Genomic DNA, 72,089 nt, shown 5'->3' with positions numbered 1-72,089 from the left:
ACGACCTTAATAGTCGAAAGTTTGATGATAAATAATAGTATGTTGGCAAAGCTCAAAAATGCTGAACCTAGAAAACGGATTGAGCAAACCATGAAGGAAACTGTGGATAAATCACAAAGACTAAACCTGCCTTTAAAGAATCTAAATGATTCAGTATCTGCTGAAATCATTAACGAATACCTTGCTCATGACTCTACACTTTTTCAGACAAATTTCTTCATCATCCTCTGTTATTAGAAATTCTAAGATATCATCGTATCTTTCATTATAAATATCCTCGATATTTCTGAAGATATTTTCATAACTATTCTTATCTGAAATCATTTATCTCTTCGCAATATTAGTGTTACATCAGATAGGAAACTTTGTTAGTTTCTAAAATCTGAAAAATTCGAATTTAAAATATGAATGTTTTTGAAGTAATGTTGGAAACTGAAGCATGAGTTAGTATAATATAATGACATTTGATCAAAGTGATTATATTACAGTAAGTCATGCTGAGTTTCTAATGAAACTTGATGATTCACAGATCATAACGTCATCATGTCCCATGTTACACGACTCTTACATTCTATCTAATCTATAACCATATCAAGAACATATTTTCTTGATAGTTCTATCGTTTCTCTTGAATTCTGATAATTTAACCAATCAAGATCGTGCGATTACAATCTCTCTCTTAGAACGTTAGTCATGTTCATTCGAAACTTCATACTTACGAATTCTGAACCATTATTCATTTGACTTAAAGTCGGGAAGAGAAAACAAAAGGATGGAACTCCAAAATATAAAGGAAATGAAGAGGGTGGATTTATAGTGAACTATCCGACAGAGCAATCGAGATAGATGATCGCTTTTATTTAAAAAGATCCTAATTCCCTTAAATCCCGAAGAATCAGATCTTATTTAGATTTCAAAGATTTCTTTAAAATCCCTTAAATTCCGGAATTCAACCGAGACAACGTCAAAAGTTAAGACGAACCTTATTTTTTGAATTCAACCAAGACAACGTCAAAAGTTAAGATGAAACTTTATTTATTCATTTCACTCTTTTGTGATAGCTTCATTCGTACTCTTCGAATAATTGAATTGTTTTATCCATATTACTCATTGATGATAACACTCTAATTTTCAGCTCGTATGCATCATGAAAACATACTTATTGTCAGCCATGACGATCCTAATCAAATTTCGGGACGAAATTTCTTTAACGGGTAGGTACTGTGACGACCCAGAAATTTCCGACCAAATTTAAACTTAATCTTAATATGGTTTTGACACGATAAGCAAAGTCTGTAATGTTGAGTCTTAAAAATTTTGAACTATTTTCATATATCCAATTACCCTTTGACTATTCCCGACGATTCACGAACAATTGTTGTAAATAAATATGTATATATATATACATATATAAGTATAAAAAAATAAGTAAATATATTAAATTGAAATAAAAAAAATACAATTTAATCAATAGAGTTAATTATGTAAAATAGTATACAAAAATAATTAAGTTGCTATTAAAACGAATATCGATATATATACGATTCTATACAAAAATTAATGTTGTATGTATATCATAATATATAAAATGTATAAATATTAAATGACATATGTAATATTAATAAATTAAATAAAATTTCAAGTTTAGATATAGTGATATTAATATTATTAACCTCGTTATTATTAATAACATTAATTGTAACATTATTATTTGTATTATTAATATTATTATAATATGTATTATGTAGATAGGAAAAAGGAAAACATGTAACTTGATATTACTAGTATTATCAAGTATTATCATTATTTTAATTATTATCATTAATAATATGATCATTATTATATTTATAATTATTATTATAATCATCATTATTTTATTATCATTAATATTAGTATTATTGATATTATTATTATTACTAATTCTGTTATTATTAGTTTCATTATTATTAATAAAATTAATATTTAATATGGATGCTTACATATAATTAACATTATTATATTCCTTTATATAATTAATATATATATATATATATATATATATATATATATATATATATATATATATATATATATATATATATATATATATATATATATGTGTGTGTGTGTGTGTGTGTGTGTGTGTGTGTATGTGTTTTATATAAGGATATATATATATATATATATATATATATATAAGGAAATCAGTATTATTAATTATTATTATAAATATTATTATTATTAGAATTCTGATTATTATTAATATAATTATAAATAAAAATTATTAATATTATATAAATTATAAGGAATTAGAATCTTAATCTGTTTCATGTTCCTATCACCTGTAGATAATTTTTGGATTCTGTCTCTAAAATCTGTACTAAACGATTTCCCTTTTCAGATATAGCCAAATTCTGTGTAAATCATTTGCAACTTTATTTATTTTATTTTTCTTTCTGTATTTTCTTCTAGTTGATTTTTCTGCCAATTCCAATAACCCCACAAATCAGTATAATTGTCCTTCTAATTTCTCTACGAACATTTATAAACCAACCTCAACCATTCTGTATAATTCATACACTGCAAATTCGAAATTAAAAACAAGAATTGAACAAACCCAGCTAGTTTCCTCTGTTCTTGAACTTTTTATTCAAAGCCTCGAATTCAAAACCCATTTCAAAATTTATAAATGCAAAGTTGCTATAAATCCTTCATTTAAACTTTCTGCAAAGTTTCAAATGTGAAATGCCCCGTTCATATTAATTATAAACGTTTCACATTAATTGATTTCTTTGCGAGGTTTTGACCTCTATATGACACGTTTTCAAAGCTTGCATTCATTTTAAAATAATCATAACCTTTATTATTGAATAAAGGTTTAAAAGCATAAGTTTTGATTGTCGATCAAAGACAATCTCCTCAAAATACATGTATTTTATACACACCATTACATACTTGTCAACAATATATTACAAATACAATTCCCGAATGCAAGTTTATTTATTTAGAAAAGCATGATGACTCCAAATCTTGACGTTGAGTAAACATGCAATAGCGGAAGCTTTCTAATAATCACCTGAGAATAAACATGCTTAAAAAGTCAACAAAATTGTTGGTGAGTCATAGGTTTAGTTTCTATATAATAATCATAACATTTAATAAGCCACAAGATTTCATTTAATTAAATGCGCAAGATCATTACAACTGCAAAAATCATTCATACGATGAGTCGCCTGGTAACCGACCTTAACATAGAGTGCTTAAGATATCTGGCATCATACATTCCACTATTCAAATGTATGACAAGAACCCTTCGAAGTACTAAAGCATTTCCACTATTCGAAAATGGGGGTGGTTGGTGCCCGGAGATCTACCTTTAGGATTCGCGTCAATTAGTGTTTTTCACTAATTCTTAGGTTACCAAGCATAATAATAATAATAAGTACAGATATCTGGTATAACAAAACAATCGTAGAATGTAGTTCCATGAACTTGTGCTTATTTTGTAAAACATTTATAAATTTGCATGTATTCTCATCCCAAAATAATTTAGATAGTAAAAATGGGACTATAACTCACTTGTGATGATTTCCGAATAGATGGTAATAAGACTTGGCCTTTGACAAATTCACGAACCTAATAATAATATTCTTGTGTCAAGGTATATATATAATTAATATTCCATACTTATGATACTTGTGATAATTTTAATTGTCCATTGTTAGTAGTCCAATGTTCGTAGTCCAATAGTCCGATAGTCCAACAGTATAAATATATATATAAATATAAATGCGTATATTGTGTTAGAATTTACTAACACTATAATATATTGTCTTAATATAATAAGACACATAATATGTATATTGTCTGAAGCAATCCGCGACCCATTGTATACATGTCTCAGGCTCGATCACAACTCAAAGTATATATATTATGTTGGAATTCACTTTGACCCACAGCTAACTCGAGATTACTGCCAATGGTGTCTTATAGTTCATTCTAATAATATATATAGAAGAAGTCAAAATGATATGTCAAAACTTTGTATACGAATCCACGGTGATCAAGTCATATATATATATGGTGCCTTACGATCTTTATTAAGACTATAATATATTGTCGTAGAACTTAATCACGACTATTATAAATTGTATTTCCATAAGTTCGGGAACAAGACATGTATAAATACATGTAGGATACAAGGTAAGTTAGCTAGGATAAGGTTAGCATCCATTTTTATTAATCAAAACCGTAGCCAAAAACAAACAAAAATATCCAATTTTTTTTTACCCATAATTTCTTCGTTACAAATCCGTTTTGAGTGATTCAACTTGCCATAGTTTTGTATCGAACCTTTATTTATTAATCTAAACAGAAAAAGTATATGTTTATAGTCGAAAATATAGCTTAGGTGTCAAATACAAGAAGATAGTCATATCCGTCGTAAGAAGGACATCTTGATGACTCTTTTGAAAAACATAGTTCCAATTAGAGTTTAACCATGGATTTTGGATATATTTCATATCCATATAAAATAATATTTTTCAACAAAGGAAATCTTTTAATTCAAAGTTTAAGATAGGTTTTTAAAATCAAACCCAAAACAGCCTCCGATGATCTATGACGGCGTATATTCAGTTTTAAGGTGTTCTTCGTGTTTACAAGTTTTATATCCTTATGTTAGCTTGACATACTGTAATAATACATGTGTTGAAGTATTTTAAAAGTTAAGTTAGAAGGATTAAGTTTGTTTGTGAAAAAGTTTAGAATTAATCTAAACTATGTTCTTGTTGTTGTAAGTTATAAACTCATAATAAGATAGCTATATGGATATGAATCAAAAAATATTATGAATAAGGTGACTACCTCAAATTAAATGAACAAAGTTGCTGATAAAATAAGAAGATAATTTTGTGATCAAAGATATCCTTGATGGCTTGTAATCCTTGGAGTAGAATCATAGAATGAACAAAAGTTCGAATAAGATTTCTATATTGAATTAAGATAGTTATAAGTATATGAATTGAACCAAAGCTTATATATGATTCTTACCTTGATAAAGAGGAGTAGATGAGTTAACAAAGTGTTCTTGAAGCTAGTTTATGATCAAAGTGAATGAAGATTTTCTAGTACTTGAAGTATGTGTGTTTAAAGAGTAAGAAATGGAGAGAATACTTGGAGTTCTTGTGTGTGAGTATTATGAGAGTGAAGGTAAGTTAAATAGCTGATATGAATGAGTAAAAAGAGTGTTAAAAGTCGTGGTTCATGTATATGGTTAAGAGACTTTATCAAAATTTGAAATATAGCATAATAATGCAAACTAGAAGTTAAATGTTGGTTCCCACAAGTCTCCATTATGTTTATCCTTGTCTTGTGACTCATAGGGCTGCTAAGGAGGCTATAATTGGTATTTCATATTGGTATATACTCATAGTATTTAAGTATGGAAGCTGGGTATGATACGGGTGTAAATACCGAATGAATACGAATAGAATTCTTGATGGAATTGAATGAGATTATGAGTATAGCTATCTTTGTTGAGTATAAGTATGTTAGTATATATGTTTAAGTCCTTCAAAAGTGTATTAATACATTAATACAATACATATACATACATTTTAATTTAGAAGTTATTACAACGTTAATCGTTATATATATGTATATAGTCTTGAAGTCTTTAATTTACTAACCTCATTTTATGTATATAACCAATTGTTAATATATGTAATGAGATACTTAAATATCATTTAACAATCATGAGTATATATTTATATTCATATATACGTCATTAAATAATTATTACGAATTATGACGTTCGTGAATCGTCAGACAGACGGGGTGGTCAAATGTTTGTATAAAATTCATTTCAAATAATCAATTCTTAATGAGTTTGATTGCTTAACATGTTGGAAACATTAATTATGTAAATATTAATCTTCTATATATTAACGGAAAAATCATGGTCGTTACATTACACACCCGTTAAATTAAATTTAGTCCCGAAATTTAGAATAGTACCTAGTTAATGTGCGATATCGGAAAACAAATGTGGGTACTTTAGCTTCATTTGGTCTTCTCGTTCCCAAGTGAATTCAGGTCCTCTACGATCATTCCACCGAACCTTAACGATTGGTATCTTACTTTGTTTGAGTCGTTTGACCTTACGATCCATAATTTCGACGGGTTCTTCGACGAAATTTAGTTTCTCGTCAATCTTAATTTCGTCTAAAGGGCTAATGAGATCTTCGGTAGCTAGGCATTTCTTCAGGTTCGAAACATGAAAGTTGTTGTGAATCTTTTCTAATTGTGGAGGTAGTTCAAGTCGATAGGCCACCGGCCCAATGCGTTTTTCGATATTGAATGGCCCAATGTATCTTGGGCTCAATTTCCCTCGCTTTCCAAAATGAATAACACCTTTTCAAGGTGATACCTTAAGCATAACCATATCACTCTCCTCAAACTCTAAAGGTTTCCTTCTAACATCCGCGTAGCTCTTTTACCGACTCCGGGCTATTTTCAATCGTTGCTGAATCTGAATGACCTTATCGGTAGTTTCCTGGATAATTTTTGGACCTGTAATCTATTTTTCCCCCACATCACTCCAACAAATCGGAGACCTACACTTCCTCCCATAAAGTGTCTCGAATGGTGCCTCCTCAATACTAGAATGATAGCTGTTGTTGTAGGAAAACTCAGCTAACGGTAGATGTCGATCCCAACTGCTTCCAAAATCAATAACACATGCTCGTAGCATGTCTTCGAGTGTCTGAATCATCCTTTCACTCTGCCCATCAGTTTGTGGATGATAGGCAGTACTTAAATCTAGACGAGTTCCCAACGCTTCGTGTAATGCCTGCTAGAATCTAGAAGTAAATCTGTTATCACGATCAGAGATAATAGAGATTGGTATACCATGTCTAGAAACAACTTCTTTTAGATATAATCGTGCTAATTTCTCTATACCATCCTCTTCTTTTATTGGCAGAAAGTGTGCTGACTTAGTAAGACGATCGACTATTACCCAAATCATATCTTAACCACCTGCGGTTCTCGGTAACTTAGCAATGAAATCCATGGTAATGTTTTCTCATTTTCATTCTGGGATTTCAGGTTGTTGAAGTAGACCCGATGGTTTCTGATGCTCAGCTTTAACTTTAGAACAAGTCAAACATGCTCCTACATATATGGCTATATCGGCCTTCATTCTTGGCCACCAAAAGTTTCTCTTGAGGTCTTGGTACATTTTTTCACTCCGGGATGTATTGAATATCTGGTTTTATGTGCTTCATCTAGTACCACTTTCCTCAAATCCCCATTCCTTGGTACCCAAATTCTTTCAGCTAAATACTTGGTTCCGTCTTCCCGAATATTAAGCTGTTTTTCTAATCCTTTGGGTATTTCCCTTCCAAAAATTCCTTCCTTCAAAACCTCCTGTTGTGCCTCTTTTATTCGAGTAGTAAGATTAGTATGAATAATCATGTTCATAGCTTTTACTCGAATAGGTTCTCTTTCCTTTCAACTCAAGGCATCGGCTACCACATTTGCTTTCCCCGGGTGGTAACGGATTTCACAATCATAATCATTTAGCAGCTCAACCCACCTACGCTGCCTCATATTTAGTTGCTTTTGATTTAAAATATGTTGGAGACTTTTGTGGTCAGTGTATATGATGAACTTGACCTTATATAGATAATGTCTCCACATCTTTAATGCAAAAAAAAAGGGCGCCCAATTCCAGATCGTGTGTGGTGTAGTTTTGTTCATGAATTTTGAGTTGTCGAGAAGCATATGCAATCACCATCTTCCGTTGCATAAGAACACACCCAAAACCCATTCTTGATGCGTCACAGTAGATAACAAAATCTTCCATTCCGTTAGGTAACGATAAAATAGGTGCCGTAGTCAACTTATTTTTCAATAATTGGAAGGCACTCTCTTGTTCGGAAGTCCATTCATACTTCTTCCCCTTATGTGTCAATGCGGTTAAAGGTTTGGCTACTCGGGAGAAATCTTGAATAGACCTCCTATAGTAACCGGATAAACCCAAAAATTAACGTATTTGCGTAGGAGTTTTCGGGGTCTCCCAATTTTTGATGGCTTCAATCTTGGCTGGATCAACTTTGATTCCATTACTACTGACTACGTGACCAAGAAATTGTACTTCATTTAACCAAAAATCACATTTAGAGAACTTAGCATAAAGTTGTTCTTTTCTTAACAACTCTAACACAAGTCTCAAGTGTTGTTCGTGTTCTTGGTTATTCTTCGAATAGATAAGGATGTCATCAATAAAGACAATAACAAACTTATCTAAATATGGACTACATACTCGGTGCATGAGGTCCATGAAAACTGCGGGTGCATTGGTTAAACCGAATGGCATAACCATGAATTCGTAGTGGCCATAATGAGTTCTGAAGGCTGTTTTCGGTATATCGGCTTCTATATCCCTTAGTTGATGAGAACCCGACCTTAGGTCGATTTTGGAGTATACGCTCGAACCTTGGAGTTGATCGAATAGGTCATCGATTCAGGGTAAAGGGTATCGGTTTTTAATGGTGACTTTGTTCAGCTCACGGTAATCGATACACATGCGAAAAGACTATCTTTCTTTTTAACGAACAAAATTGGAGCTCCCCATGGTGACGTACTTGGTCGGATGAAACCACGTTCTAATAATTCTTGTAGCTGACTTTGTAATTCTTTCATTTCAGTGGACGCAAGTCTATATGGAGCACGAGCTATTGGTGCGGCTCCCGGTACAAGATCTATTTGGAATTCAACAAATCGGTGTGGAGGTAGTCCCGGTAATTTGTTCGAAAACACCTCAGGAAATTCTCTTGCAACGGAAACATCATCGATTTTATTTTCTTCTTTTTCAACCTTCTCGACGTGTGCTAGTACGGCATAACAACCTTTTCTTATTAGTTTGCGCGCCTTCAAACTACTGATAAGATTTAATTTGGCATTTCCCTTTTCTCCGTACACCATTAAGGGTAACCCGTCTTCCCTCGGAATGCGAATCGCCTTCTCATGACAAACAACTTCGGCTTTCACCCTGGACATCCAGTCCATTCCAATAATTACGTCGAAGCTTCCCAATTCCACCGGTATTAAATCAATTGCAAACGTTTCGCTAACTAAACTAATTTTTTGATTTCGGCAAATTTTATCAACCTTAATTAGTTTACCATTTGCTACTTCAACTATACACTTTTTATCCAAAGGCGTTAACGGGCAATTTAATTTGGCACAAAATTCTCTACTCATATAACTTCTATCAGCACCCGAATCAAATAAAACATAAGCAGGTGTATTGTTGATAAGAAGCGTACCTGTAACAAGCTCCGGGTCTTCCTGTGCTTTCTCCCCATTAATGTTGAAGGCTCTCCCACGACCTTGCCTATTTCCATTCCGGAACTGGTTTATGGTATGGCCCGGTTTTCCACATCCATAGCAAACAACGCCGTTATTATTTGTTCCTGCATTATTTGTTCCTTTGTTTCTATTTGGTCTGTGGACTTCACACTTTGCTGCAATATGGCCATTCCTATTGCACCTGGTACATAACTCTCTACAAAACCACTCCGGATGAAACGTATCACACCTTGGGCATATAGTTCTTTGCTTTTTGTTGTCGTTGTTGTTGTTGTTGTTGTTGTTGTTGTTGTTGTTAGGGTTATTGTTGTTGAGACAGTTGTTGTTGTTATTGTTAGGATTGGGGTTGTTGTTGTTGTAGTTTTGGTTGCGGTTGTTGTTGTTGTAATTGTTATTGGAATGGTTGTTGCGGTTGTTGTTGCGATTATTGTTGTTGTTGGGGTGGTTGCGATTGTTGTTGTAGTTGTTGTTTTGATTGTTGTTGTTGGACTGGTGACCCTGATCACTGCTTTCCTCCCACTTTCTCTTTCCTTGTTTCATTATGGCCTCCTCGTCCGCCTCTTTCTTTATCCTTCCTGTAATTTGGCCTATCAATTTGTGGGCTATACGACTCGTTTTCTGCATTGTTGCAGGGCCGTTAGCACCTACATGCTCTTGGATTCGTTCCGGCAACCCTTTTATGAATGCTTCAATTTTTGCCTCTTCATCCTCAAATACTCCAGGACACATTAAAACCAGTTCGTTAAAACGTCGCTCGTAGGTAATGACGTCTAACCCTTGGGTTATCAGTGCTTTAAGCTCTTCCTTGAGCTTGTTGATTTCAGTTCTGGGACGGTACTCTTCCTTCATCATGTGCTTGAAGGCGGACCATGGAAGTGTGTAGGCGGTATTCTGTCCTACGTAATCCATGTAGGTATTCCACCATGTCAAAGCAGTACCCCTGAAAGTATGTGTGGCATACTTAACTTTATCCTCTTCTGCGCAGTTGCTGATTGCAAACACGGCTTCAACCTTCTCTGTCCACCGCTTTAGTCCAACGGGTCCTTCGGTTCCTTCAAACTCATTGGGTTTACAGGCCATAAAAGCTTTGTAGGAACATCATACCCGGTTGCCATTGTTTCCTCCACTGCTGGAACCCGATTGGTTATTGTTGTTCATTGCATTCACCACTGCAGCCATATTTGCAGCGAAAGCTTGAAGTTCTTCTGTGTTCAATTGTTGTTGTCTAGTAGCTGGAGGAGCCATTTCCTTCAAAAATAGCCGACTGAGTTAATCATATAGAATTTTAGAAGTAGCCAAAAAGTATTTTGTAGCTTAATATGAACTTATTATTATAAAAGCCTTTTCTTCATATTAGTGTTTTATAACTATAATAATGTTCATACTTAGCAGCTAACACACAAATTAACTACTAAAATTCTAATATGAAAAACTATGGTAAGTTATTACGTTACTACGTAATTATAAGTTGTAATAATAATAATAAACCTTCCATGCTTATTCTTATTATTATACAATCATAAGGAAAATTACATTGCGGATTTTCTTACAAACTTAAACACACAATATAATACATATTATACAATGCATGGAATATAGGGTAGTCATCGATAGTTTAAGAATGGCGAGGTTTCTTAGATGTTGACGTTGTTTCTTTCTCAGTCAAACGTTTGGATCTTCATTTGGATAGTTCTTTTTCCAATTCCTCCCAATTGGTTCTTTCGGCTAATTGCTTAGGAACAAAACCACCAGTCATTATACGAACGGTCATTTTGTAAACTTCTTTCTTAGATGGTTCATGTGGATGGTCACAAACATTTTGGGTCATAATAGGTTCATCGGGTTTGGGATTGGGTATAACAGCCAAAGATTTTCCCAAATCACGTTGTGGTTCGGTAATTTCCACAACTTATTCAGGATCCTCTTCTTTGGGTTCCTCCTCTGGATCTTCTTCCGGATCCTCTTCCGGAACCTCTTCTGGCAATTGTGAATGTTCCCAATTTTTCCAACAATTTTCCTCTTTAATGGTAGTACCAAAAGTTAACTTTTCCGTTGGTTCATAAGTCGTATGCTTTGACTCAACATCCGAATCACTTGATAAGTAAATGAAATCTGAATCACTAGAGATGCTTATATGATCGGATGAAGTCATCTATCACATAATAGCAGGCATGTTAAGAGAATGATATATCTTATAATATTTATATGTTAATAATCTTATGTTTTCAACAATTATATTAAGCAATCATTTTTAAAACAATTACGGTCGAAGTCCAGACTCACTAATGCATCAAAAATCAGTTAGACACACTAATAAAAAAATTTCTGATTCTCTAAGACCAACGCTCGGATACCAACTGAAATGCCCCGTTCATATTAATTATAAACGTTTCATATTAATTGATTTCTTTGCGAGGTTTTGACCTCTATATGAGACGTTTTCAAAGCTTGCATTCATTTTAAAATAATCATAACCTTTATTATTGAATAAAGGTTTAAAAGCATAAGTTTTGATTGTCGATCAAAGACAATCTCCTCAAAATACATGTATTTTACACACACCATTACATACTTGTCAACAATATATTACAAATACAATTCCCGAATGCAAGTTTATTTATTTAGAAAAGCATGATGACTCCAAATCTTGACGTTGAGTAAACATGCAACAGTGGAAGCTTTCTAATAATCACCTGAGAATAAACATGCTTAAAAAGTCAACAAATTTGTTGGTGAGTCATAAGTTTAGTTTCTATATAATAATCATAACATTTAATAAGCCACAAGATTTCATTTAATTAAATGCGCAGGATCATTACAACTGCAAAAATCATTCATACGATGAGTCGCCTAGTAACCGACCTTAACATAGAGCGCTTAAGATATCTGGAATCATACATTCCACTATTCAAATGTATGACAAGAACCCTTCGAAGTACTAAAGCATTTCTACTATTCAAAAATGGGGGTGGTTGGTGCCCGTAGATCTACCTTTAGGATTCGCGTCAATTAGTGTTTTTCACTAATTCTTATGTAACCAAGCATCATAATAATAATAATAATAAGTACAGATATCCGGTATAACAAAACAATCGTAGAATGTAGTTCTATGAACTTGTGCTTATTTTGTAAAACATTTATAAATTTGCATGTATTCTCATCCCAAAATAATTTAGATAGTAAAAATGGGACTGTAACTCACTTGTGATGATTTCCGAATAGATGGTAATAAGACTTGGCCTTTGACAAATTCACGAACCTAATAATAATATTCTTGTGTCAAGATATATATATAATTAATATTCCATACTTATGATACTTGTGATAATTTTAATTGTCCATTGTTAGTAGTCCAATGTTCGTAGTCCAATAGTCCGATAGTCCAACAGTATAAATATATATATAAATATAAATGTGTATATTGTGTTAGAATTTAATAACACTATAATATATTGTCTTAATATAATAAGACACATAATATGTATATTGCCTGAAGCAATTCGCGACCCATTGTATACATGTCTCAGGCTAGATCACAACTCAAAGTATATATATTATGTTGGAATCCACTTCGACCCACAGCTAACTCGAGATTACTGCCAATGGTGTCTTATAGTTCGTTCCAATAATATATATATAGAATAAGTCAAAATGATATGTCAAAACTTTTTATACGAATCCACGGTGATCAAGTCATATATATATATATATATATATATATATATATATATATATATATATATATATATATATGGTGCCTTACGATCTTTATTAATACTATAATATATTGTCGTAGAACTTAATCACGACTATTATAAATTGTATTTACATAAGTTCAGGAACAAGACATGTATAAATACATGTAGGATACAAGGTAAGTTAGCTAGGATAAGGTTAGCATCCATTTTTATTAAACAAAACCGTAGCCAAAAACAAACAAAAATATCCAATTTTGTTTTACCCATAATTTCTTCGTTACAAATCCGTTTTGAGTGATTCGACTTGCCATAGTTTTGTATCGAACCTTTATTTATTAATCTAAACAGAAAAAGTATATGTTTATAGTCAAAAATACAGCTTAGGTGTCAAATACAAGAACATAGTCATATCCGTCGTAAGAACGACATCTTGATGACTCTTTTGAAAAACATACTTCTAATTAGAGTTTAACCATGAATTTTGGATATATTTCATATCCATATAAAATAAGATTTTTCAAGAAAGGAAATCTTTTAATTCAAAGTTTAAGATAGGTTTTTAAAATCAAACCCAAAACAGCCCCCGATGATCTATGACGGCGTATGTTCAGTTTTAAGGTGTTCTTCGTGTTTACAAGTTTTATATCCTTATGTTAGCTTGACATACTATCATAATACATGTTTTGAAGTATTTTAAAAGTCAAGTTAGAAGGATTAAGTTTGTTTGTGAACAAGTTTAGAATTAATCTAAACTATGTTCTTGTTGTTGTAAGTTATAAACTCATAATAAGATAGCTATATGGATATGAATCGAAAAAGATTATGAATAAGGTGACTACCTCAAATTAAATGAACAAAGTTGTTGATAAAATAAGATGATAATCTTGTGATCAAAGATATCCTTGATGGCTTGTAATCCTTGGAGTAGAATCATAGAATGAACAAAAGTTCGAATAAGATTTCTATCTTGAATTAAGATAGTTATAAGTATATGAATTGAACCAAAGCTTATATATGATTCTTACCTTGATAAAGAGGAGTAGATGAGTTAACAAAGTATTCTTGAAGCTAGTTTATGATCAAAGTGAATGAAGATTTTCTAGTACTTGAAGTATGTGTGTTTAAAGAGTGTTTAAAGAGTAAGAAACGGAGAGAATACTTGGAGTTCTTGTGTGTGAGTATTATGAGAGTGAAGGTAAGTTAAATAGCTGATATGAATGAGTAAAAAGAGTGTTAAAAGTCATGGTTCATGTATATGGTTAAGAGACTTTATCAAAATTTGGAATATAGCATAATAATGCAAACTAGAAGTTAAATGTTGGTTCCCACAAGTCTCCATCATGTTTATCCTTGTCTTGTGACTCATAGGGCTGCTAAGGAGGCTATAATTGGTATTTCATATTGGTATATACTCATAGTATTTAAGTATGGAAGCTGGGTATGATACGGGTGTAAATACCGAATGAATACGAATAGAATTCTTGATGTAATTGAATGAGATTATGAGTATAGCTATCTTTGTTGAGTATAAGTATGTTAGTATATATGTTTAATTCCTTCAAAAGTGTATTAATACATATTAATACAATACATATACATACATTTTAATTTAGAAGTTATTACAACGTTAATCGTTATATATATGCATATAGTCTTGAAGTCTTTAAGTTAGTAATCTCATTTTATGTATATAACCAATTGTTAATATATGTAATGAGATACTTAAAAATCATTTAACAATCATGAGTATATATTTATATTCATATATACGTCATTAAATAATTATTACGAATTATGACGTTCGTGAATCGTCAGACATACGGGGTGGCCAAATGTTTGTATAAAATTCATTTCAAATAACCAAGTCTTAATGAGTTTGATTGCTTAACATGTTGGAAACATTAATTATGTAAATATTAATCTTCTATATATTAACGGAAAAATCTAGGTCGTTACAAAATGTCAATTTATCGTATCGAATTCGAATTAGTAAGTCAAACTTTTTAAACAAAAAGTCAACACTTTTGTTCTTGGTGAAATTCGGATTCGTTTTGAGAATTCCAGTTAAATTAATTATTTCAAAAGTTTCTAGTATTGATTTGCAATATACTTAGTGTTATAATCGTTGTCCGAAACATTCTTAAAATTGAAATCATAATTTTTATTTTTACAAGAAACAGCGACAGCAGCAGTTTTGTCTTCCCTTATATATATATATATATATATATATATATATATATATATATATATATATATATATATATATATATATATATATATATATATATATATATATATATATATATATTTTCAATCCAAGTAACCTCAATTAATTGTTTATGTTTTGGATATTAAATCCTAAAATCAAATTGGTAAGTGTTATTAAGATTAATATTATTTGGGTCTTTTGAAAATGTGAGGAAGAAGATGGAAAAGGAAACAGACAAGATGCGTGCTATATATTTATGGTTTGGGTATAAATCAGAGAAACACAAAATGGAGGAACGGTTAAAGGAGAGTGTAACGAACGGGAGGTCTTGGGTTCGATCCCTGCATGGTGCAATTTTTTTTTAAAAGGGGTTTCTAAGGTAGTTCTATAACTTTAAAAATCATTTTTATTATTATTGTTATTATTATTATTATTATTATTATTATTATTATTATTATTATTATTATTATTATTATTATTATTATTATTATAAACTATTATTGTTATTGATTATTATTGTTATTATTAGTATTATTATTAAGTATTAGTGTTATTATTGGTATTATTATTATTATTATTATTATTATTATCAAATATTATGAATATCATTTATTATTGATAATATCATTTAGTGTTATAATTATTATTATTATTATTTATCACTTATTATTATTTTTAGGATTATGTAAGTATAATTATTGTTAATATTATTATTATTAATATTATCATTAGTATTACAAGTATTACTAAAAATATAAATTGTACTAGTTTAGTATTATTATCTTTATTATGATTATGATATTTATTATTATTAGTATTATTATTAGTAGTATTATTATTATTATTAATTATTATTATTAAAATAATAGAATTTATTAATATTGGTATTAGTATCATTTTATAATATTCAGTATTATTAATATTGACATAAGTGTTATTATTAATATTATCATTTCCGTTAATATGAATAACATTAACAAGAACTGTTAATATTAAAAATTAATATACTTATTACTAAAAGTATCATTACTTTAAATCTGTGTTTTTATAAAAACTATTATTAATACTATCATTATTATTATTAGTAGTATGAAAATTATTATTATTATCATTATTCCAGTGCTATTATAACTGGTATTTTGTAAACCAAAGAGTAATATTATATAAAAATATATTCAACACCTATAATCTAAATATATTAATACTTCTAGTTATCTAAAAATATACAAGATGAATATATAATAAAATATATAAGTTAATAATATAAAAATTATCACTAAAAATAATATAAATTTGTTCCATCCCGATTATATGTTTTAATATATATAATTGATATAGGTTCGTGAATCTGAGGCCAACCCTGCGTTGTTCAATGTCGTCATATCTATTTTTACTACAAAATACAGTATCGTGAGTTTCATTTGCTCCCTTTTTAAATGCTTTTGCAGTATATATTTTTGGGACTGAGAACACATGCGCTGTTTTTATAAATGTTTTACAAAATAGACACAAGTAATCAAAAACTACATTCTATGGTTGAATTGTTATACCGGATATCGCCCTTGTTGAACTTGGTAGCCTAAGAATTGGTGTTTATTATAATTGCCGCCAATTGACGCGAATTCTAAAGATAGATCTATGGGCTTTGACACGCCTCAGTCAGAGAATTTGAACTGCTTTAGTACTTTGATATTTATATGTTTGGGGATATTCTAGATGCATTTTGTTAATGTCGGTTACCAGGTGTTCAATCCATATGAATGAATTTTAAACACTTGCGAGTGTATGATTATTGAATAAATGAAATCCTGTGGTCTATTAAAATTATGAAAATGATTGATTACGATAAACTAATGAACTCACCAACCTTTTGGTTGACACTTGAAAGCATGTTTATTCTCAGGTATTAAAGAAATCTTCCGCTGTGCATTTGCTCATTTGAGAGATATTACTTAGAGTCATTCATGACATATTTCAAAAGACGTTGCATTCGAGTCGTTGAGTTCATCAAGATTATTATTAAGTCAATGATAGTTGGATATATTATGAAATGGTATACATGCCATCAACTTTTGATGTAATGAAAGTATGTCTTTTAAAAACGAATGCAATGTTTGTAAAATGTATCATATAAAGGTCAAGTAACCTCGCGATGTAACCAAATGTAATGTATTCATCCGGATGGATTAGGACGGGTCATTAAAGGAGTATCATGTGCTGGGATGGCAGCTGAAACGACTGAGTGAACTGAGGCAGGTGTGGAACGTCTGGGGGTAGCTTGTCGTGTCGGCTGAACACGGTGCGCTAGCCTAAATGACGACGGGCCCAGAGTACTACACGGCATCCCCTCGCACTGAAGGTATGCTCTAAGAGCTCGATAGAGCCTCTGCTGATCTCTGAGTAATGCCCATGTAACATCAGGGTCATTCAAGGTGGCTCCATAGTGTATCACCATCTGTGGCTCATGTGTCTCTAGTGGCTGTGCGTACTCAGCAGGTCTCCTAGCTAAACATCTAGATCGTCGAACCGGAGGAGCGGGCGGTGCTGTACCAATATCCTCCTCAACACTCTCCAATATCAATCGCCTTGGACCTAATTGGCATGTTGATGGCCTATTCTGATCAGCACTGCTTCCGGATGAGTAAACTCTAGGAGTCCTCCTCCTACGAACTGGGATGAAAACTGAAGCTCCTGAACTTGGCATTTTTTTGCTTGAACACATTCAACAAACTTGAAAGTACTAAGCGAAAGTATGGCGCTTAGTTGTTAGTACACAGAGATGATATTTTTATAGACTGGAAATAATTGAAATAAAAATAAATAGGATAAGCAAGGGGTGCCTCCCAAGAGCACTTTGTTTATCAAGTCGTTACAGCTTGACTTTTTTTTCAGATCTTCAGAATGGATCAAAGGAGAAGAGGTATTCCTCCTTATCGTGGTCTTCTAGATAAGCTTTTAGCCGGTAGCCGTTGACTTTGAAGTTGCCAGTAGGTCCTTCCAATTCCACGGCTCCGTGTGGAAAAGCATGTACAACTTTATATGGGCCACTCCATCTTGATCTAAATTTTCTAACGAACTTCTTGAACAGAGAATTAAAGAGCAGAACTTTATCTCTAGGAGCAAACTTTGTAGGAATCAATTTTGCATCATGTGTAAGCTTCGTTCGTTCCTTGTAGATGTATAACGTTTCGTATGCTTGGTCTCTTAATTCGGCGAGTTCGTTCATCTGCATCTTCCGATGCTTGGCGGTAACTGAGAGATCTAGGTTGCAGGTCTTCAGCACCCAGAGAGCTTTATATTCGAGTTCTAGCGGAAGGTGACAGGCTTTTCCATAGATCATGCGGTAGGGTGTAGTCCCTAGAGGATTCTTATAAGCAGTCCGGAATGCCCACAGAGCTTCGTCTAGTTTCTCAGCCCATTTATTTCCATGATGGCCGACGGTGCGTTCGAGGATTCTCTTGAGTGCTCTGTTCGTGACCTCTGCTTGTTCGTTAGTCTGCGGATGATAGGCAGTGGACATTTGTGGATAACTCCGTATTGTTACACCACCTTCAAAATTGAGTATTGCAGAAGTGCGTTCCTCTATCACTTATTATAGTGCGGGGAGCTCCAAATCGGCAGAACAGTCTCTTCAGGAAGTTGGTGACAACCTTGGCATCATTAGTTGGAAATGTTTGGGCTTCGACCCATCTGGAGACGTAATCTACTGCTACGAGGACATATTCTTTCCCATTAGACTTTGGAAATGGTCTCATGAAGTCTGATCCCCATATATCAAAGATCTCGCAAGCTTGGATATTAGTCCGAGGCATCTCATTCTTCATAGAGATAATACCTTGCCTTTGGCATGCGTCGCAACGCTTTACAAGCTCTTGCGCATCTCGGAATATAGACGGCCAATAAAATCCTGATTCGTAGAATTTTCTTGCGGTTAAGTTTGCTCTATGATGACCTCCAGTTGGTCCGTGGTGACATTGGAGAATAATCCCTGCTGCTTGTTTTTCATCTACGCACCTCCTGATTATCTGATCAGCGTAAATTCTAAACAGGTAAGGATCTTCCCAGTAGTAGTACTTGGCATCCCTGAAGAACTTCCTTCTTCGGGAGGTGCTCATTCCCTTCTGTACTACTCTGACAACTAGGTAGTTGGTCATGTCGGCATACCAAGGAGTATCAGTGAATTGTAATCCTATGTGAGTTTGTCCAAAACTCATAAGCTGTTCTTCCAGAAATTTATCTCTGATATCTTGTTCAGCAAGTTGTTCCATCGCTCGGTTCTCCAAACGACTAAGATGATCTGCTGCGAAGTTCTCTGCTCTTTTCTTATCTTTAATTTCAATATCGAATTCCTGAAGGAGTAAGATCCATCGTAGGAGTCTTGGTTTAGCGTCTTGCTTAATGAATAGATATTTGAGGGCTGAATGATCTGTGTAAACCGTAGTTTTGGGCAGGATGAGATAGGAACGGAATTTTTCGAAGGCGAATACTACAGCTAGCAGTTCCTTTTTCGTGGTAGTGTAATTCTCTTGAGCTCCGGTTAAGGTTTTGCTGGCGTAATAGATTGGATGAAAGTGCTTATCTGTCCGTTGTCCGAGTACAGATCCAACTACGAAGTCACTTACATCACACATGATTTCAAATGGTAAACTCCAATCAGGAGCTATCATGATGGGCGCATGTGTTAGCTGTTCCTTCAGATAGTTGAATGCTTTTCTACATTCTTCGTCGAAGACAAACGGAACTTCCTTTCCTAGGAGATGAGTGAGAGGTCGTGTGACCTTTGAGAAATCCTTAATGAAGCGTCGATTAAAACCGGCGTGTCCAAGGAAACTTCTTATCGCTTTTATTGTGGTAGGTTCTAGAAATTTAGTTATGGTCTCAATCTTAGCCTTATCAACTTCTATTCCTGCTTTTGAAATCTTATGTCCTAAAACAATCCCTTCCTTAACCATGAAGTGACATTTTTCCCAATTCAGAACTAAATTTGAATCTTCACACCGGGTAAGCATTTTGTCAAGGTTAGACAGGCACGAATCAAAGGTACTACCAAAGACTGAGAAGTCGTCCATGAAGACTTCCATACAATGTTCAATCATGTCATGGAATATTTCTACCATGCATTGCTGAAATGTAGCTGGTGCATTGCATAACCCAAAGGGCATGCGTCGATAAGCAAATGTTCCATAAGGACATGTAAAGGTTGTCTTTTCTTGGTCCTTTGGATCGAGGGGAATCTGAAAGTAGCCGGAAAAACCGTCAAGGAAACAATAGTATTCATTTGCTGATAGACGTTCCAACATTTGATCGATGAAGGGTAATGGAAGATGATCTTTTCGGGTTGCATTGTTTAGTTTACGATAATCTATGCAAACCCTCTAACCGGTGACTTCCCGTGTTGGAATAAGCTCATTATTCTCATTTTGAATTACGGTTGTCCCTCCCTTTTTGGGTACCACTTGAACAGGACTAACCCTTGGCGAATCAGAAATGGGATAGATCAGACCGACATCCAGAAGTTTGATTACTTCTTTCTTGATGACTTCTTGAATCATAGGGTTGACCCTTCTTTGCCTTTGTACTGAAGGTTTGAAATCATCTTCCATGAAGATCTTGTGGGTGCAATAGTTGGGGCTGATTCCTTTTATGTCAGAGATCTTCCAAGCAATTGTCTTCTTATGTGATTTCAAAACTTGAATCAATTTCGCCTTCTCTTGTGGTGCGAGGTCTTTTGAGATGATCACAGGGAGTTGTGATTCTCCTTCTAAGAATGCATACTCCAGATTGTCGGGTAACTTCTTTAATTCCAATTCCGGGGGTTCCTCGATAAATGGCTTCATCCTAGCTATCTCCTTTCGGTCTAACGAGTCATACTTCTCCTGGAATTCTGATTCTTCATTAGCGGTTATTGATGCTATCTGTTCTTTATTTTTGGAAATTGTCCTTCTTAATGCTTCCTCCTCAGAAACGTCTTCTTTAGTCTCGAAGGTAGTTTCAGGAATCTCCTCGCAGTCCTCCTTTGACTGGGTTCCTGATATACCGGAATGAAATCCATTTCTTCATTCGGTCTTCTCCTTAAGAGGGGTAGAGGAATGCCTTGTCCTAGTGGTGCTATTTGGATAATTTTGCCAAGAAAATTACTTTCAGAGAGAGGAGATTTGTGTTGACTAAGGTTTATGGTTGAATGGTTGTCGAGATTTCCTTTAGGATGTGTAAAGAACAGATCCTTAGAAATTTGATCTTGACTACATATAGCCATGGTTTCTTCCAGGTATTCATGGACGAGTTCTTGAAAGGAATTAGAGAGTTTCACATCTTCTTCGCGAGGATGGTTCATGAGATGATCAACATTGAATGTGATTTCTTCTCCTCCAAACCTTAGTTTCAATGATTTCTCGTGCACATCAATTACGACCTTGGCAGTATTCAGGAATGGTCTGCCAAGAATGAGTGGGACAATCGTGTCTTCCTCAATATCCATAATGACGAAATCAACGGGAAATGCGAACTTATCCACTCTAACTAGGACATCTTTAGCTATTCCTCGAGGAATCTTAACTGATCTGTCCGCGAGTTGGATAGTCATTCTGGTAGGCCTTAAGTCATTTAATCCTAGCTTTTTGAATAACGAATAGGGCATTAGGTTTACACTGGCTCCCAAGTCTGCTAACGCATTGCTAATTTGGACATCTTGCAGGTAGCAAGGTACCGTAAATCTTCCTGTATCTCCTAACTTAGGGGGAATTCCATGTTGTAACACTAACGAGCATTCTTCACTTAAGGGTAAGCTAACTATCTCTCTTAATCTCTCTTTGTTTGAAAGCAGTTCTTTGAAAAATTTAGCGCAGTTTGGCATTTCTACTAAAGCATCTACTAGTCGTATATTCAAATGCAAATTCTTAATAATATCCCAATACTTGGAGAATTGTGCTTCTTGTTTTTCCTTCCTAAGCCTACCTAGGAAAGGTATGCGGGCGCGCGAAATAATTTCCGGGACCTTAGGAGAGATAGGTTCTGGTGGATTGACAACTGGGTCAATAGGCACAGGTTCCTTATCGGAAAAATCTTATATGGGTATATTGACAGATGTTTCTTTCCCTCCTCTAGTGATTACTAGGGTATCAAACTCACTACACTCTATATAAATTTTAGTGGTTAAACTTTTAAGCGTAAGCTGAAAATTGGTGATTAATTCTTCAAAAGTTTTTATCAAAGTGTCGAACTTATTTTAACATTCTATGACTTGAAGGTTTATCATGTATTGCTTTTTTATAAATTCAGCTAAAATTTTCTTAGAGTGGAGAGTAGGTTTGTGTAAGGGGAAGATTATATTATGATCCGAGCTATTTTGCTGTTTATGTGCCCATTTAAGGTAGGGATACCTTAGATTGGTTCTAGTAGCATCGGAGTTCCTAGGAATTGGTAAACTTTGAAGTGTGAGGGTGAGATCTTGTAACCTGGTTTCCAGCATTTTTACCGTATGAGCGAAGACGTCATCCTTCTCAACAGCTTCATTGCTCCAATCTTCCTATTGTGCAGCTATTGTATCCAAAAGATTTCATGCTTCGTCTGCTGTTCGGGACATGAAATTGCCTTACGAGGCCATGTCTAGGAGAGACTTATCATATTTAGTCAAACCATTGTAAATCATATAGATTATGTCTGCCTGACTTAACGAATGATTCGGACATCTTTTAAGCATCATCTTTATTCTATTCCATACTAGACACAATGACTCGTTTTCTTTTTGAGAAAAATTTGTGATGTCATTTCTTAAACAGGTTTGTAGGGAGGGTGGATAAAATTTGTTTAGAAATTTGGTGGCTAGATCCTCCCATGAATGTATTGAATTCAGGTAAAGTTTGTCAAACCATGCTAAAGCGTGTGCAGAAAGTGAATATTGAAAAAGATGAAGTTTCAAAATGTTTTTCTCATTTTCTTCCTTCTTAAAAGAGTCAACCAGACTGATAAATTTGTTTAAGTGAAAGTTTGGATCGTCAGTCGGTAATCCTTGAAATTTACAGATCATACTGACTAGTTTAATCATGTGTGAACTAATTTTAAGAATTCCTTCAGTCCCTAAGGTGATTGGTCCTCCTCTTTCCTCTAAGCATGACTTATGCATAGAAGCAAAGGTATATTGTTGTTCCATTTTTTTAAGATTTTCTGTTTTAAAAAAAAAAGAGACTTAAAAGTAACTTTTAGAAAATATTAATTTGCTAAAAGGATCGATAATTTAATAAAAACAATTATTCTTAAAATTCGGTCGCTAACCTAATCGGATATCTTAACTAATAGGATTTCTTACAGATTACTTGTATCTAGGTGGCCAGGCTGACTACGGAGAGGCATGATCCTTTTGGTTCCAATATAATTGGAGACTGTTCGGAAAATCTAACAACCAAGTCCGTGTATAATTGTCTTTCTTAGACACCACCAAACAATACTTTTGTCTGCTTAAAATCTTTCTCAATCAAAATATTCGATCTCCGGCAGCGGCGCCAGAAAACTTCTGATGTCACTACAAAGATACAGCCGAAATGGACGATTTAATTCGTGCGGTGTCCTTAGGCTGCAGGACGTCCTGTTCAGTTGATCAAGGTAGCACACAGTGGTTTTGTTTATTTATATTGTGCGGGGCCTAAATTTACTTTTACTTTCTAAGGTGTAGAAGGTGTAAGTTAACCTAATGTCGTGTTTTTTGTGGATTAACGAATTGAAGATCAAGTGGATAATTGTCTTTTAGTTAAATTAACTATATAAAGGATAGTAGTTAGTTTAAGCTAAAAGTTCTAAGTACGGAAAAGTAAATAAGTGGAAGGATATCCAGAGTATGCAGATCAGGGAAATGTTGACCAAGATATCAGTATTGGGTTAGGGAAAGGTAATTATGCTTATGTTAAGACTATGCTTGGAATGATGTAGATCTGGTTGGATGAGCCAATTACACAGACCTACTTGTCTCTGAACTCTCGGAGTTCTCTTTGAGTAGTGAGAAGTATGTCACTTGGTTGTATAATTGAAAGGTAGCTATGTGACAACCCGGAAATTTTCGACCAAATTTAAACTCAATCTTTATATCATTCCGACACGATAAGCAAAGTTTGATAAGTTAAATCTCAAGAATTTTAAACTATGGTCATACATTCATTTAACCCCGACCAAATTCCAATGATTCACGAACCATTAAATGAACGTAAAAGATTATATATGAATACGCGTATATATTATAACTTGATAAAGTTAACGAAATATTAAGCATAAATACTTTACAATATAGTATTTAGTTCCATATATTTTCCGATGGAATTCTATAGTAATCAATTGATGTAGTTTTCAACTGTACGAAAACACTTTTTCATATAACAGGACATGTCTATCTAAACTGCCTTTAAATAAATAAACGTAAGTTGAAATATTGGTTGTAACGTGTATTTAAAACGTGTTCATTAAATATATATGTTTTCAAATTAAGTATACGGTAGTAACACCCGCCTAGTGACGCAATTGATATTTAAAAACGATTAGTACTTGTATCCATTTAAATTCTTAAAAAGAAAAACGTTACGCGCTAAACTATTTTCCTAAATGAAATAAAAATAAACTTTGAAAAATAAATAGTTTTGAAAAACTAAATGTTATATTGTTAGATGAAAGATTTTGGATACAAATTTATATTTCTAAAAATGTATTTATATATTTTAACCTCGTCATAAAACGTCTCAATTTAAAATAAAATATTTTGGTAAACAAAGAGTCACTGATTTATAGAAGCAAATGACCACACAAATTTTATAAGATACACTTTTACAAAGTAATTTATTGATGAATAAATCAAACTATTACTAAAGGTACACTTCACGTAACGTAAAAGGCTAGTTTCCTAAACGTACGAAAGTGCGCTCGAAAAACGAAAGTGGTACATGAGTCGTGAGATCAATCCCGTGTCATTTTTGTAAAAATTATAATTTTACCATGAGCGTAAATATAATATAATATTTAATTAATTCTAAAGATTTAATATATTATATATTAATATATAAATAAACGTGTGTAAAGGAAAGAGTGTCGGCAGCGTTTTTTTTTTTTTTTTTTTTTTTTTGCAAGTGCATATGAGCAAGTTTGGGAGGCCACATTCCTTTAAAAGGGGAACGTACTCCATTCATGATTCATTTTTTTTTCTTCTCTGCATGTATCTACTTCTATATATTACTCCGTATTATATATTTAATTTATATTATTTTTATTATTATTATTAAGATTAATATTAGTAGTATTATTATTATTATTATGTATTATACATAAAATACTACGACAAAGGGTACGCGCGAGCTATTGTAACATGGGTTTTATGAGTGGGATAGGGCTAGAGAAATTATGGGTTATAGCTATGGAGGTGATGGGTATAATTCATGGGTATACTCATGAGGTCAATCTAATGTTTATCGTCTCCGTTGCGTCTACGTACCTTTTCTGCAATATTGAATCTCAATATTGATACGTGAGTACTCGTAAATTAATTTTTACATAATAATAGCGTATCCTTGACTAGTGCTCGAGAATATATAGGATTATGCATGCTTGTATTTTTGATATTGCCCTTAGATATGTTATGTTGAATCTTGAATTAGTTACACCTGCGGTTGAGATAAGGTATAAGATATGCATGTCCTTGGAAAGCTAGCGAAAAATTAAGAATTTTTCCTTTAGATGACGAATGAATTCGATGAACGGATTAGAAGTTATAGTCAATTGAATTTTTGATATTATTATTAAAAATGATTATTATTATCGTCGTTATTATCGTCGTTCTAGTTTTTATCAAATTATTATTATTATTATTATCAATAAAAAGTATTATCATTAAAAATTATTATTATTACTATCATTAAAGTTATAATTAGTATTATTATCATTATTATCATTCTTAGTCAAATTGACTTTTGTTGACTTTTGCATATTAGTCTCGAGCATTAGGATTGTGATACACTATGACTTGACCAAATTTGTTAGACAAATATTAACCATCATACAAATATATATATTTAATTTAGGTTCGTGAATCCGAGGCCAACCTTGCACTTGTTCAATGACGTCATATGTATTTTTACTACGAAATACAGTATAGTGAGTTTCATTACTCCCTTTTTTATATATATTTTGGGCTGAGAATACATGCGCTGTTTTATAAATGTTTTACGAAATAGGCACAAGTACTAAAACTAATTCTATGTGGGTTTAAACCATAAATATACCCTTAGCTTGGTAACATTAAACTACTTGTCTATGTACGGTAGGCGCGAATCCTAAAGGGATAGATCTATTGGGCCTGACAAACCCCATCCTGACTATGGGATGCTTTAGTACTTCGAGGTTATTTTAAACACACCTGATCTGGTGTACTTCAGAGGGTAAAACATGAACGTTAAGGCTTGTTATCGGGTGCCTACAGCTTATAGAATACTTTTATACACTTGCGAGTGTACATATATTTATAAACGAAAATCTTGTGGTCTATTAATATATATTGAAATAATTATTATGATAAACTTATGAACTCACCAACCTTTTGGTTGACACTTGAAAGCATGTTTATTCTCAGGTATGAAAGAAATCTTCCGCTGTGCATTTCCTCATTTTAAAGACATTACTTGGAGTCGATCATCGCAATGGGACCAGATGTTGGTGACTTCGTCCAGATGGATTAGGACGGGGTATCACAAGCTATACCTTAGAGGTTATCCTCGATAAAGTACTAGGTTTATTAGTGAGTTGAGCTCTAGTCCTAACCCTCGTTATCAGTTTGGTTAACTGAATAATGTGCCGTGTTGATTGAACACTGATCACAAACGGAAGGAGTCCGTCGATTTAAGTTGGAAAAACCTTAAGTGAAAACTAAAAACCATTCCATCATACTAATGAGATCATATCAATTCAAACATTATATAGCATTATAGTTGATATACTGATAGTGAAGCAGATAGAAACCTAATAAATACCTAAACAGTTGATATGACTAAGCCCTAAGGCAACAATCAAACAAAAACATGCAATAGGCTTGGGTCACACAGTGAAGGTACTAACTAGATCTTAACAGCTCCTAAGAAGTCTCTTCGGAACAGTCAATAGGCATACTAGGTCATTCATGTCTCAATTCCTAAGTTCCGTGTCCTAAAAGCGCATTAATTGCCTCTCCGGAACTCCAGCCATACCGAGTTCATAGAATCTTCAGATACAGTATAACCAAGGGTCTTAATCCTATGAAGTAGCTAATTTCATATAGGTGGACAAGTCTTGATCACAACATAGGTTGGTCAATCCTTAAGATGCTAGCATACAAATCTATCAGACTTCCTAGTTCAGTATCACAACAGTAATCTTACTAAATTAACATAATTACGCTAATCCAAACTTCTATCATGGCAACATACAGATTAATTAAGCTATCATGGTAATATCAGAACGCATTATTAAACATAAAAAGTAAGAACACATGTTTAATATAAAAGAAGCGTTTCAGATAAAAACCTGAAAAGGCCGCAGAAATCTGCCCGAGATCACAGGGACTCGCCGGGATATCCTCCGAAAAATAAAAGCTAAGCTAACTACTACTAAAAACTAACTAAAAGCTTGAAAATATAAAATGAATTACAAATTGAGTGTGTGTTGAAATGGATGGAGAAAGCCCTTTAAATAGACTTGGATTTTGCCTGCAAACGGCTGGCATGCCGTTTGGCAGGCCGTTTGCAGGGGCTGTTTGCCAGGCCAGCCTGTTTGCAGGGGCCGTTTGTCTGACCCGTTTGGCAGGCCGTTTTTGAGCCAGGCAAGCCGTTTGGCAGGCTGTTTGGCTTGCCTGGTCAGCTGAATTTCCTGGATCGTAACTTGATTTCTTGTCTTTCACCGTTTTCGCTCTAGAATCTTCGTTTTAGCTCTGTTTTACTTGATTCTTTTTGCATCGCCTTCGTAATTACTTAATCTACAAAATCAACCGAAAAAGCGATAATTTTTCTGAGAATGTTTGAATCTTTATTGTTCTAGGGCTTAATATTGGGGGTAAAAATGTGACTTTTTGGCCGATATCAGCCACCAATGTCAAGCTTACTCTTGAAGGAGAAGGAGATTCATTCGATAGCACCAAGTATAGAGGAATGATTGGATCTCTTCTATACTTAACGGCAAGCTGACCCGATATTATGTATAGTGTGTGCTTGTGTGCAAGATTCCAAGAGAATCCCAAAATGTCTCACGTAGAAGCGGTCAAACGAATCTTTAGATACTTGAAAGGTACCATGCACCTTGGTCTATGGTATTCGAAGTTCACCGATGTTGACATTATGTGCTTTGCGGATTCCGACCATGGAGGATCGTTGATTAATCGAAAGAGCACAAGTGGTGTATGTGCATTTGTCGGACTTTGCTTAGCATCATGGTTCTCGAAGAAGCAAACATCCGTCGCACTATCTTCTACCGAAGCAGAATATGTTTCCGTGGGAAGAGCATGTGCACAAGTGCTATGGATGAAACAAACCTTCATCGATTACGATATCATCTCCTCTGAAATACCTATTTGTTGTGATAATAAGAGTGTTATAGACCTATCTAAGAATCAAATATTACACTCTAGGACTAAACACATACACATTAGGTAGACTCCTTAGAAAAAGGTAGACTCCTTAGACAATATTGCTGATATCTTTACTAAGCCTCTGAAAAAGGATACCTTCACTCTACTTAGGAATGGATTGGGTATGATAGAACTTGTGCCTTAATTAAACCTCCTGAAGACGTGCGGTCGAACCATGGTCGACCGTAGGGTCAATCGTACAACAGCTGACAGTTGTTTTGTCTTTTTCCTCACCATCTTTATTATCCAAACCACTTTTTAACCAACCTCACTCCTTCCTTAAACCCAACCACTAGATTCCAGAATTCGTTGTCTTCCTTATCTCTAACATCTAGTGGTCCTCAAAGGTAAGCATCCAAATCCTTTTTAATCTTGCTTACTTTAAAAATTTTCTCGTGTAATTCTTAGATACTTGCATAATTTCACATGAGAATAATTTTAGTGTCTTTCATAACTAATAGGAACACTTATTTTGATGCATAACCTATCAACTTTGTGAAAGATTGTTTGAAAAGATCAATAACTAATAAAGTGCCAAGTAGGAAATTTTTCTTGCATAATCCATACAAGTTGATTTTCTTTTCAAACCACTCATGCACACACAAATGTTTGACCAAACTCTTGTGATAATTATCAATCTCATGATACTTATCAAGCCAAACTCAACTTCAAATAATGCTTCCAAGATAAAAGGGGTAATGCAGGTCTTTCACATGTTTTTGGCATTTAATTGCAGCCATCTAATAAGGGAAAAAGACAAAGATAAAGATCTCAAATGGCTAAAAAATTCAGAGATCAGAGCTGCACGGTCAAACCACGATCGACCTTGGGGTGAGCCGCAGACGTCTGGGTTTGAATTTCTCTTGCCTATAAAAGTCAAACCTTAGAGCACTTGAAGACTCACCTCTTGCACTTACATTTCCATACATTTACTGATATCATTCAAATCTTATTATAATCAATTTAGAGTGATTCAAGCAAAAGTGATTGTACACTTAGTTGTGAGTTTATTTGTAAATTATCTTCTTAAAGGGATCTAGAAGATAAGTGAGGTTTCACTTAGTGGTAGCATTAGGATTTTGTGGTAAGAGCACTTGGTGATTGTGTATTCTTCAACGGGACGTAAGGGTTCATAAGTTGCGGCTTATCAGGGAGCTAGTGGTGTATTCGGACACTCCACCGAGTTTGGAGCATCATAGTGAAACTAATTTTCAATTCGTTAGAATTGAGGAGTGGATTAAGGAAGACTAGTTAACATCTTCCCGAACCACTATTAATCTCCGTGTTTGTTCTCTTATCCCATATCTTCTTATTTATTATACTTGTGAATAAACTATTCAAATCACACTATAGTAATCTCAAGTTCTAAATTGAAAAAAGTTTTAAAATTGCACTAAGAAACTATTCAACCCCCCCTAGTTACTTCCAAGTTTAATACCAACAATCGCTATATAATGTACTTATACTTATGATATAAACTAAAGTGATTGACAATTCTTATTACGAAAAATAATTGATTATAATGAAATATGCCAACGACATTATAAACACAACAAAGAACGCTTCATGAAACTATAACACACACCCGCAGCAACGCGCGATTGCCACACTAACTCGTTTAACCTTATAGAATAGAATAGTATGTCTAACTTCAACTGTAAGGATTCTTAGTATTATAGTATTGCTTTTAGTGATGTGAATTCTTAAAGTAAATTGATGGTACATATAAAGTATGTAATTTTTTTTAGAGATTGATTATAAGTTAACTAAAGAGATTGATTAAAAGTTAACTAAGAGCCTGTTTACTTTTAGCTTAATTGGGATTATTGTCCTGGAAGGCTTATTCGGTCACCACCCTACCTTGTTTACTTTTGACTTAATTTTTTGAGCCATCTTACTAGAGAGCTGTGTGATTGATGCAAAAAAGGGCTGTTGTCCCCATATGGACATTTGATTTCCTCCTTTACCCATTTCATGAGGTTCATCTTCACAGCCCCAAAAAACAAAAACCCTCGACTAATAAACTAAAAATAACAACAATTGAAATTTAGCATCATCTTCAAACAATTATCTGTAAATTCAAAACGTGATCGAAGACCTTGAAAGGTAACTGTTCTCAACCAAACATATGCCGTCACTTACCCCTCTGGTCTTCGTCACTTGCTCCTCCGGTAGCCGCCTCGTGCTCCTTTAAGGTTGAAGTTATTATACATGATGATGACGATTAAACAGTAATTAAGGATAGAGAGTTGTGGTGGCTGTAATAAAAATGGTTGATTGATTTTATGGATGGTCGCGAAATTTATGTCAATTTCTTCATGTTTTCTTACCAAAAAATGGAGGAAAAAAGCAATTAGGTAGGATAGCATGAGATGGTAAGTATTCTAAGTAATTGGAAATTGTTGCTTGTTATCAGAAAAATGCTTTGAGCTAGATTATTATGTATGAATATGTGAATTGGGGTTGGAGAAGAACTGTGGAAGTATGTGGAAGTATGTGGAAGTATATGGTAGATGATGTACACATGGTGAATTCTATGTCATAGAAATTATAATTAATTATTACTTATATAACTTATACGGAGTATTAAATATTAATAAATTCTAATCAACAATAATTATATTATAATTTATAATTATAAATTATAATAAAAGATAGTAGACTGATTATTTATATAAAAAAAATATTTTGTTTGGAGCAAAATAGTCATTTTTATCATTCAGACTGTTTATTCAGCATAAAAAGTAAACAATAATAATTTTTCAATGATCATATCCATACTGCCATCTATATTCATTCTGCCACCTATATCCATACAGAACTTAATGCAAAGAAAAGTAAAGAAAAGTAAACAACCCGTAAGTTAGTGAAAAGGATGACCAGTGTAACAAAATTTAACCACAGACACGTTCTGTAATAAAGCTAAATCCAGAATGATGAAACGGGTCAAAGTAACCAAACAGAGATCCGATAACAATTTACCGTGATTTTGTTACCCCCATTAGATTAGAGAAAGGGATATAAAAGGGGAGCTATATGAAAAACAGACTAAAGAAGTGAAATAGATCTACATATATTATCATATTCATTCATTCATACATACAATTCATACAAAATACATTAGAGAGAAATTGTAGAGTGAGAAAGTAGTGAATCTAGAGAGAGAGAGAGGGATGTCGTCGTTCGATACTTTTAGCGTCGACGGTGAAGAATCAACGACGATTCAATCATCAGGTCAATTCGACGAATGTTACTTTGACAACAACAACACCAACAACGATTCATACTCTAATTTCACCACCAACGGTGAACACGTGAGTTCAGATCCGTACGGATTCGGATCACATCCAGATCCAGATCCGATTTCAAACGGTACGACTCAGGGTTACGATGATACTGATGGCCTCTTCACTTCCGATGGACCGGTGCTTCCACCGCCAAGTGAAATGCGTGAAGAAGGATTTGCTCTTCGTGAATGGAAGAGGTTAGGGTTTGTTTCATAACATCTTTAATTATAGTAATTATGTATATTGATTGATGATTTGTTATGATCTTATATATACATGTAAATTGATTGATTGATTGATTTAGATCTGGTTATTATTCTGTAGCTGTATCTGATTGTGTGATCTGTTTTAGTTTCTAGTGATTTTAGCGTTTGGCAAAATAATTTTGAGTAGATCTAAATTGGAGTGATTCTAGCAATGGTACACCTTGTATTGTAGGGTGGATTTCAAGTCAAAATATTAAGTTGAAGCATACAAAATTAAGAAACTGAAGGTGTATCAAAAGCTTTAATGAATAGCAGTATTGATGTAGCTGGAGGAAAGGTTGAGACTGTACACATTGGTCTAATGTACATTCTCATATATTATTGGTTATTGTTGTCTGATCAAGTAATGTTTATATTATAATCTGGCCTTGTGTTGAAGATAATATAACATAGCGTTTGGATCCAATTTTTTGTGATTTATATAATTACGTGATTAGGATTTAGAAACAGGGCCTGACTACAAATGTGAAGTCCACTGACGAGGCTTACTAGTTGAGTCAAGAGGTAATGTCCCTTGTGTTATTTGCACGTCTTGTAGAGATATATGTTGAAGCTTTGCCATAGCCGAGTTATTGGGTAATTAGAAGGTGGCGTTTGGGTCGTGTTTCTTCCTTGGATTTCATGGGTTTTCGAATTGAAATCCCATGAAATGCTATGTTCGGTTATGGAATTTTGAAATTCTGTGAGTGAGGGATTTATAAATGATTTGAGCGACTGAAAGATTTAGAATCCTTAAAGGCACGAAGGTTTCACGTTAGACAAATATACCCTCAATCTATTTAACGGATATAACCTCAACCAGAGCTCCATGTTCATCTCGTTTCATATATGGCTAGTTGTTCTTGCCCTTTAAAATTCTCTGGATCTACCCTGTCCCCCACCCCCCCTCTGTTCAATATTCTGCTGTACGAGTGTTATTTACTACTCTGATATCTTTATTTATTTTGTACATCTAAGTTTATTTTTAGTTCTGTTTCCTTTCTATTAATTTAGCTTTGAAAGTTGTTATTCTTCTTTGGTTTTGGGTCAAAAGGTTTTTGCTTCTCTGTCGTTACATGAAAATACTATGGATTCGTCTTAATTTGTTTTCAGTTTGATTTATCTTTTAAATTCATTTATTGGTATTATTACTTCATATTTACGTGGATCCATGTTTTGCTGAAGGGGTAGTACCTTTGGTTATTTTTTAACAAAATGATTGGAATAATTTTAAACAACTTTGTTAGTATCTTTGATTTTTTGCTCGAAGTGTTGTTGGTGTCATTCATCAATATTTATGTTTTGTTGCTGGATTTTGTTGTTTTATACTTGTTATACTTGGACACACTAGACAACAATAAAAACTTTAAAAATTTTAAGTAATTATTTACTATGTATAGGATTCTTATATTTCAATAGCTTTCAGATCCTTTAGTATTTCAAATTATGGATTTTGATTCCGTGAACCAAACACCACGTAAAAGACAATTAGGAAGATAAACAAAACAAACAATGAATTGAGCTATATGTTTTACCGTGAATGCTTTGGATCCATATCATTATTGTTAAATTTTAATTACCTTTGTACTATACATAGATCAAATAACTGTTAGAAGAGCTCAAGTGCACCACATTTTAACAAATAAGTAATCTAAAGTAAGTAGTCCTAATAGTTGAGTTTACTCTTCTAATCATTGGGTTAGCCATTAATCGCATGAATTCTTAGTTTTTTCATCGTACGAACTTCCTAAAAAGTTCAAATGATAATTCAGTAAATAAGAAATCATGCTTGCCATTGACTTGCATATTTTCCCCAGATATTAACATTAGTTTAGCCATTAGTCATTTTTGCCTCAGATATTTATCTAAAAAGTTTTTTCATTATGGGTTTTGAAGCTTACAGTGTTGGTGTCTCAAGCAACCTTATGCATTTCAAAGCTCTAAATGTTGTGGAGCTGTGCTTTTATAATGCGAGTTTAGTTAAATATTATTCCCTCCTTTCGTTGCTATGTTTTAAACTATCTTCAAAATTATATTGAATCCTTCTTTGAGTCGAGGTTACCTTTTATGATTTTCTTGCACATATATTATGATGTCCCTCAAGGTGAACTGATGGAGGTTGATTAGGTTATTCTTAATGGTTGAAATTTTACATCTTCTCATAACAACACTAGTAACTGTCTAGAGAGTAGCACTATTTCGTTTCTTATATGCTGTTAGAAAAAGCAATACAACATGACTTTTTGTCATTCTTGCATGATTGTCCATTGTGGTAAAAAAAAATTTTTTTATAAAATGTGATAATTTTTGTTGCATGATGATATTTGTCTTGTCCATCATATGCTCAGTTATGTGTTACCGAAGTTATGTAATAAAGTGCTTATAACAAATCTTGCGTTGATTTGTAAAAGGTTGGATTTTTTTCACCGGACAAGAAAAAAGTTTCTTAGCATAAATCAATTTCCATGTGCAGGATTAATGCATTTCGCCTTGCTGATAAGGAGAATAATGAGAAGGAACTACGAAACCAGATAATCCAAGAAGGTGAGGAGTATATACGAGCTTTCCATGAAAAGAGATTGAAAAACATGGAGACGAACAAACTCACCAATAGAGAAGGCGAAAAGGTAATTTGATATACCGCGCCATGCATTACTGAATTTAATTTGAAATGAGTTGTGCAGATTGGGTGGTGGGTTAATATGGGCTTACCCAACACCACCTATTCGGTGTTTACAACAACTCATAAGAGTATGCTTTTAACAGTTCATTAATAGATCATTTTTTATGTAGCTGTAAACTTCAATACATTGGACGTCTTTTATCTGTTTCACTATCTTGTAACCTAATTTACTCAATATTACATCTATGAGGTGAAATCCCCCACTTTGTTCATAAACCTTAATAATTTATATACATCATGATTTTTGTGTGTGCAATAGATGTATGTAGCGAAGCAAGAAACATTCCACAAAGAAGCTGATAAACAATACTGGAAAGCAATAGCCGAATTGATTCCTCGTGAAGTCCCCAACATTGAAAAGAGAGGAAATAAGAAGGATAAAGACAAGAAACCCTCAATTACCGTCGTTCAAGGACCCAAACCTGGAAAACCTACCGACCTCTCGAGGCTGCGCCACCTCTTGGTGAAGCTCAAGGTCACTCCACCTGCCCACATGGTCCCACCTCCACCACCTGCCGCCACTAAAGACGGTAAGGAAGTTGCCAAAGATGGTAAAGCAGCTGTTAAAGATGGAAAGGAAGCTGCTGCTGCTGCAGCAGCAACTACTGAAACAGTGTCTGATAAAGATGCTGCCTCAAACGGTAGTGTTGAAGTTCTGGTGGCACCAGTGGAACAACCTGCTGCTTAAAAGACTAAATTCTCTCTGATGCAAAAGATTTTTTGGTTATTAATTTGTCTATTTTTCGTATAAACTTTCTTCTGTGTGTGGATGCAGAGGATTAATCACCATATATGACTGCAATTTGTTGCTTTGTTTGCGGATGTGTTGTTTCTAGTTTGTTATTACTGTTGGTGTAAGAGGCTGTTTCTTTTGCTGTTTATGTTAATGTTTTCGATACAGTATATGTTATTAATGATTCATTGGACAATCTGTAGCTCATATTTTTCGATAGTTTGAGGTTTCATAATCCCACTATATTTTTCTAGAATTACAAATACAACCTGCAGTTGAGTGATGGTGTAAAAACAGGCTCCAATATGTAGGCAAATTAAATGAATTCCATTCATTTATAATTACTGTATTTCAGAAACTTCGTATGTATCAATACACACAACAATTAATCACAGTCGAGTATGAACTTGCAGATAATCTCATCCTCCATCACTAACACCCGCTTTCGAAGACCTCATTCAGTGCATAACTATTACAATGTGCTTAAAGGCCTCATTCAGTGCTTAACTATTACCATGTTTTTAAATAACCTCCTCTTTATTTCCTATTAGCAGACACTGCCCTGTATTATTATGAGCTGGAATTGGTTTTTTTAGCAAGTGATGGTAATGAAATGTTGTCTCATTCAAAAACAAGATTAAGAGAGCTGCATCTTGTGGTAACACGATATTTAAGAAGCGAAAATGATTTAGTAACAAATTTCTTTATCAACACATATTATATGATTGATTAAGGAGTAAATATCATTTTTTGTAGCTTCTTCACATAGACTTTTTGTTGGAGAAAATCACAATCAACAAATCAAGTTGAGTGGCGTTTTGATATCCTCACAAAAATTCATACAACAACATACACTATCTCACACGTGTGAGGTATGGGAGATGTGAGACGTAGACAATCTTACCTCTATCCTAGAATAAAGAGAGATCATTTTTCCACCCTGAGTGAAACACTCACAAGAGTAGAGAAAACCCCCTCTCTCTGTTCGACGGATAAAGAGATTGCTTTCAAAAGGACCTCCGGCCCAAAAAAGTGGGAAAAAATAAAATAAAACAAATAAATAATAATAATAATAATAATAATAATAATAATAATAATAATAATAATAATAATAATAATAATAATAATAATAATAATAATAATAATAATAACAATTAAGGTAAAATAATTAAAATAAAATGAAATAAATAAATAAATAGAATAAAATAAATACAAACATGATGAAAAGTAATAAAAAGAGACGCCATGAAAATGGTAGAATCAAATTTTCATGAGGTTTAAATCAAGCATGGAGTTCAATTTAGCCTCTAAGCGGTAGTCAAGTCGCCAATCATAAAGGATCAAAAACATAAACGGTAACGGTTACGAAATAAGCCGACTAATATGTGTACATTTGAATAAAAATACGATGATTTACTGGAAACTTTGGTAACCCATTCATAAAACGATGATTAGCTTAGACACAATTAGAAGTTACATTATGTTATGATTTCAGATGATATATTTTCTTTGTGCGACTATTTCTAGTAATTAATTTTGGATGAAGTGACTAACTTGACTAATATTTGTGGAATTGTTACATTATGGAATTGTTTATATCTAGGTTTTATCGTACAAGAAGAATGCAAGCTACAATTTATTTATCTTTAAAACTTAAATTCTCAAATTGAGTTGTTTGTAAACTAAGGTATTGGGCTACAATTGAATTTGAGCTAACTTATCGAATAAGCGATCTTAAACTCATAACACCAAAGTAATGATATTCTTCTAACTTTTTCTCCTAATTATCATCTAAGCCAATTAATCATTTATATTTATATGGGGAGAGAATAAGTACATTGACATGATATTCTTCTAACGAGCGCGGCATGTTACACCGTTGGTCAAAGAGTGGCTGGCTCTCCCTATGGTAGCATGACATGTGCCCAAATCAAGTCGTTCAATGTAACGATGAAAGATTTTATTGTATGCATATGTGATCCTTTCGTAGTGTTCGTAAAAAAGTTATAATGTTTTTGACATGATTGTTATACACTTGAAATTGAAATATCATAAGCAGGACGAGTGTTTAACCACTTCGATGATGATCTCATTGCACTGGATGACAGTCTGTCGGGTAGCAAAGGGAAGCTGTTGGCTACACTTTTTTCTAGTTGTTCAATAGTTTTAAGTGATCAAATGTTACGAAAAAAGAATAAAAAGTTAATTAAATTAAAATTATGTTATAATTTTTTTTTTTTTTTTTAGCTTGGGTATGTTACAAAGCCCAAAACTAAAAAAAAAAAAAAAGCCCAACACCTTCAGCACTTGCACAACTAACCCTTAACAACATGTACTACTCATACAGCACAATGTACAAGTCATTGTTGATTTCACTTTCACAAAACCCTTGTTCGCGATACCTCTTCACGGTCCACACTCAAAACCCTAATCAAACAAAACAATAAACCCAAAATTTGCATTTTTTTCCCTTTTTAAAAAAATGTTGGCAATGGCAGGTCGATTGAGAAACTTGCAAAATGTCAAAACCCTAATTGAAATCAGATCGTACACAACTGCTACAATCGCTCGAAATGAAACAACAACAAAGAAGAAGAAAAAAGAATCATTGTACTCGAAAATAAGCCCACTTGGAAACCCTAATTTAGCGATGACACCGGAGCTAGATGATTGGATTCAAAAAGGAAATAAATATCGAGTCTCTGAGGTTAAACAAATCATTCATGATCTTCGCAAGCGTAGACGGTTTCATCATGCCTTAGAGGTTAGTATATCACTGCAATAATATATATCTATATGTGTACTTATATTATTCAATTTGTAGGGTTTGATATAAAGGCGTGAACTTTTTAGGTTATACTAATTGTTGGATTAAGCAATTAGAATGGCTAAAATTGTATATATGTGTTTGACTTTAAGTGGTCCAAAAGCTTAATAACAATACTCGAAATAGATTTGTTTCTATTGGGAACTTGTTTTCATGGTCTGGATTGTAACTTTATAAAAGGTTGACTATTTGTAGTTGTTTGGATATGGTTTTGCTACTTATGATGTCCATTTCACTTGAATGCTTTTGTTTTATGTGAAAATTTGGATGCTAATGAGTAATGAGCCTTCGAAACATCAAATTTTTCCGTATATTGAGTCATAGAGGTTACATTTTTGTTAAATCTATTTGTTTGTTTATGTGTAATTTCGGAATGTAGTCATCTATTTGTTATATAGTTCCATTGCTTTGCATACGTTTGGATTCATTTGTATACTTGTGCTTATATATGTTGTGTATTTGTCTTCTAGTTTCTGTTCTGTAAGCTTTATCTTTCAGAATTGTGTGTTAAATCTAGTTCTAACTTCGGTTGCTCCTTAATGACATAACGTGTACCTCAGGTTTTGTGTGTATAATAGATGTTAATGTGTATGTGTGTGTTTTGTTTAATCATTGTGTAAACTTCACTTGTACAAATGTGATGTACAATCTGAATCTTTTTATGATGTTTTGAAGTATACCATGTTTTGATTGTATGAATAGATTTCAGAGTGGATGAACAAGAAAGGCATTTGTGCATTTACTTCCACAGACCATGCAGTACAGTTGGATCTAATTGGTAAGGTCAACGGGTTCCTCGAGGCTGAAAAATACTTCAATAGCTTAACTGACCAAGATAAATCTACTAAGACGTATGGTGCCCTCCTTCATTGTTATGTACGCCAACGTGAAACCGAAAGATCTCTTGCCCATCTTCAAAAAATGAAAGAACAAGGTTTTGTTTCATCACCCGTCACATATAACGACATCATGTGTCTTTATACTCGTACCAATGAGACCGATAAGGTTCATAATGTTTTAAAGGAGATGAAAAAGAACGGAGTCGCCCCCGACAATTTAAGTTACAGAATTTGTATAAATTCGTATGGAGATAAAATGAATATTGAAGGTATGGAAAGTATATTAATGGAAATGGAGAATGATCCGAATATCATCATGGATTGGAACACATATGCGGTTGTTGCAAATTGCTATATCAACGGAAAGGTTTTCGAGAAGGCGAATAACGTCTTGAAAAAAGCTGAAAAATTAGTTGAAAAAGACGGACTTGGGTATAATCATTTAATATCATTACACGCACGTTTAGGAAACAAAGATGATGTCCTTCGTCTATGGGGTGTTCAAAAGACTAAATGTAATAGGGTGATCAATAGAGATTATATAACAATGGTGAAATCTTTGGTAAGACTTGATGAGTTTGAAGAAGCTGAAAAGCTTTTGATTGAATGGAAATCGTATGGAAACGTTCACGACTTTCGAGTCCCGTGTTTTATCGTGGATGGGTATCTCGAGAAAGGTTTGTGTGATAAAGCAAAGGATTTGCTCGATAATTTGTCAAAAGACGGAAAGGCAACAACGCCCGATAGTTGGGCTAATGTGGCGGTAGAGTTTTTGAAGAAAGGTGATGTGGGGACGTGTGTAAGTTGTATGGAAAGTGCGTTTTCTTTGCCGTTAGAGAAGAAAGATTGGAAATTGGAGTCGAAAGTTGTGGAGAATTTGTTAAGTGGTGTCGGTGAGAAAGCTTCGAGTGTACAAGAAGTTGAATTGTTTGTGAAGAAGTTGAAGAAAGTTGTGAAATTTGATAGGAAGATGTATCATAGTTTGATGAAAGGTTACATTAATGGAGGTAAAGATGTAGGAAAAGTTTTGGAAGACATGAAAGCTGATGGAATTGAAGAAGATGTGGAGACAAAGAAGATTCTTGGGTTGCAGCAGAATAAAGTTTGAAGATTCAAAGAATTTTGTTATGCCTTGAAGATGGAGAACTTTCAAGGATGGCACTATTCACCAAGAATAGTAGTAGGTGACTAGTTACAAAACAATTATGAATTTCTTAATAAAATGTTGCAGTTTAGTCACAAAGTTCTTAGGTGTGTTAAGTATTTTAACAAATAGAGCTTATGGTTCATTTCAGCTTTGTATTCTGTAGTTATGCCCTGATGATTTGCTATTCAAGGTGACTGCATAATCTATACTTGTTCTTTTGGTGAAAAACTTAGATATAAAGCCCCATTGTTGCACTCAAGGTCATTGGCTTTATTTATTGAGGCAACAAGCGTCGATTTCTCAAGAAAGCTTTAAAACCCATGAAAATTTGATCTCATCATTTGCATGGCGTCTTTTTTTATTTTTATTTTTTTTTACTGGAGGTCCTCACGGAAGCAATCTCTCTATCCTGGAGTAGAGAGGGGATGACTTCTCTTTCGGTGGGTGGAGAATTTATTGATTTCTAACATTTGCATATAATTTGTAAGGTAGTGACCCATTTCTCGGTTTGTTCAATTCGGTTTGTTCCGTTTTAAAAATTTGGAGTCCACCAAAATTGAAATCAAATTCAATTTCGAAACCGTAGCCAAACTGAAAACCAAAATTGAATCGGCTCTTTGACGCACGAACACTGAATTTGATTTTTGGTTAACTCGAATTGGATCAAGTAAAATCGAAAACTGAATCTAAAGTTTGAAAAGCCAACTGAAAATTTGTATCTTTGCTATTTTTTATTCGGTTCAATTTTCAAGTAACCAAATAGTGAAACTTACACTAAAGATGGATGTTGATCAACGGAAGAGGTTAGGGGAACTAACAAAGCTTGTCTATCTATTTATCATTTCACGATAGGTTGCACACATCTCTAGAAAAGATTTTCCCGGTTTATAAGATATATTCACGATGCTTTGGTTATTAAGTGTGATTTTTTTTAACGGCGATTAAAAGTCATTATGATTGGATCCAAACACGATGTCGCAATTCAACCACCCGATCATTTTCAAGGACGGGTCAATAGTCACCTTGAGGTCCGTGGAATAGGCAGGAAAACTTATCATTTTCAAGGATGGATCAATAGTCACCCCTAGGCCCGTGAAATTGGCGGGTAAACTTAAGAGAAATATTTTGCAGCACATGTATATGTGTATGTGTGTGTGTATATATATATATATATATATATATATATATATATATATACATCTATATAAAGCGTGTGCTAATAATCCTACGTGTCAATTTCTCAATTAATTTAAATTAAATAATTCTACGTGTCATTTTCTTAATTAAACTGAATTAAATAATAATATTTTTCTAAAATAACTTCCTAAATTAAAAGTATATGATTTAAAGTTTCTATATATAATTTTATAAAATGTATGTATATACTTTACATATGGTGACTTTTAAATATAATAAAGAAAGTGAGACTCTTAAACATGGAATGTGTTTCACCCAAATATTTGATGTACCGACTTATTTTTATGCATTAATAGTTGTAATATACAAATAATTGTTATCATAAGACGTGAATATATGAAAAACATAAGTGGATTTTATTTATCATCACCCAACATTATAATAGAATTATATTCTTATATATTGATTAAATTATTGTATTTTAAATTCTATAATAATAGAATTATAAACGAGCTCATAATTTATGCGTTAGTATTAAATACTAATATTTTCGATACAAATGTTATTATTAATAAACAACTTTTCATTGTAATTGTATTATATATTTGATAAATATGAATACTAACGTTATCGAATACTAATTTACACAAATGTCGTAAAATACACGGGCTCGCGTTAGTATTCAATAATAATGTTTCGATACAAATATTATTAGTCTAGATATTTTTCATTGTAATTGTATTATACATTTAATATGTATCAATAAACACTATCACTTACTAATTTATACAATTGTCGTGCAACGCACGGGCTCATAAAACTAGTATATATATATACACCAACACCTTAACACCTTGACGTTGCTTTAGTTGCTTAGGTTATCAGGGTTATCAAGTTGTTTAACACAAGGATTCTTCTATTCATAAGCATTAAATTATTATGACTTGATGTGTGAGTAATCAGTAAAAAAAAGGAAAGAAACATGTTTCACTACAATTTTAATACTGGCGAGTGGTGCATATGTAATGAGCAACTTATTTCAGGTCAAATATTCACTATCTAGCAATAGTACAAACAAATTCAAACCAATTGGATCAACTAGTACATAACATGTATTGTCTAAAAGATGATAAATTTTGTGACAAAACCAACTGCAGTTGTTCACTGCTTCAATGAAACAAAACAAGTTCTGATTTTAAAGCAGCATCAGCACATCAAAATCCAGTTTATATTACGAGCAACTTCAAACTACATAATGACCCCACAATCATCACACTAAGTCCCTAATTAACTCAAAACACAAACACCACTACCGCGAGTTCAACAAAAACAAGTTTCGACTACAAAAACCAAAATGTTCTTATCACTCTGATAGTGTAGATTCAAGTTCACCGTTACTTTTAAGCTCCATAATGATATCGCATCCTCCAATCAACTCACCTTTATAATAAAGTTGTGGAAAAGTAGGCCAATTTGAAAACGTCTTCAACCCTTGCCTAACTTCCTCATCACTCAAAATATCAAACGACCCAAACTTTATACCATCCTCGTTAAGAGCATTTACGACTTTTGAACTAAAACCACATTTTGGAGAATTGGGTGTACCCTTCATAAACAGCATAACGGGGGTAGAGTTAACTAGCTTCTTTAAACGTTCTTCAAGAGAAATGATACCTTTTTCAATCAAGATTTTCTCGAGTTCACCGCTCTTTTGCATCTCCAAGACGATATCCGATCCGCCGATGAGTTCACTCTTAATGTAAAGTTGAGGGTAACTAGACCAGTTTGAGTAGAATTTTAGGCCTTGCCTTACTTCCTCATCAGACAGTATATCAAAAGTCTTGAAATTAACCTTCTCTTCTCGCAGAATCTCGACAACCTGAAACACCAAAAAGAATTGTCAGCAGTCTACGTTTAAAACAACCACACACAAAGTTCATGTTTGTTATCAGTGGTGTGAGATGTAGTACAATTTTTGGACATTCAAATGAACAACACAAGAATAAAACACATTGTGCAACTTCAGTATTCAAGATGGAGGGAGTAATGGAACACTCTTAAGCGAACTTTGTATACAACAAAACACTTGCAGTGAACAAATGTATACTATGCATAAAAGAAAATAAAAGTACGTCATTCAGTCGTCGTTAGATACCATTATAACTGAAAATATCTTATTTTCTACGTTAGAAGATGTGAAAATGTCCAAAGAGACCACAAAACTATACAGAAACAGCAAAAAAAGGCAGAGCTTAATATTAGGTATAATTTACACCTATCCAACCAAATGGCGCTCAAAAATGAAATTGACAAATATGCCTATCATATAAATTACAAGAATTAATCCACGTTTCAAAACTTCATAAGACAAACTTCTAAACTTGACAAATTTAGTTTTAAATATAAATTAAAGCATAAATATATGTAGTACACAACTCCAAACCCCCTCACACCACCCATATATGTCACCGTACGCGAAGGTTGCAAAACACGCTACTTGTGGAGTACTCGGTCGGGACATTGAGGATTAATCGGATTGGACTTTTTATACATGCAAATAGTAAATTTCAATATTTATGTGTAAATATCAACTCCTAACTTAATTGTTTGGAAACATAAAAATATTCATTCAATTGTTTAAAAACTCAAAAATCTAGTTTATATTTATATTCATATTTAAATGTTGACCAATTTTGACTTTGACCTACTAATCCCGACTTTGACCAATCTAATTTTGACCCATTAATCAAAGTTGACAGATTAATTAATCCGACTTTGAAAAAACGCATCATGCCTGTTCTTGAAAAGGAATATTCGCGGATTTTTACAGTAGTGCCCTAGGCTGACCTTGCACATTTCCTTAAATAGTAAGCCAAACAACTTTCAGACTTATGAAACAAACACACTAACTAACAATAATAAACACACATACATGCAAAAATTAATCACCTTTCTGCTGAAACCGCATTTAGGTTCATCTGGATTTCCCTTCATAAAAAGCATAACCGGAGACGAGTTGATAAGACTTTCAAGGCGGGAAGTCAAAGCCGAGCTCAAGCCGGTCGAATTCGTAACACCGCCGTTTTGACCATCGTTTCCAACCCCATGATCGGAAAAAGCTTGTTTCAATTCACCTCCCTCATGCATTGCAATTACAATATCAGACCCTCCAATAAGCTCTCCTTTGCAGTATAGTTGAGGATACGTAGGCCAGTTTGAAAACTTCTTTAACCCTTCACGAACCTCATTATCACTAAGAATATCAAAGCTTCCAAATTTAACATTTTCGGCCTTCAAGATCTCAACGACCTTCTTACTAAATCCACATTGGGGTTCTTCAGGGGTTCCTTTCATGAACAGCATAATGGGATGAGAACGAGTGAGTTTTTCGAGACGTTCTTTTAGTCCATCAGTAACACCAGATGTTTTTTGAGGTTGAGTACTCGCTTGAGATGAGTTGTCAACTTTAGCAAAGTCTTGAATTGCTTCGAGGACCGAAGGTCCTGCTGCCATCCCTAAACTTGCGGGTTCTGCGGGTTCACCAGATTGAATGGACCCCACAAGTTTTGCAACTTTATTTGCCAACTCGGATGGATATGCACCTTCAAGTGTTTCAACCTTCTTTCCATCCTATAAAAAATAACTAGATTCTATTAGACTAGATAATGTAATGCAAAAACAATACTAGATCTTTAAATTTATTAACGAAGTAATGGTAATGACTATTTTCCACAATGTCTCAAAAATGCAAATTTCTCTTTTTTAGATATTTAGCGTAATAGAATTGATGTCATTGAACTACATGCCTAGACAAAATTGTAATTTGTGGATAGAGCGAATACATGATTACTGACTAGGTGCAATTGCAGTGACAAAATTTATCTTTTAGATCATTTATGTATGTGACCTGTATGCCTAGACTTCACCACTTTTCCCATCTTCTTTTTCCTTTTCTTTATTAGTTTCCTTTGATTTCATTGGTACAAAAATATATTGTGGGTCTGCCCCCAAAAATCATACTCGGCATTGAACTCAATGTTGATATTTAACACCGAGTTTAACACCCTACCACTCGTTAATATTTAAACGATACAACAATTTTTCCGGGTACATAGGGTGTAGATAGTTTCTAGCTGTACGATAAATAAAACTGGGACACAAACTCAAATTGATGTCAAAAAATGGTAGGTCCCAAAGTTCTCAGTGAGCTTCTAATAATAAAAAGAACAATATATGACGATTTAGTGATTCCTAAAGCCGTCATCCTGATATAAATAATACAAGGTTTATGAATCCTGAAAAATAGAAAATATAATTCTGCAAGTACATACATTTTAATTTGATTTAACAATGTTTTTACTTAGACTAAAGCAAAAAAAATAAAAAAAAAATAAAAAAAAAATCCCTGAAAATAGATTAGTATGTAAAATAAAATCTTGTCATATATCATAAAAATTGTTGATATAATAAGGGAAATGTGTTCCGTCAAAAGTTACCTTGAAGAAAACGAAGAAGGGCACAGCAGAAACTGAAAAGGCCTCAGAAATTTCAGGTTGTTCCTCAGCTTCAACCTGCAATCCGTAAGATGAACATGTAATCAGTAGCACTCACAATCACAGGTGTATTTCATATGATCATATCATAGAAATTGCACAATACAATAAAAACACAATTTTCAACTAAGATGAGCAAAAACTTGCAGATTTGTACATAAAATCCTACATTTTCAATCCTCAATTACAACCTTATGAATATGAATATATCACTAAAACAAACTGTTGAGTCCCCAATGTAATTAAGGATTTAATTATCACAAAACAACAGATATGTACACTAGAATGTTATGTGCAGCCAGCACATGTTTGTTTATGTATAGACAGCAAATTCTGCTGTGTCTAGTGTTTAGTTTGCTGCCTAGTCTACCAGCACAAGGTAGACAGTATTCTTCAATTAGCATAGGATGTGTACCCAGCAATTCAAGAATATCAAGTGACTCAGCATAGAAGAACCAGCATGGCTAGAAAGCAACTTACTACACGAGACAGCTATGCTCCATTACAAGCATAGTGGTTTCCTGAGTGGTCTACATCAATTGTACTATTCAATAGAAGTCGAAGACAAAGTTGAACAGAAAAAGACACGTGTCGGCGGCTGACAAGTGACCTTACAAGACCACGTGGGAATGCAGAAGTTTAACGCATGTGCAGACATGTGTTATTCTTTGTCAACGCCTAGGAAACACAACATTCTATTTGTTTAATCAAATAGTGGTGCCAAACCGAATTGGGTGTTCCTGCAAATAGCTATCAAAGAGGAAAGAAGAGAGCACGCTCTCTGATGCAGTTGTCCCCACAAGTACAGACATCCTATGTACCAGTGGACAATAGAACAATTACATGGATAATAGGACTACTATAAATAGAAGTATTCACTGTTGTAACAACTAGTGGTGTAGGTTTATTTATTTAGAGTCCAAACTTGTAATAGCCTTAAGATATCCTCGATAGCTATAACTTAGGTATAATCTGTATCAACCAACTATCATTTAGCCAAAGATAGTTGTAATTCTTTGTGATTCAATCAATAAAGAATAACCGTTAAAAATTACCTTAGACTCTATTTAAATTACTTGCTTGAATACTAAATTGCTTTAACTGTTAAGTTAATTAAAAAGAATTGTATTCACCCCCTCTACAATACTCCTGTTGTTAATCAATGGACCAACACAAACGCCAATAAAATACGTTCCAATGCTATTTCTATTCTTTAAAATACATTATAGACCAGAACCAAACATAGCCAAGATTTTAACCATTTTAATTAGCTTTCTGATATACAAATTTTAATTTTGAGCGCAAATATATTATTATTAAATACCTCCAAAAATACATAGTCCCCCCCGATGCATATAGGAGGATGTTTCAAGTTTTCATTTTGACAAGAATCAACTGTACTGTAGCAGTTATAAATGAAATGATTATAAAAAAATTAAGCAACATATTATAAGCCCTAAAAACTACAGATAAAAAAGTTCAAAATATACAATATAAACATCACCCAAAAAGTAAGATCATCATACACAAATCAATTATATTTATAGTCAGAGATGATGATGATGATGATGATGATAATGATGATGATAATGATGATGATAATAATAATAATAATAATAATAATAACCAACATACAAAATTAAAACAAAAACCAACATACAAAATTAAAAAAATATATATATGATAATAAATCAAAACTTATTAAAAAAAAAAAAAACATACCCTTAAGAAATGGGCATGAGAGAAATCAGTAGAAAGATGAGAAAAAACTTGATCCATATGCTTCGAAGCTTCACACCAAGAAGCCCAGAAGTGAATGATAACAGCTGAACCTTGTTTTACAATTTCATCTACTTCTTGTTTTGAATTCACATCTTTTACTCCCATTTTCTTATTTTCCTTCAAAAAAAAACCCTCACAAAGAAATCGAGAAATTGATGAATTGTGTAGAGGTTTTTGGGGTTTTCTTTTTTATTTCAATTTTTTTATTAGGGAAAAAAAGAAAACCTAAGAAAAGTTTATAGGCTGCTCTATTGGGCTTACAGAATCAAGATTGTTACTTTTATTCTCGGCCGTTGATTTGATTATATGATATGAATGCAAAAATTCCCCACCGACCCTTATTTGTAATTGTCGCGTAGGTTATATATTTCATATTTATTAGTATGAGTGAAATGACCCGTGAAATTACGGGTTCATTTAAACGAAATATGTTTTAGTTATTAAGTGAATGTAAATGCTATTCATTTAGTTTAATGACCCGTGAAATCACGAATTTCGACTAAGAAACTTGTCGTTGTTTTTACAAACATATTGATGTACTTAACGTTGCAGAATAAATGAATTATATTCATTTTCCCACCACCCTTTTTCAATTTTAATCACAATTACTATTTTTCTTGTCATAAAATCCTACATTACAACCTTTTTATTGAGACATGTATTTTGCTTACATATGTAACGTTTAATCCCGTAAAAATAATCCATATCCATATTTGAATAATAATAATATAATAAAAATAATTATAATTATAATAATTAATAATAATATTAAAGTTTGCTTAAAAATTGAGTATTTGTATTTTTAATAATAACTATTAGTAATAACAAATGTCTCATGAAATTTTTTACAACAACAACAATACCCAATTCCATTAAAGTGGAGTATGGGGAGGTTAGATGTAGACAGTCTTTCCTCTACCCTGGAGTAAAAAGGAAGTCATTCCTCCACCCACGGATACCTATCGGTTCGCGGGTAGAAGAAGTCGTCCCTCCCTATACTAGAGGGCAGGGAGGCTGCTTCCTAAGGACCTCCGGCCAGAAGAACCATGAAATCCGTTAAGTGAAGTAACTAAATGCAAGTAAAGTAGATAAAATAGAAACCTTATCGTGAAAAATGTAAAGATAAATATAGCATGTAACAAAGTAAAGTGATAGAACATATAGGTGAAATATGTAAGTGTCAAATATGCAAGTATAACAAGCCATGAAATTTAAAAAAAAAATACAAATATTATATGAAGATTATACAATATGCTTCCAAGTTTGTATATGTGTTCATGGGTTGTTTTGTAAAGATTGTACAATTTATTTAAAAGTTTGTACATATGGTCATGAGGTGTTTTATCATAAGGTTGTACATAATACTTTAAATATTGTACATATGGTCATGAGGTGTTTTACCATAAGATTATACATAATGCTTCAAATATTATACATATGGTTATGGAGGTGTTTTATTATAAGATTGTACATAATGTTTAATATATTATACAATTAGCATGCTAATATTTTTATCAAATATAATTAATTATTTTAATGACATCATCATATGAGGCTTAAAAATTTTCTTTTTATTTTGAATTTTTTTAAACTTTGATAATTCTTATTTATGACATCATCATTTTAGAGATTTATTATATACTATAGATTTTTTCTTTACTTTTGCAAATTTATTGTTCACTTCAATAATCAATAACAACATAAGAAATAAGAATTATAATTATAATTATAATTATAATATAAAATTACTTTATTTTCTTGCTTTATACATATAAAACAAAACAGTAGATCAAAGTAATGAATAAATTGAAAAGTTAATAAAAAAATACATATTGCGGACACTTTTTCTTACACTGTATAATTTTAATTGGAGGATAATAAATATGAAATAGAGTATTTTATTTTTACAACAGTTAGTTGGGGATCATCAAGGGACGACTTAATCACCCACGCGATCATCTTCTGCAGTTGCTATACCCCCCCCCCCCCAATTGCGTGCCTAGGAGACAACACGTACCAATCCCATACGGGGCATGGACGGTAAAACCCTCATCCCCTGTACCTCCCAACGCAATGTGAGAAATGTACCATGGGTGGTACGTCATGGCAGGGATGAAATAGGGATTTCTTACGAGTAATTCCGATGAAAGAGAGACGTGGGAAATTTTCAAGGGCAACCTGGATTTAGATAAGAGGGATTCTGGTGGACTATGGTTGGTTGGAAAGTGTTTCGGTGGCGGTTCAATCACTGGAGAAGTTCTTTATTTCTCAAAAATATCTTACGATCTCACAGAGGCAGCGTCGTTATTCGTGTTTTTGGAGGTATCTGTAGCGACCCGACCAAATCATGTTTGACGGCGCCGTCTACGTAGGTCCCATTACATTGTCATAAGTCTTTAAGACAAAGTTTGACCGAAAATATGTCCCTCTCATTTCATAAGTGTAGATGTTTCAAAGTTTACAAAAGTAGTTTCCATAACTAGTACATAACGATGTTTAAAGTACAAATGAAACACGTGCGACACAGTTTAAAGTAGTCAAAAGACGCTCCACATATGCAAGTATACTCGACATCCAAAGCAAGTATCAAAAAGAATGAGCGGAAGCATGTATCACCTAATTTTCAAGGACCTGAGAAAAACATAGAAATCTGTCAACGAAAACGTTGGTGAAATCATAGGTTTAAGTAAGTAAGTGAGTAAAAGTAAGTCGAACCACAAGATTTTGCATCATTGATAAATAGTAATACATTCTAAAAGTTAATATTCACGAGCACCCAATTATCAAGGTTTAACGTTTCCTTCAATAGTACCCCATCACAATAGTGTTAGAACATACACTGTTTCCCGAAAATATATTTCATCCGAATAACGGTAGCGAACCATCCGAATGAGGGTTTGTCAAACCCATATGGCCATACAACATAAGTTCACGCCTACACTTACACCCTGCAAGTGTAACTAATGATAATCGAATTGAGGATTTTGTTCTAAACTCGTATGTAGAATGTTTGTTTTCCTGTACTTGTGTTCACTTAATTAAAAAGAAACGTTTATGTTTTCTCATCCCAAATGTAAGTTCAAATGAGTAAAAGTGGGACTATGATCTCACCTTGGGCGCAAGAGTAAATAAGTACTTCGACAAGTGACGTGTTCAAAGAACAATGCTAGTCTTGACCTAAACAAATAGGTTGTATCAATAACGATAGTCACGATTGGTCAAAGATGTTCAATTAGTCCTATGGCTCAATACGACTCGACTATGTAGCATGTGAATCAAATTGTCAAGTTTCATGCAAGATACAAGTATAGGATCATGTTAGAAAGATTGCATAATCATTTGGTTAAGTTTGACAAAAAGTCAAACTTTGGTCGGTCAAAGTCAACAAAAAAGTCAACACGTTCGGGTCGGGTCCCGAACTATTTTTCTGAGGTTTTTAATCATATATAAGCATGTTAGAACAAATCTCATGTGAATCAGAGGTCCATAGCATGCCAAACATTTTTCATATAATTGACATGTAGGTCAGAACCTGAACACGTTATATGTCGCGCCGCGACAAAGGCTGGCCGCGCCGCGGCACATAACGTGTGCTGGTACCTGGACAGTTTCAATTGTTCAAGTCTTTTTCGAACTTCAATCAAACACAAATCGCAAACCGTAAACACTTATGACACGCATTATATATCATTGGAAAGGTAATTTGACAAAGAACACAACTAAATACATTTCACCAACTAAAAACATTATTTGTAACAATCGAATTTCCAACATAAATGCCAAATTAATGCTCATCATTTAATGCTCAAGTTCATAAATGCACATTTATGATTCGGGCATTTAATGCATACATATAATATGCCATTTTGTAGATAATCAAGCATGTAATTCAACTAACTACTTACCAACAACAATTCATGGCATTCAATACATCAAAAATGCATTTAAAGTTCAACAAACCCTAACCCAAAGTTACCAAAATCACTAATCAAGTTTATGGAGTTTTCTAAAGCAACCTACACATCAAATTGGAGCTAGTGATGTTAGGAACACATTTAATACATACATTTATAATATTTAACATCATTCAAACAACCAAATCACCAAACCAAACACACCAAAGTTCATATTCAATCTAGTTACTTCAAATAACGAAATCGAGCATATAAATCATATATTCATGTTAGACTTGAGCCATAGACACTAATTAACAACTTTATAACTTAAAAACATCAAGAACACAAAATCTAGTAATTTTAGAAAGTTACCCAAACTTGATGAAGTCGGTATGGAATCGAAGAGGAAGTTGCAAGGATTCCAAATATGTAATTTGTTTTGTGAAACACTTGCTAGATCTTGGATGGATGATGAGTTCTTGAAGATGAAGATTGAGAGAAAATTTGAAAGTATTAAATAAAAAGTGAAAATGAAGAAGGAAAATAATGGGTGGAGGAGATGGAGTGTTGACCATTTGACCTAGTCAAATGTTTGGCACTTGGGCAAGTTTGGTCCCTCTAGTTCCATTCGGGTGCGTGAATTACCTAACGAGATAATTTAAAACGCATATTAACGGGAGATGTTATAATTACATAACGGAATTTAAAGTAGTATGACGGAAAGGTAAACGGAAAAAGGCGGGATGTTACATTACCTACTCCTTAAAAGATATTTCGTCCCGAAATTTAAGCAGGCGTAGTAATCGTTGTTTCCTCCTCGGGATCTTGCGTTTTCGGAACCGGGAACAAGTGAGGGTATTTCTTTTGCATTTGGTCTTGCCTTTCCCAAGTAAACTCGGGTCCTCTTTTGGCGTTCCAACGGACTTTAACAATCGGAATTTGGCTTTGTTTCAATGTCTTGACGGAGGTGTCCACAATTTCAACCGGTTCCTCCACAAAATAAAGTTTGTCATCAATAGTAAGTTCCTCGAGAGGGATGACGATATCGGGTTCGGCAAGACACTTTTTCAAGTTAGATACATGGAAAGTAGGATGAACGGAGTTCAATTGAGGCGGAAGATCTAAACGATAAGCAACGGTTCCAACACGCTCTAAGATTTCGAAAGGACCAACATACCGCGGATTTAGTTTCCCACGTTTCCCAAAATGAATGACACCTTTCCAAGGTGCGACTTTTAACATGACGCGATCACCAACTTGAAATTCGAGGTCGTTGCGTCTTTTGTCGGTATAGCACTTTTGACGACTCCGGGCCGTCCGAAGCCTATCTCGGATTTGTACGATCTTCTCGGTGGTTTTGTGAATGAGTTCGGGTCCGGTGATTTGCACGTCGCCTACCTCGGCCCAACAAAGAGGTGAACGACATTTTCGACCATATAACGCTTCAAAAGGTGCGGCTTTTATACTCGCGTGATAACTATTATTGTAAGAGAACTCGGCGAGAGGTAAGTGCTTGTCCCAAGCTTTTCCAAAATCGACAACACAAGCTCGTAACATGTCCTCCAAGGTTTAAATTGTGCGTTCGCTTTGTCCATTGGTTTGAGGGTGATATGCGGTGCTCATGTCTAAACGCGTTCCTAACGCTTCTTGCAAGGTACGCCAAAATCTAGAAACAAAACGGCCATCTCGGTAGGAGATAATCGATAAAGGTATACCGTGTCGGGCTACGATCACCTTGATGTAAAGTTGTGCAAGTTTCTCCATTTTGTCGGTCTCCTTCATGGCGAGAAAGTGTGCGGATTTGGTGAGACGGTCAACAATAACCCAAATGGTATCATAACCGCCCGTTGTCTTTGGTAACTTGGTGATAAAATCCATCTTTATCCTTTCCCACTTCCATTGTGGGATCTCGGGTTGTTGAAGTAGTCCGGACGGTCTTTGGTGTTCGGCTTTGACTTTGGAACATGTCAAACACTTGGAAACATAAGTAGCTACGTCCCTTTTGATGTTCGGCCACCAATATTGTTGTTTAAGGTCGTGGTACATCTTATTGGCACCGGGGTGAATCGAGTATCGTGACTTATGGGCTTCATCTAAAATAAGGTTTCGTAGGTCCCCATATCTAGGCACCCAAATCCTTCCGGCGAAATATCGGAGTCCGGTCTCCCTAATTTCGAATCGAGAGAAGAGAATGTTTAAGAGCTCGTGTGAAACATTTTCATCCTTGAGAGCCTCATCTTGGGCTACCCGAATTTGGCTATTAAGGTTTGTGTGAATGGTGATGTTTAAAGCTCGGACACGAAGAGGCACCGCTCTTTCTTTTCGATTTAAGGCATCGGCTACTACGTTTGCCTTCCCGGGATGGTACGAAGCTCACAATCGTAATCGTTTAAGGTTTCAATCCACCTTCGTTGTCTCATGTTTAGTTGCTTTTGATCAAAGATGTGTTGGAGACTTTTGTGATCGGTAAAGATAGTACTCTTGGTTCCATAAAGATAGTGTCTTCACATTTTTAGTGCAAAGACAACGGCTCCGAGTTCAAGATCATGTGTCGTGTAGTTTCGTTCATGAATTTTGAGTTGTCGAGAAGCATAAGAAATGACTTTCATTCGTTGCATCAACACACACCCAAAACCATGTTTCGAGGCGTTGCAATACACAACAAAATCCTCGTTGCCTTCGGGAAGTGACAAGATAGGAGCGGTGGTTAGCTTCGTTTTCAAGATTTGAAATGCGGATTCTTGTTCGGTCGCCCAAACGAATTTCTTTCCCTTATGAGTTAACGCGGTTAGAGGATGAGCGACCAAAGAGAAATCTTTGATGAATCTACGATAGTATCCGACGAGACCCAAGAATTGATGAATGTGAGTAGGAGTAGTAGGAGTCTCCCATTTACTAATGGCTTCAATTTTTGATGGATCGACTTTAATACCTTGGTCGCTTACAACATGACCAAGAAATTGAACTTCCTTCAACCAAAATTCGCACTTGGAGAATTTGGCATAGAGTCGTTCTTGTCTCAAAAGTTCAAGCACAAGTCGGAGATGTTGTTCGTGTTCTTCTTCGCTTTTAGAATAGACCAAGATGTCATCGATGAACACAATAACGAATTTGTCAAGATACGGTTTGCACACGCGGTTCATAAGATCCATGAACACCGCCGGTGCATTAGTGAGACCAAACAGCATGACAAGGAATTCATAACTACCATAACGAGTTCGGAAAGCGGTTTTTGAGACATTTTCCCCCTTAACCCCTAATTGATGATAACTCGAGCGGAGATCGATTTTTGAATATACACAAGACCCTTGTAGTTAATCAAAGAGTTCATCGATGTGAGGAAGAGGATATCGGTTCTTAACCATCAATTTGTTTAGTTCACGATAATCAATGCACATTCGTAGGGATCCATCTTTCTTTTTAACAAACAAAATCGGAGTGCCCCAAGGTGAATGGCTAGGTTGGATAAAACAACGATCAAGTAGTTCTTGGATTTGACTTTGCAATTCTTGCATTTCGGATGGAGCGAGTCTATATGGTGCACGTGCTACGGGTGCGGCTCCCGGAATAAGATCGATTTGGAATTCAACCTGTCGATGAGGTGGAAGACCTGGAAATTCATCGGGAAATACATCGGAATAGTCACTAACAATTGGCACATCATCGATGTACTTCTCATCGGACTCGACTTTCTTAACATGGGCAAGGATTGCAAAACAACCCTTACGGAGTAGTTTTCTAACTTTAATGCACGAAACGAGGTTGAGTCCGGTGCAACTCTTATCACCATAGACGATCAAAGGTTCGTCGTTCTCGATAGGAATCCGGATTGCGTTAAGATCACAAAGAATGTGAGATTTCATTTTGGCTAGCCAATTCATACCAATTATTACATCGAAGCTTCCTAGTTCCATAGGTATCAAGTCAATTTCAAACTCATTACCCAAAATGTTTAACGTACACCCCCGGTAATATGTGTCGGCACTCAATAGTCTCCCGTTGGCTACTTCAATGGTATAAGTGGTATCTAGTGGAAGTGGTGGAGTGCAAAAACAATGAGTCAAAGTCTTGGATATAAAGCATTTATCGGCACCCGAATCGAATAAACAAGTAACATAAGTGTTGTTGAGAAGAAACGTACCCGTGACTAGTTCATTGTCATCCCGGGCTTCCTCGGTGTTAATGTTGAAGGCTCGGCCGCGTGTGTTGGGGTTGGCCTTCTTCTTCGGGCATTCGTTCCTATAATGGCCCATTTGGCCACATTCATAACAAGTGACCATCTTTGGAGGATTGGGCCCCTTTCGAGCGACGGGGGCGGCACTTGTGCAATTGTTGGCTCTATAACCAACTCCTTAGCACCGGTGGCAAATTAGCTTGCCACACTCACCCGAGTGGTGCTTGTGACATTTGTTGCAAAAAGATTGAGTTCCGACATAACCTTTCTTGCCGTCGTTGGTGAAGGACTTTTTGGTGAAGGTGTTGTTGTTGTAGTTGCTTGATGGAGTGGCTTCCCATTTCCTTTTGTTGCCACCCGATTTGTCCTCGGCCTTAGGAGCCGGCACTACAATTTCATCAACCGTTTCAATCAATTGGCGGGCCATGTTTAAAGCGGCTTGGTGATTAGCGAGTTTGGAGGACATCACACATTGTTTGATGCTCTTTGGAAGACCATCCATATAGAGTTCAACCCTTTGAGATTCGGGGTTCACGAGAGTAGGACACATCAAGGATAATTCGGCGAAATGTTGTTTATAGGCCTTGAGATCGTTTCCGACCGCCTTCAAAGTTCTTAGCTCTTGCTCGAGCTTTCGGGTCTCTTCGCGAGGGAAATATTCAACAATCATCTTTTCCCTTAAATCGGCCTAAGAGAGGGCATGAGCTTCATCGGTACCCACCGATTGTACATAGGTGTTCCACCATGTAAGAGCGACATCGGTGAGAGTGTGGGTGGAGTACTTGACCTTATCTTGGTCCCGACAACCGCTTATGCTAAAGACGGCCTCTGTTTGTTCGAACCATCGAGTGAGAGTAACCGGTCCCCCGGTTCCATCATAAGTGTGAGGTTTGCACCCCATAAAAGCCTTGTAGGAGCACCCTTCGCTAGAGTTACCGGCTCCTTGGTTGTTGTTGTTGTGGTTGTTGTTATTGTTGTTGTTGTTGGTGGAGTGACCGGCCATGGCCGCCTCTATGGCGGTGGCCACCATTCGTTGTAGTGCTTGTTCGGGAGTTTCACGGCGTGGCACACGGCGAGGAGGCATTGTTCCTTCAAAACAAAAGAATACCGTTGGTTAGTATTCTAAATAATACTAACCGTGATATGGAATAAAGATAGAAAGAAAATTTTCCTTGACTTGCCTTAAATTCTTTATGTCATAATGTCGGAACGTTCATATGAGTCACCGTAATATAATCCCGGAAATTATATTACCCTAATTCATATGTGCATTCGACATTACTTCATATAGTCAAGGTGGCGTGTCAATCAAATTAGTCAACGTGAGATTAAGGTAGAATAAGAATAGATATGAGTAGGTGATAATGCTAAAAACGAACATATATTTCATAGCATTATTCCCCAAGAAAGACAATCTTTTAGTTGCAATTGTTCTATTTAAAAGTGATATTCGTTTAAATATTAAAAGGTGAAGACAAAAGGCAGATTCGACGAATTGAAGACGCAAACGACCAAAAAGCTCAAAAGTACAAAATACAATCAAAGAGGTTCCAATTATTGATAAGAAACGTCTCGAAATTACAAGAGTACAAGATTCAAAACGCAAAGTACAAGATATAAAATAGTACGCAAGGACGTTCGAAAATCCAGAACCGGGACCAGAGTCAACTCTCAACGCTCGACGCAACGGACTAAAAATTACAAGTTAACTATGTATATAAATATAATATAGTATATAATTAATTATATTAATTATATATATATTATATTTATAAAATAAATTGTCGGCAAACAAAGAGCCAAATGTGGGTGAGCTGTAAAAACGATCTCCGCGACTCGCGGAGTTTGAAGAAGAAAAGGGCCGCGAGTCGCGGAGCCCAAATGTTGAAACTGCCTATAAAGCTCGCGCATTCTGATCGTAAAAAGATAATCAATATATATCAATCTCTCTACCTATATACGTAATATTTATATTTATAATTTATATTTTAAATTTAATTTTAATTTTAATCCTAATAATAAAGGTATGTTAGCGAATGTTGTAAGGGTGTAAGTCGAAATTCTGTCCGTGTAACGCTACGCTATTTTTAATCATTGTAAGTTATGTTCAACCTTTTTAATTTAATGTCTCGTAGCTAAGTTATTATTATGCTTATTTAATCTGAAGTAATCATGATGTTGGGCTAATTACTAAAATTGGGTAATTGGGCCTTGTACCATAATTGGGGTTTGGATAAAAGAACGACACTTGTGGAAATTAGACTATGGGCTATTAATGGGTTTTATATTAACTAAACAATACCTTGTTAATTTAATATACAAACTTATAATTCGACGTATTTATATATAACCACATACGCTTGACTGGGTACGATGGGCGGGATATCTATAAATACCAATAATTATTCATTTTACCGGACACGGAACTGGATTAATAGTTAATAGACTTGTTGAAACAGGGGTGAATTACATTCTAGGGTAATTGGTGTAATTGTTAACAAAGTAGTAAAACCTTGGTTTACACGCAGTCGATAACCTGGTGTATTCATTAAACAAAGTATTAAAACCTTGTTACAATTCGAATCCCCAATTAGTTGGAATATTTGACTTCGGGAATAAGAATAATTTGACGAAGGCTTTCGCTCTTTATATTTATGACTGATGGACTATTATGGACAAATCCGTATGGACATATTAAATAATCCATGACAAAGAACAATTAACCCATGGGCATAAAACTAAAATCAACACGTCAAACATCATGATTACGGAAGTTTAAATAAGCATAATTCTTTTATTTCATATTTAATTTCCTTTATTTTATATTTAATTGCACTTCTAATTATCGCACTTTTATTGTTATTGTATTTAATTGCACTTTTTAATTATCGCAAGTTTATTTTATCGCACTTTTATTATTCGCAATTTCATTATCGTTATTTACTTTACGCTTTAAATTAAGTCTTTTTAATATTTTATATTTGGTTTTAACTGCGACTAAAGTTTTAAAATCGACAAACCGGTCATTAAACGGTAAAAAACCCCCCTTTATAATAATAATATTACTTATATATATATTTGTATTTTTATAAATTTAAACTAATATAGCGTTAAGCTTTGTGAAAAAGATTCCCTGTGGAACGAACCGGACTTACTAAAAACTACACTACTGTACGATTATGTACACTTCCTATAAGTGTTGTAGCAAGGTTTAAGTATATTCATTCAATAAATAAATAAATATCTTGTGTAAAATTGTATCGTATTTAATAGTATTTTCTGCTAAAATTTAATAGTATTTTATACCCCTCTGCTCAAACATCAAGTATTTTTGGCGCCGCTACTGGGGACTCTTAAACGCCGAAAGCACAACGCTAAATATTTAAAAAAAAAGATTTTTATTTTTAGTTTACTTTTATAAAAATACGTTTTTGTAAAAATACGTTTTAAATATTCAAAAACATAGAAAAGAAAAACAAAAATATAAATATTTTTATGAGTTTATTAAATATTTAAGTTTTATAAAGTTTCTTTATTTTTATTTTATAAAAATATAATTTTTATTTAAATATTTTGTGTTTATTTAAAATATAAAATCAAAAAACCGAAAAAAAAAATTAATATATATATAAATCTATTTTTAAGATATTTTTAAAATTATAAAGTAGTTCTATTTTTATTTTAGTTTTTAAATATAAGTTTTTATTATATAAATATTTTTATTTAAACAGAAAATATAAAACAGAATAAAAAAAAACTCGTCGAATTTTAATCAACCTGTCATCTGAAAATTGGAACCCCGCGACTTGCGGAGTTTTCCAGCTTCGAGAACCGCGACTCGCGGAGTTCTCCCTGACGCGCCTGACAGAACCCTAATCAGCATTTATTACGGAGTAATTATTATTATTAATTTTTAATTAAACCCTAATTAGTTTTGTTAATTTATTATTAAGTTTAGTTTATTTATTTAATTTGTGTATTTAGTTTATTTAGTTTAATTAAATTGTAAAATTAATAGTTTTATAAATTAAATAATATGAAAATAATATTTTTATAAAAAATTATACTTTTTACAACTTTTAGTATATTTTTATATTTTGTCCCTTTTTAATTGTTTTAGCGTAATTTTTTGTATTTTTCGCTCGTATTTAGTTTTAATACATAGTTTTTGCCATAGTTATTTTTAGTTCTAGATTTTTAGGCTTTGCCGTAAAATCCCTTAAGTGCTTTTTCTTTAGACTAAGATTTAGGTACTTTAGAATTTTGCGACGCCTTTTTAAGTTTAGTTTCTTTTTAAGATATTACCATTTGGGATATAGTTTTTCTTGTAAGCTTTAATATTTTTAGACACCTTTTACCTATGTATCAATTATCATTCCAATTAGTAATCTCAATTTGCGATTATAATTTTAAGTTAGTGATAGTAATAAGGTTGGGTTAGTCGAGTATTTTTAAGTTCTATAAGTCATTTCTTTTTATTTCTTATTTTCCTACGCCTTTTATTTTTCAACCCTTTTATTTTTCTTTTTCGACGCGCTCTTTTTCTTTCTTATTTCTCGTCATTCTAGTTTTTAGGACTTAGAATTTTTTCTACTTCTTATCTAAATTTCTTAAAATTACGAAAATTTATTTTAAGTGGTTAAATTGATAGACATCAAAATTTTCTGGTTCGTAGTAATAGTTGGATTTGTACGTGGACCGGGTTATTGGAGCCAAACAGTCCTCAATTATATTGAGACCAAACGAATCCTGCCCCTCTGCTGCATCTTTTGGCTATTCGAAACGTGGGCAAAATCAGAAAAGTCTATTGATTGGATAACTTATATAATTTTTCTTTTCTTTTTAAAAACTAATAGGAGATTCAGTGAATGCACCGAGCAAGACATTCACCACCTTTTGTACGTTCACCACCTGTAACTAGATCAAGACATTTAGCAAATATTACAGCCGTTGATTTTTCTTTAGAATCGTCATCCAGTCGACCAAGTACTCCAGTTCAAATTTCCGATAATCCATTTTTTGAACCCGACCTCACAATTGAGAATCCGGAGAATATTCAGGGACGATTCATAGATCCTGAACCATTAAATTTTTCTCCGGAACCACCAATCATTCAAACAGAGATTGTTGAGGAACGAACCATTAAATCAGAATCCTCTAGTGATTCTGATTCAACAAATTCAATTATGGAGAATCTGGAACCTTTAAGTAAGGAAGACCGAATGAGAGCTAAACGTACTGGCCAAGGTCACGCAATTACTCATCCTGACATTAATGCGCCAGATTATGAAATCAAAGGACAAATTCTACACATGGTGACTAATCAATGCCAATTTAGTGGTGCGCCAAAGGAAGATCCAAATGAACATCTTCGTACCTTTAATAGGATCTGCACTCTATTTAAAATAAGAGAAGTTGAGGATGAACAGATATATCTCATGTTATTTCCCTGGACTTTAAAGGGAGAAGCCAAAGATTGGTTGGAATCGTTACCTGAAGGGGCGATTGATACATGGGACGTTTTAGTTGAAAAATTTCTTAAACAATTCTTTCCTGCATCTAAAGCCGTAAGACTTCAAGGAGAAATTGTTACGTTTACACAGAAACCGAATGAAACTCTATATGAGGCGTGGACAAGATTTGGAAAGTTATTAAGAGGATGTCCGCAACATGGTTTGGACACCTGTCAAATAGTACAAATATTCTACCAAGGATGCGACATCACTACAAGGAAAGACATAGATATAGCAGCTGGTGGTTCCATTATGAAGAAAACCGAAACTGATGCTTACAAAATTATTGATAACACTGCTTCCCACTCACATGAGTGGCACCAAGAAAAAGATATCGTTAGATCATCTAAAGCAGCTAGAGCCGATTCTAGCCATGACTTAGATTCCATTTCCGCAAAGATAGATGCTGTGGAGAGACGAATGGAAAAGATGACTAAGGATATTCACTCAATACGAATTAGTTGTGAGCAGTGTGGAGGACCACATTTGACAAAAGATTGTCTCAGTATTGAATTAACAATGGAACAAAGAGAGAATATTTCATACATAAACCAAAGGCCTGGAAATAATTATCAGAATAATTATCAACCGCCAAGACCTATTTACAATCAAAATCAGAACTATAACCGAAATATTCCATACAACAACCAACAAGGTCCTAGCAATCAACAAGTATCCAACAATAATTACAATCAGCAAAGACCTAATTTTCAAAACAAACCACCACAACCCGATGATAAAAAGCCGAATTTAGAAGATATGATGACGAAGCTAGTTGAAACTCAAACGCAGTTTTTCACATCTCAAAAACAAACCAATGAACAAAATGCTCAAGCATTTAGAAATCAACAAGCTTCTATTCAAAACTTGGAACAAGAACTAAGTAACCTAGCAAGGTTAATAGGTGAAAGAAAACCAGGAAGTCTACCTAGTGATACAAATGCTAACCCCCGGAATGAAACAGCTAAAGCCATTACCACAAGAAGTGGTACAACACTTAAACCACCTGAAATACCTGTAACTTCTGATGAAGCTATTCCTACTCCACAAGAACCACAACCTGATCAAGATAAGAAAAAAGAACCGGTAGTTGAGAAGGTTAATGAAGATAACACAGTTAAGGCTAAACCTTATGTTAAACCTATGTTAAACCATACCAACCACCACTTCCTTACCCGAGTAAAATGAAAAAAGAGAAACTTGAAGCCGAGCAATCCAAATTCTTGGATATGTTTAAACAGATAAATGTAAATCTTCCTTTCATTGATGTAATTTCAGGAATGCCTAGATATGCTAAATTCTTGAAAGATCTGATCACGAATAGAAAGAAAATGGAAGAACTCTCGGCTGTTACTATGAACGCTAATTGTTCAGCAGTGCTGTTGAATAAGATACCAGAAAAACTATCTGATCCAAGAAGTTTCACAATTCCATGTTTTCTGGGTAGTCTTAGTTCAATAGAAGCATTGGCAGACTTAGGTGCTAGTATAAATTTAATGCCGTATTCACTATACGCTAAACTAGACCTTGGAGAATTGAAACCAACAAGAATAAGCATACAACTAGCCGATCGATCAATAAAATATCCTAGAGGGATAATGGAGAACATGCTAGTTAAAGTTAGTACTTTAGTATTTTCAGTAGATTTTGTTGTTCTGGACATGGAAGAAGATTCTCAAGTTCCTCTCATATTAGGAAGACCATTCTTAAACACGGCTAAAGCAATGATAGACGTGTTCGGTAAGAAATTGACCCTAAGTATAGAGGACGAGAGTGTTACCTTTTCAGTTGATAGAGCAATGCAACAACCACAATCTGCAGATGATACATGTTATTATATTCAAACTAAAGATGCACATGCAGAATTATTAGAAGAATTTTCAGAATTACAAGGAACAGGAGAATGTTCTTTAGGAGAAAGTACTGAACCAATTGATGAAGCTGAAATGTTAGCTACACTTATAGCTAATGGATATGAACCAACAACAGAAGAAATTCAAATGCTAAAAGAAGAAGACAGATATCGATATAAATCATCGATAGAAGAACCTCCGAAATTAGAGTTAAAGCCACTTCCAAACCATTTGGAATACGCTTATTTACATGGTGAATCTGAATTACCTGTAATAATATCGTCTTCTCTTACTGAAAATGAGAAATCACAACTCATTTCTGTGTTGAAAGCTCATAAACCAGCCATTGCATGGAAGATTCATGATATTAAAGGAATAAGTCCTTCGTATTGCACACATAAAATCCTTATGGAAGAAGGTCATAAAACGTATGTGCAACGCCAACGAAGACTAAATCCTAATATGCAAGATGTAGTTAAGAAAGAGATTATTAAACTGCTAGATGCAGGTTTAATTTATCCAATCTCTGATAGTCCATGGGTAAGCCCAGTTCAATGCGTGCCTAAGAAGGGTGGCATGACTGTCATTACAAATGAGAAAAATGAGCTTATTCCTACTAGGACTGTAATAGGATGACGTGTGTGTATTGATTATAGAAAATTAAATGACGCCACCAGAAAAGATCACTTTCCCTTACCTTTCATTGATCAAATGTTGGAAAGATTAGCCGGAAATAGTTACTATTGTTTTCTAGATGGATTTTTCGGATATTTTCAAATTCCAATAGCACCCGAAGATCAAGAGAAAACCACATTCACGTGCCCTTATGGTACTTTTGCTTACAAATGCATGCCATTTGGACTTTGCAATGCCCCTGCAACCTTTCAAAGGTGCATGATGGCGATTTTTCACGACATGATAGAAGAATGCATGGAAGTTTTCATGGATGACTTTTCAGTCTTCGGTGATACATTTGAATCATGTCTAGCTAATCTTGAACGAATGCTGATTAGATGCGAACAATCAAATCTAGTACTTAATTGGGAGAAATGCCATTTCATGGTTAAAGAAGGCATCGTTCTTGGACATAAAATTTCAAAAGAAGGAATTGAAGTGAATAGAGCTAAAGTAGATGTAATTGCTAAACTTCCACATCCCACCAATGTTAGAGGAGTTAGGAGTTTTCTAGGGCATGCCGGTTTTTACCGACGTTTCATAAAAGATTTTTCTAAAATTGCCACTCCTATGAATAAACTCCTAGAAAAGGATGCTCCATTCATCTTTTCAGATGAATGTATCAAATCTTTTAATATTCTTAAAGAGAAACTCACTAATGCGCCGATCATGATAACACCAAATTGAAATCTACCGTTTGAACTAATGTGCGATGCAAGTGATTTTGCAATGGGAGCCGTTTTAGGACAAAGGATTGAAAAAAGATTTCAACCTATATATTATGCTAGTAAGACGTTACAAGGAGCACAAATGAATTACACAACTACTGAAAAAGAACTCCTTGCTATTGTCTTTGCTTTTGACAAATTTCGATCATATCTCGTTCTAGCAAAAACGGTGGTCTATACCGACCATTCTGCTCTTAGATACCTATTTTCAAAACAAGATGTCAAACCAAGATTAATCCGTTAGATCTTACTCTTACAAGAGTTCGATATTGAAATCCGAGATAAAAGAGGAGCAGAAAATCTCGCCGCTGAACATCTTTCTCGTCTTGAAAATCCTGAGTTAGAAGTTCTAAATGAATCGGCCATACAAGACAACTTTCCTGATGAATATCTATTGAAGATAGATTATAATGAAATACCATGGTTTGCAGACTATGAAAACTACTTAGTATGTGGATTCCTTGAAAAAGGATTATCGTACCAAAAATGAAAGAAATTCTTCAGTGATATAAAACACTATTTCTGGGAAGATCCACATCTGTTTAAAAGTTGTCCCGATGGAATAATACGCCGATGTGTATTCGGAGATGAAGCTAGTAAAATTTTAAACCATTGTCACACAGGACCAACAGGAGGGCATTATGGGCCTCAACTAACAGCAAGAAAAGTTTATGATGCTGGATTCTATTGGCCTACAATTTACAAAGACGCACACCTTCTTTGCAAATCCTGTGATGCTTGTGAAAGGGCCGGAAAAATAAGTCAACGTGATGAAATGCCACAAAATGTCATCCAAGTATGTGAAGTATTTGATATTTGGGGTATTGACTTTATGGGTCCATTTCCAAAATCTCATAATAATCTCTATATTCTCGTAGCCATTGATTATGTATCTAAATGGGCGGAAGCAAAGCTCTCCCAACTAACGATGCACGAGTTGTAGTCAACTTTTTAAAACGTCTTTTTGCAAGGTTTGGAACACCGAAAGCTTTAATAAGTGATCGGGGTACTCATTTCTGTAATAATCAACTTGAGAAAGTTCTTAAAAGATATGGAGTAACTCATAAAATCTCCACTGCATATCATCCACAAACAAGTGGACAAGTTGAAAATACCAACTGAGCTTTAAAACGTATTCTAGAGAAAATCGTAGGATCAAATCCGAAGGAATGGTCCATTAAGTTGGAGGATGCACTCTGGGCTTTTAGAACATCTTACAAAACTCCAATTGGAACCACACCTTTTAGACTTGTCTATGGAAAAGCATGTCATCTTCCAGTAGAAATTGAACACAAAGCATTTTGGGCTTTGAAAACATGTAATCTTGATTTACATGAAGCTGGACGTCTACGATTAATGTAACATCCCGCGTTTTTCCGTTAAATTTATTTTAACACCGTTCTTTTTTTTTTATATAATATCTTTCGTTATTCAAATTTGTATCTTTCGTTAACTAACGTTCATAATATTCTCGTTATCTAATTATAAAGTCATCCGTTACTCGAACGTTTTTAAAATATTCGTTGGGTTAATTCCCGCACCCGCTTTGAAACTCGAGGGACCGAGATTGCCAAATGGGCAAACTAGTTGACTAGGTCAACTAGTCAACCCACTTACCACATCCATTCATTTCATCTCCACCTCCCACCTTCATCCTCCTCTTTCTCTCTACTTCCCATTTTTGAACTCAAAACCCTCAAACATAAATCATCATCTAAATCCGATTGGAGAAGCAAACATCAAAACAAATTACATTTTCGTGATCCTCTCTTCATCCTCTACATTTTGATACCAATATCATCAAGTTTGGGTAACATTTCTAAAACTCTAGATTTCTCTAAATTCGTGTTTTTGACTTGAAATGGTGTTAGTTAGTGTCTATGGCTCATTGTGATGTCGTGTATGTAATTTGTATGCTCGATTTGTTGTTTTTGGTGTAACTAGCTTGAATATGAAAATTGCTTGCTTAATCTTTGATTTTGGATGATTAAAAGTTGTTTAATTGTTAAAGTTCATGTATTAAATGTGTTACTAGCATCATTAGCTTCAAATTGATGTGTAGGTTGATTAAGAAAACTTCAAAAACATGATTATTGATTTTGAGATGTTTGACTAGGGTTTGATAGTTCTTGACATGAATTTTTGGATGCTTGAATGTCATGGAATGTTAATTGTTAGTGTTTAGTAGTAATGTATGCTTCATTACCTTCAAAACGGCATATCATACATGTAAATTGGTTGCCCGAATCATAAAATGCGTTTTAGAACTTGAAACTTTGATTATGAACGTTTAATGCGGTTTTTGGTTGTTGTTAGTGATGAATTGCTTGATGAAATGTGCTTAGTTGTTTTCCTTGTCAAATTACCTTTCTAATGATATAGGTTATGCGTTTTAAGTGTTTTCGGTGCATGAAATGTGTTATATTGTATTTTGGTTCGTGACTTGGACCATTTTTCTGCAAACTGCATGATTCCCAGGTATTGCGCGCCGCGCATTTACCCGCGCGCCGCGCAGAATCAGAGATCCCAGATGTTTGCCTTCTTGGTTGAGTTCTGACCAGAAATTGCACTTGGGTGCGCGCCGCGCAACCCAGTGCGCGCCGCGCAAAAGCCCCAGGCCACTCTCTTTTGTTTTTAAATGTCACAAAAATGTTTCCGCTTAACTAAAACTCCGTTTAACATGAAACTCGACTATTAGGCTCTTATATGACTTCTCGTCTTGGGAAAATTGTCGGATACCCGACCCGACCCCGTTGACTTTGACTTTGACCAAGTTTGACTTTTAGTCAAACTTAACCAAACGATTATACAATCGTTCTAACATACTTAACTACTTGTATCGTGCATGAAACTTGACAAATTGATTCACATGCTATATTAATCGAGTCGTAACGAGCCATAGGACTAATTGAACATCTTTGACCGTTTGTGTTTACCGTTATTGATACAACCTATATGTTTAGGTCAAGACTAGCTTTGTCTTTGCACGCGTCTACTTGTTGAAGTACTTTACTAACTCTTGCACTCAAGGTGAGATCATAGTCCCACTCTTACTCTTTTTGAACTTACATTTGGGATGAGAAAACATAAACATTTCTTTTACTAAGTGAACACAAGTACAGGAAAACAAACATTCTACATACGAGTTTAGAACAAAATCCTCAATTCGATTATCATTAGTTACACTTGCCGGGTGTAAGCGAGAACTTATGTTGTATGGATCCATATGGGTTTGACAAACCCTCATTCAAACGGTTCGCTACCATTTACGAATGAAATATATTTTCGAGAAACAGTGTATGTTCTAGCACTAAGTGATGGGGTTCAATGGAAGGAAATGTTAAGCATTGATAATTGGGTGCTCGTGAAACAAACTTTTGGAATGTATTACTATTATTTCATTGATGCAAATCTTGTGGTTCACTTGTACTTACTTACTTAAACCTATGATTTCACCAACGTTTTCGTTGACAGATTTCTATGTTTTTCTCAGGTCTTGCACGATATGTGAAACATGCTTCCGCTTACTATTTGATACTTGCATCCGATGTCGAGTATACATGCATTTCATGGAGCGTCTTTTGACTTTACTTTAAACCGTGTCGCCTAGATTTCAATCGTACTTATAACGTTGTAACTTAACTTTTGGTTGAACAATTCTTGTAAACTTTGAAACAATCTTTATTTTGAAATGAAGGCGACATATTTTGGTCAAACGTCATCTTAAAGACTTATAATCAGGTAATGGGACCCACGTAGCCGACGCCGTCACTTGACGATTTGTCGGGGTCGCTACAAGTGGTATCAGAGCCTTGGTTGTAGGGATTTAGAGTTCATTTGTGTCCACCCCGAGTCATAGGGTACATAGGTGAATCTAGACTACAACCGGCATATAGACTGAAGTAGGAATTACTTGACTATTTGTGCATTTATACTCGAACTCTTCTATCATATCTAACTCGTATTCGATCTTGATCTTACGTTGATAAATTTTGTTGACGCGCCACCTTGACTTTATGAAGTAATGTTAAATGCACATGAGAATCAGGGTAATATAATTTCCGGGATTATATTACGGTGATTCACATGGACGTTCCGACATTATGACATAAAGAATTTAAGGCGAGTCAAGGAAAAATTTTCTCTATATCCTTATTCCATATCACGGTTAGTATTGTTAAGAATACTAATCAACGATATTCTTGTGTCATGAAGGAACAATGGCTCACCAAGGTCAACACAATACTCCTCTCGAAACTCTAGAACAAGCTCTTCAACGAATGATAACCACCGCCGTGGGTACGGCCGTGGCCGATCACTTTTCTAACAACACCAATCGTGGAGCCGGTAATTCAAGCGAAGGTTGCTCCTACAAGAACTTCATGAAGTACAACCCTCCCACTTTCGATGGAACCGGAGGACCGGTTACTCTCACCCGATGGTTTGAACAAATGGAGACCGTCTTTGACACAAGCGGTTGTCGAGACCTAGACAAGGTCAAGTTTTCCACCCTCACCCTTACCGGTATTGCTCTCTCATGGTGGAATACGTATGTACAATCAGTGGGTATCGATGAAGCCCACACACTCTCTTGGACCGAATTAAGAGAAAGAATGATCACCGAATATTTTCTGCGCGACGAGACTCGAAGGCTCGAACAGGGTCTAAGGAATTTAAAAACGGTCGGGAATGACCTCGAAGCTTATAATCAACGGTTTACCGAACTAGTCTCAATGTGTCCTAATCTCATGACTCCCGAATCCCTAAGAGTCGAACTTTACATGGATGGTCTTCCCAAGAGCATCAAACAAGGGGTAATGTCATCCAAACCCAGTAATCACCAAGAGGCCCTGAATATGGCTCGTCAATTGATCGAAACGGTAGACGAGATTGAAGTGCCGGCACCTAAAGCCGAGGATGAGTCGGGTGACAACAAGAGAAAATGGGAAGCCCCCCAATCGAGTAACTACAACAACAACTTTTCCAAGGAACCTCTCACCCCCGTCGGCAAGAAAAGTTATGCCGGGACACGACCTTTTTGCAACAAATGCCACAAGCATCATTTTGGTGAATGTGGCAAGCTAATTTGCCATCGGTGCCAAGGTAGTGGTCATATTGCCAAGTATTGTGGAAGTACCGCCCCCGTCACTCAAAAGGGGCCCGACGCACCAAAGCCGAGTATTTGCTACAAATGTGGCCAATCGGGTCATTTTAGGAATGAATGCCCAAAGAATAAAGCAAAAACCAACGCGCGCCGTTGAACTTACAACATCGACACCTAGGATGCCCGAGACGATGATGGACTAGTCACGGGTACGTTTCTTCACAACAAACCGTATATTTCATACTTATTCGATTCGATTACCGCTAGACATTTCATAACCAAGACTTTGACTTGTACTCATTACCTTCCATCTTTTCCCCTAGATACTATTTAGGCGATTTAAGCGACCAACGGAAAAATATTGTGTGCCTATAAATATTATCGGAGGATATACGTTAAGGAATTGAACTCGACACCAATAGAACTAAGGAACTCAAAACCTATTCATTAAGGAGAAATTGTTGCCCTACATTTATGTATAGATTATTGTGAACTAAGAAATTTTCGGTTGGAAACCGATACCCTCTCCCTCGCATCCATGACCTCATGATTATTTGCAAGAATCCCGTATGTTCCAAATCGACCTCCGTTCCGGTTATCATCAATTGGGGGTTAAGGGAGACGATGTCTCCTAAGCCATTTTTCCGAACTCGCAACGTTAGTTGTAAATCTCTCTTAGTACCGTTTGATTTATTTAGGACTCCGTCCGTATTCATGAACCTCCTAAACCACGTATGCAACTTATCTAGACAAATCTGTTATCGTATTTATGGATGACATCTTAACTTATTTAAGTAAAGAAGGAAAACGAACAACATCACCATCTTACGCTCGAACTTTTGAGAAAAGAGCAACTCTATACCAAATTCTCCGAGTGAGAATTTCTGTTGAACGAAGTCCAATTTTCTAGACCATGATGTTAATGGTCAAGGCATTACAATCAATCTCGAAATCAAGCCACATGTAATCAGGAAACTCTACCAACTCGGACTTGTATTCGTAAAAATCTTAGATCTCGTCTGTTATTACCGAAGATTCATTTCTGACTTTTCTCGTGTTACACGACTTTTAAACTCGTTAACTCGCTAAGAAAAACTTTAAACCTCTCCGTGTTCGCACTTTGAGCGTGATTCTTCACACCAACATTTCTAGTTAAAAATCGTATAGCAACAAATGGAACTCAAACATGGAAATATTTCTACATGAACGCCGAAAGGCATACTCTCTCGACTCAAAATTAACGTAACTAAAATTCGTTATTTTGCACGAAGAATTCGAATACTAAACTGTAGATCCGATCAACTTTCTCGTCATCACGTACCACACACATACCTCTGTTATTTCACCGTTACCGTCTGATATTACTGGAATTTAAGATAACACACAATCCAACGATACTTCACTCTTCTTTGACTTAACGCCCTTGCGTTGCTGATAATCGTCCAACCATTATTCAACCCCGAACTATACAATTACGTGTACTATCTCGTTTCTCTTTCAGACTTCATTTTTTTTTTTTTTTGACAACTAGAGGCACGTTATGGCAACCTCGAGATGCAAGCTCATCCTATTCTAAGTCCTCATTTCACTCCTATCTTTATCGCTCGCATTTCCGTTTAAAGAAACTCCTTGTAACATTTCTCCATGGATAGAGAAATTCATCATATTACATTAGTATTCGCCACGAGGGTGAATAGTCCTAATGAACATTTTTCGAACCCTAACTGACTTGTTCAAACGTATCTTAATAGATTCTATTTCAACACGGTGTATCTTTGTCAATTATTCCGTATCGAAATACTCGTTTCACTTCTAGTTTTACAAGAAACCTTGGAGACCCGCTTAGACATGAGTACCGCGTACCACCCACAAACAGACGAACCGAACAAATGAACGATTTACGTCTTCGAAAGACATGTTTCAAACTTGCATGGTCGCTTTTAGTAGATCCCTCTTACAACAGTAGTTACCACTCGTGTGTTCACACGCACTTTCCGAAACCCTATATGACCGCTAATGTCATACCCC

The 72,089-nt window shown here is 34.5% G+C and overlaps 3 protein-coding genes across 3 annotated transcripts; 2 read left to right on the top strand and 1 right to left on the bottom strand.

Moving 5' to 3' along the window:
- Positions 1–31,941: 31,941 nt before the first annotated feature.
- On the top strand, positions 31,942–36,068 carry LOC139870665 (clathrin light chain 1-like). The gene is made up of 3 exons (XM_071858447.1): positions 31,942–32,369; positions 34,891–35,044; positions 35,360–36,068. The coding sequence occupies exons 1-3, from the start codon at positions 32,059–32,061 to the stop codon at positions 35,786–35,788; spliced, it is 894 nt and encodes a 297-aa protein (XP_071714548.1). The 5' UTR covers positions 31,942–32,058; the 3' UTR covers positions 35,789–36,068.
- A 2,200-nt stretch (positions 36,069–38,268) lies between these two features.
- On the top strand, positions 38,269–40,940 carry LOC139870661 (pentatricopeptide repeat-containing protein At4g21705, mitochondrial-like). Its single transcript, XM_071858443.1, has 2 exons — positions 38,269–38,597; positions 39,363–40,940. Exons 1-2 carry the CDS (start codon positions 38,316–38,318, stop codon positions 40,605–40,607), a joined length of 1,527 nt encoding a protein of 508 aa, XP_071714544.1. The 5' UTR covers positions 38,269–38,315; the 3' UTR covers positions 40,608–40,940.
- A 1,932-nt stretch (positions 40,941–42,872) lies between these two features.
- Positions 42,873–48,303, bottom strand: LOC139870655 (monothiol glutaredoxin-S17). Its single transcript, XM_071858437.1, has 4 exons — positions 48,059–48,303; positions 46,280–46,354; positions 44,733–45,413; positions 42,873–43,662 (listed from the first exon to the last, which is right to left on the bottom strand). The coding sequence occupies exons 1-4, from the start codon at positions 48,221–48,223 to the stop codon at positions 43,147–43,149; spliced, it is 1,437 nt and encodes a 478-aa protein (XP_071714538.1). The 5' UTR covers positions 48,224–48,303; the 3' UTR covers positions 42,873–43,146.
- Between the last annotated feature and the right edge of the window lie 23,786 nt (positions 48,304–72,089).

This window comes from Rutidosis leptorrhynchoides, chromosome 1, assembly GCF_046630445.1.
Source record: "Rutidosis leptorrhynchoides isolate AG116_Rl617_1_P2 chromosome 1, CSIRO_AGI_Rlap_v1, whole genome shotgun sequence".
NCBI classification, from domain to species: Eukaryota; Viridiplantae; Streptophyta; class Magnoliopsida; order Asterales; family Asteraceae; genus Rutidosis; species Rutidosis leptorrhynchoides.
The sequence above is the reverse complement of the archived record's forward strand: the minus strand, read 5'-3'. Positions and strand labels throughout refer to the sequence as shown.

Excerpts from the sequence above, each read along its gene's own strand:
- LOC139870665 (XM_071858447.1), top strand. The coding sequence starts at position 32,059 with ATGTCGTCGTTCGATACTTTTAGCGTCGACGGTGAAGAATCAACGACG. Across the intron at positions 32,370-34,890 it reads GCTCTTCGTGAATGGAAGAG|GATTAATGCATTTCGCCTTG; the intron begins GTTAGGGTTTGT and ends TTCCATGTGCAG. Across the intron at positions 35,045-35,359 it reads CCAATAGAGAAGGCGAAAAG|ATGTATGTAGCGAAGCAAGA; the intron begins GTAATTTGATAT and ends TGTGTGCAATAG.
- LOC139870661 (XM_071858443.1), top strand. The coding sequence starts at position 38,316 with ATGTTGGCAATGGCAGGTCGATTGAGAAACTTGCAAAATGTCAAAACC. Across the intron at positions 38,598-39,362 it reads GGTTTCATCATGCCTTAGAG|ATTTCAGAGTGGATGAACAA; the intron begins GTTAGTATATCA and ends TTGTATGAATAG.
- LOC139870655 (XM_071858437.1), bottom strand. The coding sequence starts at position 48,223 with ATGGGAGTAAAAGATGTGAATTCAAAACAAGAAGTAGATGAAATTGTA. Across the intron at positions 46,355-48,058 it reads CTCATGCCCATTTCTTAAGG|GTTGAAGCTGAGGAACAACC; the intron begins GTATGTTTTTTT and ends TACGGATTGCAG. Across the intron at positions 43,663-44,732 it reads AATGCGGTTTCAGCAGAAAG|GTTGTCGAGATTCTGCGAGA; the intron begins GTGATTAATTTT and ends TTGGTGTTTCAG.